Below are 72,089 nucleotides of genomic sequence, written 5' to 3'. Positions count from 1 at the left end.
AAACGGGGAAAAACTTCAAACATTTCGGCTTCAGGGTGCGGCCAGAGGCGTAGGCCTTGTTGGTATTTTATTTTCAGGAAATGCATATAGAGTCCAGAAAATAACGAAAATCATTGTGTCACTGTGGTGTGCTGTCACGATCGCATGGAAACAATTTGGTAAAGTTTGGCACAAGTTATGGTGATCGCACCTTCCATACGGAGCATCTCGCAAGAAGGATCATAGTTTCCAAAAGGAGACGCGGCACTTCAGACTCCAAATCGTCAGTTACTACATCGTTTCGCCTCAAAACAAAATCATGGTAAAGAATCATGGATATACCCTTGGTTTGATCTTCCGGCCCATTTTTAGGTCTCGTCTGCTATGTTTAAGTCTTTCTTTGCACTTACCTTGCATTTTAGTGCATATAAAGTCAAAAAACCTACAACAACTACATGTGGGTGTTTTAGTTAGGCTATACTTAGGCTACTCATAGTGGAGAGTGTAATATACTAGTATCATGCATATATATTGTACTAGTGTATGATACTACCTTTAATTATAGTTCATTGTATAATAGAGTAGTATCATAGATGATCATATGTATTGCCATGCATGACACAAATTAGCATCGCATTTAACATGATACAGTATCTACTTATATGTTACTCTAACCCTCTCTATCTTATTTAATTCTTTGCCACATCAGCATACTTGCTATTTCCGAGTGCATGATATCGGCTATGATACCCACCACTATGACCATCTTTATAGTGGGGAGTATCATATAACTATAGTATCTTGCATATATATGATACTAGTGTCTGATACTACGTACATACCTTCATAATGCATAGCATCATAGAGTAGTATCATACATGACCGTATTTATGACTATGCATGGCACAAAGTAGTATAGCATATTTATTATGTTACGTTATCTACCTATGTTACTTCTTTGCCACATCATCATATTTGCTATTCCCGAGTGCATGATACCGGCTATGATACCCCCACTATGGCCACCCTAAGGCTGGTCGTAATGGGAGTATCATAAGCGGTATCATGCATGCCAACTACTAGACTTCCATGCACGATACTAGTATATGATAAGGCTGATTGTAAGGCCCCTCCCAATGCTCCACCTTGTACAGGTGCTAAGTCTTCCATGTAGGCAAAAAATGTGATGTGGCAAGGTAATTAAGAGGAGAGAGAGATGAGTGTGGTGACCCGAGGAAGAAACAATGCCAAGCGCGAGAACCTAGCTAGGCAAAACACTTAAATGGAAGAATCCCACCAATGCATGAAGAGCTTTAGTTGCACAATCATTAAATGAAGGATACTTAGCACCAACAAGTTAGGCTAGTCATAGTGGGAGTAACATAAGTAGTAACATAGATACCACATAAGCAAAAAAGATGATGTGTCATGTAATTAAAGAGGAGAGAGACAAATAGAGTAACATAATATGTTACCATCACATAGCGGTTCCCAATACAAAATAAGTCTACAAAGCAATAAATGAAGATATGCATGTTACTACACCTATGATACTTCCCACTATGAAGGTGGTAACATGGATTAATAGCATATGTATGTTACTTGTCTAAGTTACTCCCCCCTATGACTAGCCTTAAGCACCTATGCATTGGGGTCTTTAGTTGCTAAAGTATTTAATATGCTTAGCACCTCATGTAAGCACCAATGCATTGGAAGCAGCCTAACGGGGAGTATCTTATACTAGTATCATGCATATGATACTAGTATATGATACTAGTATATGATACTACCTCTGTAATGCGCCCATAGTATCATAAGTTAGTATCATGTAGTATTTTATTTATTGTCATGCATGACACACAGTAGCATAGCATTTATTATGATACAGTATCATGATATGATACTAAACCCTCTCTTTCTTCATTTAATTCTATGATAGCTCATCAAAATTGCCTAGTTGGCATGCATGATACTAGCTATGATACTCCCGTTACGATCAGCCTAGCAATACAAATCATTTGTGCATCATTTTGCGAGTTTTCATCCGTTTGTTCGAGAAGCAGGGAGAAGTTTCAAACATTTCAGTCGCGAGGTGCGGCCAGTGGTGTAGGCCTAGTTGGTATTTCAATCACAAGAAATTTAGATGGAGTCCGAACATCATTAAAATTGATGTGTACCCGTGGTGTGCTCCCACGACCCCGTGGAAAAAATTTGGTAAAGTTTGGCAGAATATTTGATGATCGCTCCTTCCAAACTGGACCATCCACATGAAGGATCATGGTTTCCAAAAGGAGAGGTATCAATTCAAACTCCAGTGGTCGGTGACTTCACCGTGTGGCCTCATAAAAAATTTCCATGGTACACAATCACCATTATACAACGGGTTCAATTTTCTGGCGCCTTTCAGTTATCTTTAGCTATATTTAAGACATTTTCGAGTTTAACGTGCATTTTGTGCATAAAAATAAAATTACAATCGAAACTACATGTGTTGTCGAAAGGGATGAGGATCGCCGTTCGATCTGGGAGCATCCAATGGTGCAGACATATGATCCGTGGGGTTTAGGTTCTGGCCAATCAGAAAGCACGACTCACATCGCGCGGGGGGGGGGGGGGGGGGGGTTGGTCGGCACACGTTTTTCATCAACGAATCGTGTGCTATTTGAAAACTAGACTACATATTTTTCTTCACACATACTATAGTGAGATCAATTGAGTGTGCTACCTCTATGATATAATAATAATAACAAAAAACAGTTCATATTCATTGCCTGAACTGACTACATATCAAGGTCAACATATTAACGGTTCTTACATCAATAGAAAACTGGGAATAACTCACAATTCCGTACACGCGATACTTCTAAGTTGAACGAATTAAGTTGTAGGGTACGCATAAAGACTAGTCTTACGGCTTAATTCCCATGTACATGGGGGAACTGGGATCATTACATTAACCCCGAATGAACTTGGGTTTTCTGATGATTTTAGGCTGCTTTGTTGCACAGGTGCGTGATCCCTTGGCTGGCAACTCAGCAAATTCATCGTACTTCCTCATCGGCAACATCCTCGACACTTAGTACCATCCTCTTCCCATGCATCACTACATGGCAGTTCTTATGCAAGGGGTCTTCCACAAAGAAAATCTAGGTAGCATCGCTGGCAAGAATGAAGGGGTCCGTGTGATATGCCATTGTTATCCTCTTAACACAGGTCTTCCTGTAATCATCAACCCTTACATGACCAAGAGGGATCCATGCACCCCTGAATAATGCCACCTTTACTTTCACATAGTCAGGCTCCCAAATCTCTTTGATGGTTCCATAGTATACCCTTTTATGAGCTTCATCTACAGTCATGCATTCTATTCGAACAACACTGTTCTGATATGAGGTCTTCTGATCATGTTCCTTAGTGTAGAACGTGTATCCATTTATACCATATGCTTGGTACGTCAACACCATAGGTGATGGCTTTTGTGCCAACCACGTAGCAATGTCATCGATGGATCCTTGTGCCAAACGATTCTTCAGCCATTCGGCGTAGTTCTTAGTGTGCTCCTTCATCTCCACATTTGATGAAGGCACAATTGGTAAGAACCTTTGGCGTATCTCCGCCAAGTGTTCTTTGGCATAAGTGCTGAGAACTGAGCTGTTAAGCAGCACCATCAAATGGGCTTTCTCTGCCAATTCATCGGGTGTAGCCATTTGCGTGCCAGCAAGGACCGGATTACCTTTCAGCCTTCCCTCGTGGCGAGAGAGGGCAAAACCTATAGGTATTTGTTTCATATATTCGGTGCAAAAATCAACTACCTCCTCTGTGGCATAACCTTGTAGGATGCTTGCCTCTGGATGGTTTCGGTTCCAACAAAAGCGCTTCAGTATTCCCATGTAACAGCCTGGTTTTTGGCCCTTTTCTTTTTATTTTTGATTAATTGGTTTTAACTCTGATTTTTTCGGACTGGATCTATGGCCTTGTCACCTGGGAAATCATCATCATTTCCTCTCCAAAGTGACTCATCATCCTCAAATCTTTCCCAAGATCATGCCATTTCCATTCTAACCAAGCCCTAAAATTCATTTCTCAGGAATATTCCTTTTCTATTAAAGGAATAACCATGTTTGCCCTAGGTTGTGAAGCAACCTATATTTCTGTCACTCCCAAAATTCCCAAATAATTGTCAATATTTGTTTGGGTCATATGTTGATCAAATGTGCCCAAACTTTCCTGTCCTAGCCCAAGAATAATTCCCCAATAAAAATTCTTCATTTTTGTCCAGTGTGGCTTTCTGTGAAGGAAGTGCCACCTATCCAATCTTGTTTGCTCACAAACTTTGTGGTCATGCTTCTCCATCCAAATCATTGCCTCATGCAAAAATTCAACTTCATTTGCCTAGCCAACTTCCCTTAGTGATTTTCAAAGTTTCTGTCAGACAGAAGGCATTGTGAAGGAAGTACTATCTAGGAGTATCCACATGAGTTGAAATTTTGCATGCCTCTTCATGTGCTCATATTATCCCACTCCTCCAATTTTCAGCTCCATCCATTCATCTATGTGATCACATGATCAAATCTTTGCTTCTGTCAATATTTTTCAGATTGTGAAGCAAGTATATTTCATATTGCTTCATTTTGGATGCAAATTTACCATAGCATTCTCATGACCATAAAACCTCTCTCCACCAATTTTGGGACCAATTTGTCAAGCCAATATTTCTGTAGAAGTTTTGCAAGTTTCTGGACAAAGAGAATAGCTGTGAAGGAAGTACCATTTTGGTGAATCCAATTGGTATGAAATTTTACAGCATCTTAGTATGTCCAAATCCTTAGCCCTTGGCAAACTTCAGCTCAGTTGGATACTCCATGTGAGTGCACCTTCCTGATCAAGTTTTTGGACCCATACGGCAGTTGCAAAGCAAGTAGGTTATTGTGTGGTCCAAATCCCCTCATAAGCCCCATGACTAAAGTCCTTCTTAACCTAAACCTCCCAGACAACACCATGACCCCAATCAATTCCCTGTTGATCACAAGTGCACAGACAAGTTTGATACAACAAACTTTCCTCGAATCCTCACACCTCTCCTTGGCTCCTTCTCTTGATATTTAACTTCTGGGATGCCATGGGGATTAAGGACTATCCACCAGACAAGGTTTTCCATCCTCTCCAGTCCTCTCCATGACATGTCGCGTGGATTTTTCCCTGTGCACGCGCTCTTGCTGCAGCAAGCGCGCTCTGGCGCCTCGGCCTCTTCCTCTCTGCTTGTTCACTCGATCTCTCGTCCTCTAGCCTTGTCCAGCGTCCTCCTCTCATCATCGTCCCCTGGACCCCTCTCCCCCTCTGGAAACCTCCTCAATGACTCTGCGCCCATGGGCGAACAGTGCCGACAAGTCATTGAATGTGCCCGTCTTATTCCTCCCCATGCTCCCTTGGCCTCATCTGCCCCGTGAGACCCTCCACTGCTCCTCCCCTATCATCTACCAGTGAGCTTGTGTGCGTACACAAGCGTCCGCGGCGATGCCAGCGCGACACCTCCCGCCCTACCTATATAAGTCCTCCTCGACCGCGGTTCTCTTCACCATCAACCTCAACGCACCCCCTCTAGCCCCCTGACCTCTTCCCCGAGCTCGAGCGGCTCCCCTCGCCGCCAATGGCCGCCTCGGCCGCCATTTCGGCCACCTGAAATTCGCGAAAGGCTGAGCCCCTCCCCCTTCCCTTCTCCACCAGACCCCTCCACCACCACCCTTGACCCTTTCCCGGTGGTTGCGACCTCCTCTCCTTGGCCGGATCGCCATGCCCAAGTCCGGCCGAGCCGCTGTCCGATGCAGCTGCAACCTCGCTCGACTCCAGCCTCCCCGGGATGCGTGAGTGGTCCAGGTGGGTGCAGCTCAGCCCCCTGGTCACACTGGTATACCGCACTCCGCGGGTGGTGGCCTGCAACGCCGGTAGTCGTCGTCGAGGTCCTTGATGAGGATACAGACCTGGGGTAGGGTCACAGGCCTGACCTAAACATCCTACCCAAGGTCACTACCCTAGAAGATAAGAAGTCCAAAAGGCAACGAAGAACCCCCAGTCAAAGGTGTCGAATGCAATCCACTCGACCAATCATATCACCCGGGTATCCCTCCTACCTGTTGTCACTCGACCATATGAGGAATCACTCGACCCACTGAAGGCCATGAGTCACTCAGCACTGCAATGGTCGGACATTCACTCCATAGTCTTTAAGGTCATTAATAGCACTTATGATTGGCGTGTAGGAGGAGGAACACAACCCTACCAGGTGGACCCCACCTCCCCCTCGACCCCACTCGTCATCCACTGTAGCCCCGGGCCCGCGCAGTTAAGTGGAGACACATACAGGCAAATACGTCTTCCCCTTGGGGAAGCATATTCTGTCTCTGTACTGAGGCAGATTACATTTTCTCTGTGGGGAAGCGTATTGTTAAAAATGCGCTTTCAGTTCTGAGCCGCTGGCTAAAGTCTCTACTTTGTGAACGATCACCCGTTAGTAGCAGAAAGCACATAATTTGTTGATTTTTCTGCCTAACGAACGAACGACAACAATTCTTCAACCGTAGTCCAAATGAGGTGATTCCAAAGCCCACTTCTTTGTCTCGTCGAGCCCATTCTATTGGTACCATTTTTACCATGTGTTAACATTATGAAAATGAACATTTTTCCCTTGATCTTAATCAGGCCCCTCCGAGAGAGAACTATTTCTGGCGATTCTTTCCGCGAGTTTCTCGCATTTCTTCCCCGTGAATCCTTCCACCCCAGGCAAGCCACACCCTCTACTTGCATGATTGCAATGTAGTGACATGGTTTAAATTATTTGAACTTGTTTAAAATATTATTTTAGCTACTTGTGAGTTGTCATGGCATTTCCCGAAGTATTTTTTTCTTCTTGCTATTGCCATGATATTGTTTGGAGTTCTAGGTTTAATATTTTGCAGCTTATGTGTATGACATGTTGCCTTTGGATTCTTAGTGGCTATTATGATTATTTTCATGATGGTATTATGCTTTGAGGTATTACTTTGGATGCCATGTTGCCATTGGATTATTAGTGGCTAGTGTTATTTTCCTCATGATGCTAGTTGATCTTATGTTTTGGAGTATGATTTCGGAGATGATGCTTATTCTTGCTATTGGAGTAGTAGTATTATCGTTCTTGGATTCATCATGATAGTATGATTATGCTATCCTCGGAGTATTTTGATATGACAATACTATGCCTTGGATTAGTTGTTGGATATTGCTATGACATGGACTATAGGTTGATAGAGGATATCAAAGTATTAGTTATCGCAGAGATACTTTGGGGATAAATTATGTCATTTAATTGGTCAGGTGCCACCAAACCAGGCTTTTCTAGTGCAACCACATTTGCTTTTTATGGGAAAGGCCCCAATGCGGTCTATTGTCATGTCTCTCGCCGGTGCCTCCAACGAGGGAAGGTTATGGGCGCACGCTACCCTGATCAGGTAGGCAGACATAAGCCGTCTGTGTCTGTTGTTGTTGTTGTACCCGGGTTGTCCCCGTTTGGGACCGTTTTTGTTTTGCCATGACGGTGGCCGCTGATGCCTTTGGTAGGCACGGGGACACCCATGACTTAGCCCAGAAGGGAGTTGGTCGGAGTGGCCAGGAGAGTGTCATGGGAGTAGATCGGTTTTGTCAGAACACCGTTGGTCGACCCAAATGGGAGTGCAAGGCCATGGGTTCTGTGTTTTGGGTAAAGTGCGCTAACTCTGGAGTGTGTGTTTAATGTATCGACAGTCGTGCCCTCAGTCATGGGCACAAGTTCGTACTAGGTCAGACCGTTCAATCAAAAATCACATGACAGAATGACTTATAAGTGATTTATATATTGATGTTTTATGAGCAGTAACAGTTTGGCAGGATGTTGATGATGATGTTGGGGTGATCTCGATGATGATCATTCAGTTTGTGATGTGATCATGAGGTGATCATGTGGATGTTTTGATCACGAGGCGATCAGGTGGATCATGAGGTGATTGAGATGGTATATTACTTGGCCGGATAGCCAAGAGTGAGCTGATTATTGAGATCTGAGATGGTGATTTATCTATATGGTAGTAGTTTTATATCATGCTTAGTAGTTGCTTTCACATCATGGTAGCTGTTAATTTAATTAACCTATTTAATGCTATGTTTTTGTCTTGCCTTGATGCTTTTGGTTGTTGTGAGCTTGCAAGTACATTCAATGTACTGACCTGGCGTGTCATGCCAGATTGCAGGTGGTGCCATGATTGATGGATTGCTTCTCGAGGTTACGGTTTGTGCGAGCTAGATCGTGTCCTAGCTAGAGTCCCTGCAGAGTGGAGTTCACCACCTTCGTCATTCTTCCGCTGCTATGAGCTGTTCTGCTGCTAGCATAGAGCAAGTGTAGTGTCGCAGGCATAGTGTCACCATGCTGATGTGATCCATTGTAACATCAGACACTTGTATCATTATCCTTTGTAATAATAGCTGATTTGTTCTATGTCAAGCAGTGTCATATTCCAAAAGACTTCATCTCGATCTCTGGGCTGGAATACAGGGCGTTCCGGATTCTCTGAGCCAGGGTGCCAAAGGCTTGGTATCAGAGCTAGGTTTGGCTGTAGGACGCCCTAGTCAGCGTGAGCGGTAGAAACTGGTAGAAATCAGTAGTATAGAGTTTGTCTTGTTTGTTGCATTTGGTCGCTGCATTTGTTTGTTGCATAGCATGCATATAGCCTTATTATTTTGCTACTAACGGTTTAATCTAGTGAGTGTAGATGGCATCGGTCCGGATCCAATACCGCTCAGCTCCTGCATTTCTTCTAGTTTCTTTTCTTGCTCGTTCTCTAGTGTTTGGCATCATTTATGTCCCATCGGAGTGATGCCAAGTGAGCCCGACACTATTTTCAGAAATGGTGCTCAGGTATCGCACTGATATCTTTCTTTCAGCCCCACCTATCGTTTCGGTGGTAGAAATGTTGCTACCCCGGATCATGCCTTTTATCTTGTCGTGTTGGCAACCCTTAATGATCTTAGTCATCACGAAAGGGAATGTCAGCAGTCTCAGTTTTTCCCCGTTATCCCTATTCCTTGGATAAGTACAGATCTTTTCAGTCGGCTTGATAATAATTCGCGACATTCATGTCCCGCTACATGGTTACCAATTACGTCTTCGCCTCCGAGCTAGTCCAGGTTGCTACCTGGATAAGCCAGCACTTGGTGTAGCGATGTTTACACTAATCCTTCCACACAGTGATTCGTCCTCATGCACACCGTCAGAACATGTTAGATCGTAGTATCGGAGATCCTGCGAGATTTGTGCGATTAAGTAGGCATGCATGTTGTGTGACTAGAAGTAATATGTGACATTGTTTGAGTGTGAATTGATTGTTGTGTGCTTTTGTTTCGTTGAGTTGTTTTACTTTGCTTCTTTCTTTTTGGGCCCTCAGTGTTACCTTCTTTCCCCTTATGGAAATTGCTCATCAACCGACACTAGACTTGAAGAAGCAATAAGGATTTCAAATGTCTGGAGGAAGCTCAGCTAAGCATTATGGTCTGCCCAGTCAACCACATTAATATCTGCTCAGAATACCTATGGTGTCTTGGATTGAATATCAGCATCGAGTCTACATCAGTACAAAATCATCCCAACAATAATGATCAAGCCAGCAGAAAGACAAGTCAGTTGCAAGACCAACGGAATATTTTCAGTTAAAGGTACAAATCAGATACAAAGTTTTGGCTCAGCAATGAATGATTCTTGAAATATGTTATACTCTGAAAGGAAGGCAGAATGTGTTATGGTCAAGAAAGACAGTCAAACAATTTTTCTCATGCAAATAATCAGCAGCAAAATATTATGGGTATGAGTATGGTTTTCAGTCTGCATATCACAGTATGAAGCTTGGATATAATAAAATCAGTCTTCGTCCACACGCTATCAGAAGAATCTTATGATGCAAGGCTCCTCAATTTTCCTCAGTATAATATATGGACAGATTCTGGTCCGAGATACCCAGTCCTCCATAGCAAGATACCTTGGTAAAAGCTTCTGATAGAAAGAAATGAATCTTTCTCAGTAAGCAATCAGAGGAGAAGCTTCTCAAGTATGAAACCCGGTCTTCTCTAGCACAATACTCAGGTCAAGCTTCATGTGTAAGTTATCGAGACTTCTTCTGCACGCTACCCAGCCAAAAGCTTCGACCAAAAGCTAACGAGTCTTCCGCAGCAAGCTACTCGGATGGCTTCTCTTGTAAGCCACCCAGTCTATGTTAGTACCACAATATTGCACCATCCTCAGAGATTATGTGGTGAGTTGGAAGTATATAACAATGTAGTTCAAGGATCAGATTTGCAATAATTTTGTCAGAGGTACAATACAGTCAAAACATATGCCTGTCGCAAGAATCGGGTATTCGATTGCATATGATTCTTATAGATATGGTGAGCATGTATCCCCAGTTAGATTGGTCACTCATATGGGATACGGTACTGATCAAATAGATATACCCAAGAAAGGTACAGATCCAACAACCCCATGAGCCATGCAAATGAAGATAAGCAGAGACACACATCTTATGTAATACAAGGATCGACAAGATGTGGATATGACATCACAGAATCAACAGACTTGACAGTGGCCACCAAGGACAATATTCCTGCACCGACAAGGAGATCTCATGAACTCCTGTCACCCTCTTGTATGGTTGGCCTCAACATGAGCTCTGTACAACTACAAGCCCCGATCATATGTCATATATGTGTGGACCCAGGTCAGAAAACAAGCACAAGGAATTATGCCAAATAATTGCACTACCCACATCCATGATAATACAGAGAATCAAGAACATGTGTAGCCAAGTTATTCCAGTAAGGTATTCTGACAAAGAAAATCATGACCGTAAAAGGATGAGACTGACAACAAAGGTATGATGATGATTTATGCACGACCATCAGGGTCCGGATACCAAAGTCATAAGCCATAATTACATATGGATCCACAAAGGCATACCCTCAGAGGATTACTCTGTTCTACAAGGACTTCAGATCCCACTGACCCGCTTAAAAATGATTAGGGCAGATCCAAGATTACTCTGAGGATTACTCTCAGAGGATTACTCTGTTCTGTCAGATCCAAGATTTAGGTACAACATCAGCAGTTTGACCTCAACGGCAGCGTTACAACATCTCATAGCCTCATTACCACACATGGGTATACCAATAACATGAGAAAGCAAAAAGTTGAACAACCAACTCAGGTCAGGTATACTTACTGGCAGAACCAAGCACACAGACAGCCTGTCATGAAAAGTATCTTCCCACCAACATACCTGTCAGGACAGCCCCAAGATGTTAATATTTGAGGTATGACACAACTATAAATCCATACCCTGTTATATCGCTCACGAGAGAAGGCAGTCGAATCTTTGGTACATACCCCATGCTCGAGCCAAAGGAATAAATCAAGATAAATAAGTACCACTTGTGAGCAGTCAGATCCCGCCAGAGAATGGCCATGATTCTCATCATTTATTGAATCCGGAAGACATGCATTTGGTTGAGCAACCCCATGGCATAAGTAAACAGTTTTCATGAAAAAGGAAATTTATGCTCAGATCCATTGGATATCACCGCAGATATGAGAAAATCAACGTCAGCAAAAGGACTTTGTATATGAGAAAAAACCTGTCAGAAATTTGGGAAAAGGTGAAGCAAACCACCCTAGAGCAAGGTAAGCAGATCATATAAGATTCTCGGGGGAACAATAAACAAAGGAAAAGGATACCCGAGTTGGAAACGGTATCCTCAAGTTATACTTGTTCCCTGAGCAACCAAATCTCGAGGACGAGATTTATTTAAGGGGGGAAGGTTTGTAACAACATGTTTTTTGGCCCTTTTCTTTTTCTTTTTAATTTATTGGTTTTTGCTCTAATTTTCTTTTTGGAGTGGATCTGTGGCCTTGTCACCTGGGAAATCATCATCATTTCCTCTCCCAAGTGACTCATCATCCTCAAATCTTTCCCAAGAACATGCCATTTCCATTCTAGCCAAACCCTAAAATTATTTTCCCACGAATATTCCTTTTCTATTAAAGGAATAACCCTGTCTACCCTAGGTTGTGAAGCAACCTATATTTCTGTCACCCCAAAAATTCCCAAATAATTCTCAATATTTCTTTGGGTCATATGTTGATCAAATATTCCCAAACTTTACTGTCCTAGCCCAAGAATAATTCCCCAATAAATATTCTTAATTTCTGTCCAGTGTGGCTTTCTGTGAAGGAAGTGCCACCTATCCAATCTTGTTTGCTCCCAAATTTTCTGGGCATGCTTATACATCCAAATCATTGCCTCATGCAAAAATTCAACTTCATTTGCCTAGCCAACTTCCCTCAGTGATTTTTCAAAGTTTCTGTCAAACAGAAGGCATTGTGAAGGAAGTATTATCTAGGAGTATCCAAATGAGTTGAAATTTTGCATGCCTTTTCATGTGCTCATATTATCCCACTCCTCTAATTTTCAGCTCCATAAAGTCATCTATGTGAGCATAGGATCAAATCTTATTTTCATATTATGAAGCAAGTATATTTTATATTGCTTCATTTTGGCTGAAATTTTACCAGAGCATTCTCATGACCATAATACCTCTCTCCACCAATTTTGGGACCAATTCATCAAGCCAATATTTCTCTAGAATTTTTGCAAGTTTCTGGACAAAGAGAATAGCTGTGAAGGAAGTACCATTTTGCTAAATCCAATTGGTATGAAATTTTTACAGCATCTTAATATGTCCAAATCCTTAGTCCTTGCCAAATTTCAGATCCATTGGCTACTCCATGTGATTGCACCTTCCTGATCAAGTTTATGGACCCATATGGCAGTTGCAAAGCAAGTAGTTTATTTGTGGTCCAAATCCCCTCATAAGCCCCAGGATTATAGTCCTTCTTAACCTAAACCTCCCAGACAATACCATTGACCCCAATCAATTCCCTGTTGATCACCAGTGCATCGACAAGTTTGATACAACAAACTTTCCTCGAATCCTCACACCTCCCCTTGGCTCCTTGTCTTGATATTTAACTTTTGGGATGCCTTGGGGATCAAGGACTAGCCACCAGACAAGGTTTGCCATCCTCTCCAGTCCTCTCTGTGATATGTCGCGTGGTGACCGCGTGGATTTCTCCCCGTGCATGCGCTCTGGCTGCAGCAAGCGCGCTCTGGCGCCTCGGTCTCTTCCTCTCTGCTCTTTCACTCGATCTCTCATCCTCTAGCCTTGTCCAGCATTTTCCTCTTGTCGTTGTCGTCCCCCTGGACCCTCTTCCCCTTTGGAAACCTCCTCACCAACGCTCGCCGCCGCGCGCCCATGGGCAAACAGTGCCGACAGGGCATTGACTCCGTTTGTCTTCTTCCTCCCCGTGCTCTCTTGGCCTCCTCTGCCCCGTGAGACCCTCCACTGGTCCTCCCCCACCATCTACCAGCGAGCTCGGGTGCATGCACACGCGTCCGTGGCAACACCAGCGCGGCCCCTTCCGCCCCTGCCTATATAAGTCCTTGACCGAGGTTCTCTTCATCAGCAACCTCACTGCACCCTCTCTAGCCCCCTAACCTCTTCCCCGAGCTCGAGCGGCTCTCCTCGCCGCCAATGGCTGCCTCGTCCGCCGTTTCGGCCACCTCAAATTCACGAAATGCCGAGCCCCTCCCTACTTCTCTTCTCCACCAGACCCCTCCACCACCACCCTTGACCCTTCCCCGGTGGTCGCCGCCTCCTCTCCTTGGCCGGACTACCATGCCCAAGTCCAGCTGAGCCGCCGTTCACTGCAGCCGCAACCTCTCTAGACTCCGGCCTCCCCTGGATGCGTGAGTGGATATTGCTATGACTTGGATTACAGGTTGATTGATGATATCGAAGTATTAGTTATTGCAAAGATACTTTGGGGATAAATTCCGTCATTTAGTGGTCAGGTGCCACCAAACCGGGCTTTTCTAGTGCAACGACATTTGCCTTTTATGGGAAAGGCCCTAATGCGGTCTACTGTCATGTCTCTCGCCGGTGCCTCCAATGAGGGAAGGTTATGGGCGCGCGTTACCCTAATCAGGTAGGCGGACATAAGCCTTGTGCGTCCATTGTTGTTGTGGTACCCTGGTTGTCCACGTTTGGGACCGTTTTTGTTTTGCCACGACGGTGGCCGTTGATGACTTTGGTAGGCACGGGGCCACCCATGACTTAGCCTAGAAGGGAGTTGGTCGGAGTGGCCTGGAGAATGTCATGGTAGTAGATCGGTTTTGTCGGAATGCCGTTGGTCCACCCGAGTGGGAGTGCGAGGCCATGGGTTCAGTGGTGTGGGTAAAGTGTGCTACCTCTGTAGAGTGTGTGTGGGTTTAATCTATCGATAGACGTGTCCTTGGTCATGGGCACAAATTTGTACTAGGTCACACCAGTCGATCAACACTCACATGACGGAATGACTTATAGGTGATTTATATGTTGATGTTTTATGAGCAGTAACAATTTGGCAGGATGTTGATGATGATGTTGGGATGATCTCAAGGTGATCATTGAGTTTGTGATGTGATCACGAGGTGATCATGTGGATGTTTTGATCACGAGGTGATCAGGTGGATCATGAGGTGATTGAGATGGTATATTACTTGGCCGGATAGCCAAGAGTGAGATGGTTATTGAGATCTGAGATAGTGATTTATCAGTTTGGTAGTAGTTTTATATCATGCTTAGTAATTGCTTTCGCATCATGGTAGCTGTTAATTTAATTAACCTGTTTAATGCTATGTTGTTGCCTTGCCTTTATGCTTTTGGTTGTTGTGAGCTTGCAAGTACATTCAATGTACTGATCTTGCGTGTCATGCCTGATTGCAGGTGATGCTATTATTGATTGATTGCTTGTCGAGGTTATGATTCGGGCGAGCTAGATCGTGTCCCAGCCAAAGTCCCTGCAGAGTGGAGTTCACCACCTTCGTTGTTGTTCCGCTGCTACAAGTTGTTCTGCTGCTAGCATAGAGCAAGTGTAGTATCGCAGGCGTAGTGTTGCCGTGCTGATGTGATCCTTTGTAACAACAGCCACTTGTATCATTATCCTTTGTAATAAGAGCTGATTTGTTCTATGTCAAGCAATGCCGTATTCCGGAGGACTTCATCTCGATCTCTGGGCGGGAATACGGGACATTCATGTTTCTCTGAGCTGGGGTGCCACATCCCATGAACCGCTCAAAGTGATACATGTTGCGCAGAAACACATGACCACAATACTTTATGTCGTCGACAAGGTGCACAGTGAGATGGACCATGACCTCAAAGAATGATGTTGGAAAAAACATCTCTAGGTTGGACAATATTCTTGCAATATCATCTTGCATATGATCCAACTCTTTAGGATTTACAACTTTCTGCCATAGTTGGTTGAAGAAATCACAAAGCTTAATGAGTATGTTTCTTATATCTTTGTCCATCAGATTCCTGATGGCCACCGGGAGGATTTGTGGCAACATTACATGGCAATCATGTGACTTAATGTGTCCCAACTTCATTTTACCTGAGCTCACATCCACGAGACTTCTGATAATTGCGGAGTAGGAAGAGGGTGTCTTAACTGACAACAAATAGGTGAAGAACTGTGTTGCTTCTTTTGTACTGAAATTGTAACTCTAGCAAGCTTTGATAAATTTTTGATCATCTTATGCTTCACTCTTGCATTTTGATTGATCAGCAAGCATATCGAGCCGTGAACCGTCACCATCCTTTCTTTTACCTTTAATCTTGAGCAGAGTACCAAGGATGCTTTCACATACGTTCTTCTCTATGTGCATGACATCGATGTAGTGACATACACATAGAATCTCCTAGTAAGGTAATTTCCAGAACACCTATTTCTTCTTAAACACTTGACCCTTGGGTGTTTGTTTCACCATCAAAGGTTGGTTCTTGCCAATCACAACATTAATTTGTTTAGCCATGTTGTGGACCAGCTCCCCATCATAGGGTCTTGGGCCCACACCTACCTCTGCCGTACCATCAAATTCAGCTTTCATCTTTTGGTATGGGTGATTTTTCCATAAGAACCTACGATGACGCAAATACATGGTTTTGTGTGACTCGAGAAGTCTTCTGCTAGCTGTCCTATCCATGCGTGTGACACACCCTACATCTCCCTTTGTTTTATGCCCCGATGTGTTGCCTAATGCCGGCATATCTTGAATGGTGTGCACCAGCATCGCATGTAGATCGAAAATCTCCTTTCTGTAAGCATCATAACATTTTACAGCAGGCGCATATATCCGCACTGTCAGTAGTTCTTCTACTAGTAGCTGAAAGTAAACGTCGATGTCGTTTCCAGGTTGCTTCAGGCCTTGGATAATCATTGACATCATAATATATTTTTTCTTCATACACAATCAAGGAGATAGGTTATATATGCACAGAAGCACCGGCCATGTGCTGCGGTTGGTTCTCATATCGCCAAAAGGATTCATCCTCTCAGTACACTCCCCGAGCCTTATACTTCTAGGATCCTTGGCAAAGTCTTCAAACTTGTTGTCGATTAATTCCCACCAGCCCCATCTTTCGGGTGCCTCATAAACCTGTCCACAATTTGCTCATCATGATGCCACCGCAACCTCTTGGCCTCTCTAGGGTTTGTAGACAAACGCCTCAACCTTGGAATTAAAGGGAAGTACCAAAAACCTTGAACGGTATTCCTGTCTTGATCTCGTCGTCCAATTTGTACTTGTCCTTTTCTCTCCCACGCTTGTATTGTGCATGCTTGCATGTGGGACATGCACGCAAATCTTTGTACTCACCACGGTACAATATACAATCATTCACACAAGCGTGTATCTTTTGTACTTCAAGTTCCAATGGCAAACAATTTTCTTCGCTTCATTCGTACTTCTGGGGAGCACATTATCTTCAGGAAGAATTTCTTTGAAAAGACCTAACATCTTTGTGAAGCCCTTGTTTGATAGACCATTTACTGCTTTAAATCTGGGAAGCGCCAGGGTGGCACTCAACCTGGAATATTTCTGTTTGCAACATGTATACAATTCTTTCTTGGATTCCGCATCAATGGTTGGCAGATCCTTGTACCCAATCATATCCTTGCCCTTGAAATCTGCAATCATAGCAGCAAAATCTGGCATATCATGATTGTCGTCATCTGCTTCGATCTCTTGGATTTCCAATGGGCCTTTCGGCTTTCCGGTGTTCCATTGGTAGTTTGACGCCTCTGCCCCGATGTTAGATTCAACATCCATGTGACACTGATCGGGGTTTGGCATCTCGCAGCCCTGGGTATCTCCATCCATGACCTCCTCTTCACTGTGTCTGGTCCAACACGTATATTCATCCATGAATCCCCAAGAGACTAAGTGCCACTGGACATCTCCAACTACATGTGACTCTATATTGGCACAATCAGCACAAGGACATAGGATGTAATCCGCATCACCAATTCTCCTCTTTGTACTTTCAGCCAAATTCATGAACTCTGTCACACCACTGATAAATTATGCGGATTTCTGATTATTCATCCATCGAGATCGTTCCATCCGCACCACACAAATGGTAATTAAAAACAAAACAACAACATTAATACATGAATTAATTGTTGCCCAAAGATGCGTGCATAATCACAAGGTTTTATTTTCATAATTACTAAGGGCGCTCCATATTGTTATCTAGACCTGCAATGACAAAAATTAATAGCCAGTCAATTTACACGCAGAGTACTAGTACATCACTACCCTTAGGAATTGAATACCTTAATTAAGCCACTCACGAAAAGAATACCTTAATTAATTAGCCACGCGTCGACCACCACCCAGCAGATAGGGAAGTGATGACCCACAAGTATATGGGATCTATCGTAGTCCTTTCGATAAGTAAGAGTGTCAAACCCAACAAGGAGTAGAAGGAAATGATAAGCGGTTTTCAGCAAGGTATTCTCTACAAGCACTGAAGTTATCAGTAACAGATAGTTTTGTGATAAGGTAATTTGTAACGGGTAACAAGTAACAAGTGTAAATAAAGTGCAGCAAGATGGCCCAATCCTTTTTGTAGCAAAGGACAAGCCTGGACAAACTCTTATATAGAGAAAAGCGCTCCCGAGGATACATGGGAATTATCGTCAAGCTAGTTTTCAACACGTTCATATGATTCGCGTTCGTTACTTTGATAATTTGGTATGTGGGTGGACCGGTGCTTGGGTGATTTCCTTTGTTGGACAAGCATCCCACTTATGATTAACCCCTATTGCAAGCATCCACAGCTAGATAAGAAGTATTAAGGTAAACCTAACCATAGCATGAAACATATGGATCCAAATCAGCCCCTTAAGAAGCAACGCATAAACTAGGGTTTAAGCTTCTGTCACTCTAGCAACCCATCATCTACTTATTACTTCCCAGTGCCTTCCTCTAGGCACAAATAATGGTGAAGTGTCATGTAGTCGACGTTCACATAACACCACTAGAGGAAAGACAACATACATCTCATCAAAATATCGAACGAATACCAAATTCACATGACTACTTATAGAAAGACTTCACTCATGTCCTCAGGAACAAACGTAATTACTCATAAATCATATTCATGTTCATAATCAGAGGAGTACTAATATGCATAATAGATCTGAACATATGATCTTCCACAAAATAAACCAACTAGCATCAACTACAAGGAGTAATCAACACTACTAGCAACCCACAGGTACCAATCTGAGGCTTTGGGACAAAGATTGGATACAAGAGATGAACTAGGATTTGAGAGGAGATGGTGCTAGTGAAGATGTTGATGGAGATTGACCCCCTCCCGATGAGAGGATCGATGGTGATGATGTTGGCGATGATTTCCCCCTCTTGGAGGGAAGTTTCCCCGGCAGAACAGCTCTGCCGGAGCCCAAGATTGGTTCCGCTAAGGTTCCGCCTTGTGGGCGGAGTTTCTTCCCGAAAGCTTGCTTATGATTTTTTCTCGGATGAAAGACTTCATATAGTAGAAGATGGGCACCGGAGGCCTGCCAGGGGGCCCACGAGGCAGGGTGTGCACCCAGGGGGGTAGGGGGCACCCCCCACCCTCGTGGCCAGTGTGTGGGCCCCTTCTGGTGGATTCTTTCTCCAGTATTTTTATTAATTCCAAAAATTACTTCCGTGAAGTTTCAGGACTTTTGGAGATGTGCAGAATTGGTCTCTAATATTTGCTCCTTTTCCATCCCAGAATTCCAACTGCCGGCATGTAAAATAAGAGACAATAGGCATAAGTATTGTGACATAACGTGTAATAACATCCCATAATGCGATAAATATCGATATAAAAGCATGATGCAAAATGGGCGTATCAACTCCTCCAAGCTTAGACCTCGCTTGTCCTCAAGCGGAAGCCGATAACGATAAATATGTCCACATGTTTAGAGTTAGAGGTGTCGATAAAATAAAATATGGACATGAGGGCATCATGATCATTCTTAAAACATCAACATATATGGATATTCTCATATTATTTCTTATGCTCAAGTAATAATCTATTCACAATGGCAAGTACGAATCAGAAACTTCAATGAGAACCAACAAACTATACTCTCAGTCATTGAAGCAATTGCAATTTATCATAACATCAGAAAGAGTCAAAATAAGAGCTTTTCAGCAAGCCCACATACTCAACTATCATTTAGTCTTTCACAATTGCTAACACTCACGCAATACTTATGGGTATGGAGTTTTAATCGGACACAGAGAAAGATAGGGGCTTATAGTGTTGCCTCCCAACCTTTTACCTTAAGGGTAATGTCAACAATAATAATTCATGCTAACTTACATCCAATTGGATATATATATATCAGGATCTTTCCAACACAATGTGCTTGCCAAAGGATAAAATGTAAAAAGGAAAGGTGAAGATCACCATGACTGTAGGTGTCAAAACCGGCGGATCTCGGGTAGGGGGTCCTGAACTGTGCGTCTAGGCGGATGGTAACAGGAGACAAGGGACACGATGTTTTTACCCAGGTTCGGGCCCTCTCTATGGAGGTAAAACCCTACTCCTGCTTGATTAATATTGATGATATGGGTAGTACAAGAGTAGATCTACCACGAGATCAGAGAGGCTAAACCCTAGAAGCTAGCCTATGGTATGATTGTTGTTCGTCCTACGGACTAAAACCCTCCGGTTTATATAGGCACCGAAGAGGGTTAGGGTTACACAGAGTCGGTTACAATGGTAGGAGATCTACATATCCGTATCGCCAAGCTTGCCTTCCACACCAAGGAAAGTCCCATCCGGACACGGGACGAAGTCTTCAATCTTGTATCTTCATAGTCCAGGAGTCCGACCAAAGGTCATAGTCCGGCTATCCGGACACCCCCTAATCCGGGACTCCCTCAGTAGCCCCCGAACCAGGCTTCAATGGCGATGAGTCCGGCGCGTAGATTGTCTTCGGTATTGCAAGGCGGGTTCTTCTCCAAATCCTGTGCACATGTTGAATAGCGTCTGACTTCTAGTAAATATTGCGCTCCTTGGCTTCCACGCCCAATAATGGCCATCTTCCACATGTCGAACGAATGCGAAAAGTCAGGGTATTTTTACATTTACCCCCCCCCTAGTTGCACAAATGAGCTGCCTATAAAGGAGACGAGGATCTAGATCCGAATCACACCATCCTCCCTTCGCGAGCATTCATCGGAGCGCATCTGACAGAAATCCATTCCATCATGCACAGTCGACGCGGCTCGTCCTCTCGCCTTCCTAGCCCTCAGCCTGGAGATTGGGAGAGATGCTCCGTCCCACACAGCGAGCTAGTGACGCTCCAAACCAAGGGATTTCTTCCCCCAGCCTTCATGGTTCCGGTTCGAGCCGGACTCGCCACCTATAAGGGCGGAAAGCAAGCGGAGAGCATGCCCAGTCCCTCCAAAGGAGAGCGGGTATGCCTTGTCCCTTATTTGATAAGAGGGCTCGGGGTTCCAATTCATCTGTTTCTCCGGGGGCTCCTGGAGTTCTACGGCCTCTAGTTGCACAACCTTACGCCTGCCTGCATCTTGCATATTGCGGGCTTCGTGGCCCTTTGCGAGCTGTTTTTGGGCATCGAGACTCATTTTGCGTTGTGGAAGAAGTTGTTCTGTCTTGTGCCACGTTCTCAAGAGGGGTCAATATATCAAGTGGGCGGAGCCAAACTATGGCGCATCATCGGAACCGGATATCTATCCGGAACCCCGAAGAAGGCGTCCGAAGACTAGCCTTTGGAATGGTTTTATATAGAAGATGTCCCCCTGTCGGACCCTGTTCGGATCGGCCTCCCTGATTTCAATAGTGCTCCTTTGAAGAAACGCCTAAGTTGGCGTCCACGCCGAATTAGGTTGTTAGCTCATTCCGGACTGACCATGATCGGGGTCATGGCCACATGCATCATGCGGGGGGTGCAGCCGCTCCAATATAGAGGCCACCCCATGTGGGATTTCAACGGGGAGGATGATGCCACCCGCCACGGCCGCAAGGGGCCGGGATCGGTCGCTGATCTGATGAAGATCCTGTCCGCATTGTACAAGGGAGAAGAGGAGGAAGTTCTCCGCGTCAATACACACGACGGATTTTCTATGTACAATCCTCCAAGCTGGGTAAGCGGACATATACTTTTGCCTATCCGATCCATACTCCCATAGTCAAGTATCTCATTTTGTGATTTCGGCGCAGGAACTGCGCTAGGCCGTAAAGGATATAAACAGCCCGCCTCCACAACCCGAGGATTTAGAACGGTTCCTCGATCCGACCTCCCAAGAGGATCCGGACATATCGGTGGAGTTGATCGATGGGGTATTTCACCAACTGAGCATCGATAATGCCTTGGTCGCCATTACGGCCGATTACCCTGGAATACTTCCAGCCTCGCAGATAACTAAGACCGAAGTCCCAATACATTGAAAATGACCCATCCGTGCTTGTTTTTGATCACCGTATACCAATGGTGTTTCGCAGGGGAAGTCCTTGAGGCGGAAGGCCGAGCCTGCAACGGTTAGTCAACAAGGGACAGCAAGGCCCAACAGGCTGAAAAGAAGTGCAGTCCAGATTGATACACCGGTGCAACGGTATGGCGTGTCATCTTACTCCCAGGTTTTATTCCCGGGAGGCATACTAATGCTCGTGCTTTTTCAGGAAGAAGAGCGCTCGCCAGACTGTATCCGGAGAGGTTGCCAGTCAATCCTCCGCTTGCCAGGCTCCAAAGCCAGGTCCAGAAGTGGAGGCGAACATGAGGTGTGCGTCGGATGCTCCTCCGATAGAGGATGCCGATAGGTTATCTGCCACCAATTCCGAGGTGGAGAGTGCCATGAATCACAGGCATCACCGGACAGTTCTTCGTGATGCATGTTTCTCCACAGAGGCATTGGATGCCTTCAATTCGGGAGATGCGCACCTCCGTGCCACTCAAAATGGTCTAGCCAGAGCCACGGAGCAGTATGTAAAAGACATACGGGTGAGAAAATTTGACAGTTATATATGCCAGTAGCCCCCGAGACTTGAAATAGTTAGAATAATTGATTTAAGGATCATTTATTGTGCAGGATCTTACAGAAAAGAATACCCAACTGTCCCAGGAGCTGGAGGAGTGCAAAGCCCAACTTGAGGCCGCACTAGCCGCAGCGGGGGAAGCCAAAGAGACCCCCTCTGGTAATATATGCTTCAAAAGATAAGTAATTTGTGAAGTGCGGCGTGTGTATAAGTCTGACAATAATATTGCAGATGGCGCCGGGATAGATCCGGACAAGCAACAGCTCATGCGCCGGTTAAAGGCCGGCGAGAATGTGCTTACAAGGGTGAGGCAAGAGAAAAATAATCTCCAAGATGCCAACACCCAGCTGGGTGAGGAACTAAAGGATGTTCGTGCCCAGCTGTCTGACTCCGTTAAGGAGAATCGGCGGCTTCGACGCGGCATTTTTAGTAAGTGCTTGAACGAACTTTGAAAAAGAGTTCGGCGAGGAAGTCGACTAACAGAGGTATGTCTGTAGGTATGCTCACAGGCCGTCCTGCAGAGGAAATGCCCGGTTCTATGGGTGACCTTCTTCCCGAGCTCTTGCAACTGCACGAACGAGTTCGGCAGGTGATGAAAGGCGTCGCCCAGGCCTTGTGGCCATCTGTCTCCCTGCCCGAAGGCCTTGGAGAGCTTGCAGAGAGGCTTCAGGGAGCGCGGCGGCGCTTCCGATTATGGAAGATATCGGCCTGCCGTCAAGGCGCCAGGGAGGCCTGGGCCATGGTGAAGACGCGGTACACGAAGGCTGACCCAAACCACATGGCCGAGGTCGGACCTGTGGGGCCCGATGGGAAGGAGATCCCTGTGAGCTTAGTGTACGGCCAAGTAGAGTTGGCCGCAAAGTATTCCCAGCAGGACTGTAAACTAGACAGCCTATTAGATGGCATTGAAGAGGAATACAATCAGTCGAATTGACTATGTAATTTAAGATGACATGTAAAATGCCTTCTAGCCGGATTGTAGATCGTTTGTCATAGCGGACCTTTTCGCTTCAACCTCGGGACCCAATAGTCCGGAGTGTGTCCGAATACCCTCGCGGTTATATAAGAACCGGGGCATGCGTGGAGACCAGGCGTAGGGGTCATTAGTGCTTTATCAGAAAAGTGCCCAACTAGTTATGTCATATTACATGGTTAGTAAGAAACATCTTCCAGGGAGAATAGTTCCGTTAGGGGTTCCTTTCCCTGGGAGGCATGCCCTAAAGTGCATGTCTGGACTGCGAAAAAAGCAGAAAAACATCTGGGGGCAGATAAATAAATAGGTAAGAAATCGTCTTTTAGTTCACCGACCGAATATTCCCTTAAGGACGCTAGCTTTCGGCTTCACCCAGTCTGAGGTACACATCCGGCTGACCCGGCAGTAACAATCGCAGAGGTGCTCCCTTTACCACCTAGGTGAACAATCGGGAACGTAGGGGTAAGCACAGGAGCCAGGCAACCCATCTTGGCCAAAACTTAAGTCATATCGATGCATATAATGGTGAATAAAAGGTACATGCGGAAGTGTGACACATGTGTTGGGCATGAAGCTCGTATAAATAAGCTTCTGCTAAAGAAGCCCCCAGGTATAATGAGCACAGATAGCGCGTCAAGTGTGTGCGAACAAAGCGCGAACGAGCCTTCAAAGGCTGTAAGAGAAAAAGGGGGGGAAGGGGAGAAATATAAGACAAGTATTGTATAAAATATAGACAGAGGAAGGAGACAAACTCAGAATCTGTCGCTAGGCGTAGAATCTTCGGAGACGGGCTGCGTTCCATGGGTTCGGCTCGAGTCGGTTATCCGATGCATTTCTCAGACGGTATGCTCCGCTGGTCAGGACTTGGTCGATGATGAAGGGACCTTCCCATTTGGGCTTGAGTTTGTCCTTTTTCTTGTCCGGCAGGCGTAGAACTAACTCGCCAACATTGTAAGTTTTGGCCTGTACTTCTCTGCTTTGATATCTTCGAGCCTGCTGTTGATAGAATGCGGAACGGGATTTTGCCACATCACGCTCCTCCTCCAAGGCGTCCAAACTATCCTGCCGATCAAGCTCGGCTTCTCTTTCTTCGTACATGCGCACGCGAGGTGAGTCATGAATTATATCGCAGGGCAAAACTGCCTCTGCGCCGTATACCATAAAGAATGGTGTGAATCCGGTAGTGCGATTCGGCGTGGTCCGCAGCCCCCAGAGTACGGAGTCGAGCTCCTCTACCCAGTGCGTGTTAGATTCCTTGAGGGACCGCACTAGTCTGGGTTTGATGCCTCTCATGATGAGACCATTTGCTCGCTCGACTTGACCGTTAGTTTGAGGGTGATAGACTGAAGCATAGTCGAGCTTGATGCCCATGTTTTTGCACCAGAGTTTGACCTCGTCGGCCGTAAAGTTCGTGCCGTTATCAGTGATGATGCTATGGGGGATGCCGTAACGGTGTACGACCCCTGATATGAAGTCTATCACTGGTCCGGATTCGGCCGTCTTAACAGGTTTGGCCTCTATCCATTTGGTGAATTTATCCACCATGACCAGTAGGTATTTTTGCTTGTGGGTTCCTCCTTTAAGGGGTCCAACCATGTCAAGCCCCCAGACCGTGAAGGGCCAGGTTATGGGTATAGTTTTGAGGGCGGTGGGTGGCATGTGGCTTTGATTAGCAAAGAGCTGGCAACCGACGCATCGTTGGACTAAGTCCTGAGCGTCTGCCCGGGCCGTCGGCCAATAAAATCCTGTACGGAAGGCCTTGCCTACAAGGGCCCGGGCTGCGGCGTGGTGCCCGCCGAGTCCGGCATGAATTTCAGCCAGAAGATTCCGCCCTTCCTCTTCGGAGATACACCTTTGAAGGACTCCAGTTGTGCTTTTCTTATAAAGCTCTCCCTCATGGACCTTGTAGGCTTTAGATCGTCGTACTATGCAGCGGGCCTCATTTTGGTCCTCGGGAAGTTCCTGCCTGGTTAGGTAGGCTAGGAATGGTTCCGTCCACGGGGCGATGACTGCCATTATTACGTGGGCTGAGGGTGTTACTTCGTTGGCAGAACCACCAATTGTGTCAGAATGTTCGGTGTCGGGCAGTGCGGTTGGGTCCGGGTTGTTATTTCCGGACTCCCCCTCCCATAGTATGGATGGCTTAAACAGCCTCTCTAGGAAGATGTTGGGAGGGATGGCATCGCGCTTTGCGCCAATGCGTGCCAATGCGTCTGCTGCCTGGTTGTTATCCCGGGCTATATGGTGAAATTCGAGCCCCTCGAACCGAGCTGACATTTTTAGGATGGCGTTGCGATAGGCTGCCATTTTCGGATCCTTGGCATCGAAGTCTCCATTTATTTGGGATATCGCGAGGTTCGAATCCCCGCGCACCTCTAGGCGTTGAATGCCCATGGAGACTGCCATCCGGAGGCCATGTAGAAGGGCCTCGTATTCGGCTGCGTTGTTGGAGTCTGTATACATTATCTGGAGTACGTATTGAACTGTATCTCCGGTTGGGGACGTCAGAATGACGCCAGCCCCCAGACCAGCCAACATTTTGGAGCCGTCAAAGTGCATGATCCAGTTGGAATATGCGCCGTACTCTTTAGGGAGTTCGGCTTCAGTCCATTCGGCGACGAAGTCGGCCAAAACTTGCGACTTAATAGCTCGCTGTGGCTTATAGGTTATGTCGAACGGGAGGAGCTCAATGGCCCATTTGGCAATCCGGCCCGTCGCGTCGCGGTTGTTTATAATGTCGTTAAGAGGTACTTCGGAGGCTACTGTTATCGAACACTCTTGAAAGTAGTGTCGCAGCTTCCGGGATGCCATGAACACCGCGTACGCTATCTTTTGATAATGCGGGTACCGTGACTTGCATGGAGTTAGGACAGTGGACACGTAGTAAACTGGTTTTTGAAGGGGGAACTTGTGTCCGTCCGTTTCTCGTTCGACAACGAGTACCGCGCTTACAACTTGATGAGTTGCCGCGATATATAATAGCATTGGTTCGCCCATGTTGGGCGCGGCCAGGACCGGGTTTGTTGCCAATATGGCTTTTATTTCTTCGAGTCCGGCCGTGGCGGCATCCGTCCACTCGAAGTGTTCGGTGCGTCGGAGGAGGCGATAAAGGGGTAATGCCTTTTCTCCCAAACGGGAGATAAAGCGGCTTAGAGCCGCCACGCATCCAGTCAATTTTTGTATTTGTTTGAGGTCCTTTGGGATATCCAATTGTGACAGAGCTCGGATCTTGGCTGGGTTTGCTTCAATTCCTCTGCCGGATACAATGAAGCCCAAGAGCTTTCCGGCTGGTACGCCGAAAACGCATTTTTCCGGGTTGAGCTTGATGTCATATGTTCGGAGATTATCGAATGTGAGCCTCAAGTCGTCTACTAGAGTTTCGACATGCTTGGTTTTAACGACCACATCGTCTACGTATGCCTCCACTGTTTTGCCGATCTGGTTTGCCAGACATGTCTGAATCATGCGCTGATATGTTGCGCCGGCGTTTTTGAGCCCGAAGGGCATTGTGTTGAAGCAGAATGGGCCGTATGGGGTGATGAATGTCGTTGCGGCTTGGTCGGGCTCTGCCATCTTAATTTGGTGGTAGCCGGAGTATGCATCGAGGAAGCACAATGAATCGTGTCCTGCGGTAGCGTCGATAATTTGATCGATGCGGGGGAGGGGGAAGGGATCCTTTGGGCAAGCCTTGTTAAGGTCCTTGAAATCGACGCATAGGCGCCAGGATTTGTCCTTCTTTGGTACCATCACCAAGTTTGCTAGCCAGTCCGGATGTTTTATATCTCTGATGAATCCGGCCTCCAATAGTTTGGCTAGCTCCTCTCCCATGGCCTGTCTCTTGGGTTCGGAGAAACGCCGAAGAGCTTGTTTGACTGGCTTGAATCCTTTTAGGATGTTTAGGCTGTGCTCGGCCAGCCGGCGTGGGATTCCTGGCATGTCTGAAGGGTGCCAGGCAAAAATGTCCCAATTTTCGCGTAGGAATTCTCGTAGTGCGGCATCTACATCAGGGTTTAATTGTGCCCCGATGGAGGCCGTTTTTGTAGGGTCCGTTGGATGGACTTGGAATTTGACTATTTCGTCCGCCGGTTTAAAGGAGGTGGACTTGGATCTCTTATCGAGTATCACATCGTCCCTGTTCACCGTGGAGCGCAGCGCAGTGAGTTCCTCGGCCGCTAGGGCTTCGGATAGTGCCTCAAGGGCCAGTGCGGCTGTCTTGTTTTCGGCGCGGAGTGCTATGTCCGGGTCACTAGCAAGAGTGATGATTCCGTTGGGCCCGGGCATTTTGAGCTTCATGTACCCGTAATGGGGTATAGCTTGAAAAATTGTGAATGCCTCTCGCCCTAATAGAGCGTGATATCCGCTGCTGAACGGGGCCACTTGGAACGTGACCTCCTCGGACCTGTAATTATCCGGCGTGCCGAACACCACATCCAGTGTGATTTTTCCTGTACAGCATGCTTCCCGACTGGGGATTATTCCTCTAAAGGTTGTGCTGCTTCGCTCAATGCGGCTCCAGTCTATTTCCATTTTTCGGAGGGTTTCCTCGTAAATGAGGTTCAATCCGCTGCCACCGTCCATGAGTACCTTGGTAAGGCGAAAGCCGTCCACTATTGGACTGAGGACCAATGCGGCTGGTGCTCGGGCTGTTCGGAATTTAGGTTCGTCACTGGCATTAAAGGTAATAGCCGTGTCACTCCATGGGTTTATTGTTGCTACTTGGTAGACTTCGGCAAGGCTGCGGAGTGTTCGTTTCCGCATATTATTTGATGCGAAAGTCTCGAAGACTGTTAATACCGTACTGGTATCCCTGGGCTGGTGCTCTGGAGTTAGAAGCTCTTCGCCACTTTTGGCCACCTGCCGTAGTATCCAACATGCTCTAAGGCTATGAGTTGGAGTGGCGCCCTCTGTACTATGAATTTTGCAGGGTCCATTGAGCCATCCCTCCAGTACGGTTCCATGCCCTATAGAGGGTTTTTGCTTTTTGGTATTTAACCCAGGTGCCTGGCGATGATGCACCCTTTTATTTCGGACTGGGGTTGTATTCAGGGCCGGATTGTCCCAAAAATTAATTTCGGTTTTCCAGGCGCTTTCCATCGCACAGTACTTTCGTACTATGGACGCCAAGTCAGCGAAGCGTGTAATTTCACGACGACTTACGGCGTTGAGGATTCCCTTGTCCGTGCAATTATTGCAGAAGAATGAAATTGCGTCCTCCTCGCGGCAATCCTTTATCCTGTTGATGACCAGGAGGAATCTGGCCCAGTAATGGTGTACTGTTTCTGCGGGCTCTTGCCGGATTTGGGATAGATCGCTTATGTTTGGGTGGGCGGGTGGAATTAAATTCGGAACCCCGTCCAATCTAAGACTCAGGGGCCAAGAAGTTTCCGAACTTGGAAGCTTGGGTTCTTGGATGTTGTCCAATGAATCTAGCCCGCTGCCTGACTTTAGGTTCAGGGCTTGAGTGACGTCCTCCCCTCCGCGGGAATCCGGCATGGAGGGATCGGGAATCCGGACATAGCTAGTCCTTAAAATAGAGGAAGGGTCGCCGTATTGTTCCTCAACCACAGCAACGTGGTGGGTAACCTGGGGAGAGTTGATCTCTCTCAGATCGGGTTTAGGCCCAATCTGATCGTAGTCTGTAGCGACTCCCAGGGCGGCGATGCGATCCAAGAGCTCGTTTAAGGAAGAGAGCTCCATCGGATCTAACTGCTCGGCGAGTTCCAAGTTAACGTGAAGATTGCTTTCGATGACCCGAGAAGTCATCGTCGGCGCGGTGGCCGAACAGACGGTCATAAGAAAACCGCCTAGCGGGAGAGTTTGGCCGATGGCCAAAGCTCCTTTAGCAACGGTGCCGTCTTTAAAGACGGGATGAGGCATCCTTCCTGATGGCGATGGCACAGAGGAACTCTCAATGAAAGCACCAATGTCGGTGTCAAAACCGGCGGATATCGGGTAGGGGGTCTCGAACTGTGCGTCTAGGCGGATGGTAACAGTAGACAAGGGACACGATGTTTTTACCTAGGTTCAGGCCCTCTCGATGGAGGTAAAACCCTACTCCTGCTTGATTAATATTGATGATATGGGTAGTACAAGAGTAGATCTACCACGAGATCAAAGAGGCTAAACCCTAGAAGCTAGCCTATGGTATGATTATTTTTCGTCCTACAAACTAAAACCCTCCGGTTTATATAGGCACCGAAGAGGGTTAGGGTTACACAGAGTCGGTTACAATGGTAGGAGATCTACATATCCGTATAGCCAAGCTTGCCTTCCACGCCAAGGAAAGTCCCATCCGGACACGGGACGAAGTCTTCAATCTTGTATCTTCATAGTCCAGGAGTCCGGCCAAAGGTCATAGTCCGGCTATCCGGACACCCCCTAATCCGGGACTCCCTCAATGACCCTCGCATAAGGTATAAGACAAAAGCAAAAGATAGGCCCTTTGCAGAGGGAAGCAGAGGTTGTCATGTGCTTTTAAGGTTGGATGCATGAAATCTTAATGCAAAAGAACGTCACTTTATATTGCCATTTGTGATATGAACCTTTATTATGTAGTCCGTCACTTTTATTGCTTCCATATCACAAGATCGTATAAATTTTATTTTCTCCACACTAATAAATCATACATATTTAGAGAGCAATTTTTATTGCAATGCAACATGAAATCTTACTTGAAGGATCTTAATCCATAGGTAGATATGGTGGACTCTCATGGCAAAACTAGGTTTAAGGATATTCGGAAGCACAAGTAGTATCTCTACTTGGTGCAAAGAATTTGGTTAGCATGAGAGGGAAAGGAAAGCTCAACATGTTGGATGACCCATTGCGTTGTCTTCCTTGTCCAACATCAACTCTTTAGCATGTCATATTTTAATGAGTTCTCACAATCATAAAAGATGTCCAAGATAGTATATTTATATGTGAAAACCTCTCTTTCTTGATTACTTCCTATTAGTTGCAACGATGACAAAAACTATGTTTGTCAATTCTCAACAACTTTCAATCATCATACTCTTTATATGTGAAGTCATTACTCTCCATAAAATCAATATGATCTCTTTATAGCTTTTTAATCTTTCTTTTTCTTTAATTCCCTCACGATCATACCAAGATAATCAAGCCCTTGACTCAACACTAATCTTTATTATATATAGCTCACGGACTCGATTACATAGAAGGATCATAAAGCAAAACTCAAAACTAAATCATACTAAAACTTTATTCTACTAGATCAAGATATTACCAAAAGGATCAAACTAAGAAAAATGGTAAAGATAGGAGTGTGATGGTGATACGATACCGGGGCACCTCCCCCAAGCTTTGCAGTTGCCAAGGGGAGTGCCCATACCCATGTGATTATGTCTCCTTCTTTGGAGGTGAAGAAGATGGTGACGATTAAGATAATTGTGCTTTCAGCTTTTTCATATTGTACTCAAGAAGGGTAATTTCCTCCTTTAAATCATCGACCTCCGATTCCAGCTTCAAGATTTTTTCACATAAATCTCCTTTGTTTTTCTGCCGAAAACAAGAAGGAATAGATCGGTTGTTAGATAGTTTTTCCCTCTTAGGAAGACTAGACTTCCTGAACTTCACGTGCATATCCCCCGGTTGAGGAAAAGGGACATCCTCCTCCTCCGAACTTGAATCATTGATCCCCATCAAATGAGCATCCTCCTCATCATCCGTAGTTCGACCACAAGGAGATAGATCCCCATAGGTCTTCGGGTCAGCAACGAGATGTGAGATATAACTCTCTCCGTCAGAATTGTGAGATGACATCTTGCTCCAAACCTGCTGCAGAAACAGCTCAAAACAAAAACAGAGGATACTTGCGTGATACGAGGGTCAAAACCTTCGGGAGATTATATAATGAATTTTTACCGACCAACAGAAGTATCGTGCAAGAAAATGGATTCCGGAGAGCACACGAGGTGCCCATGAGGCAGGGGGCGCGCCCAGGGGGTAGGGCACGCCCTCCACCCTCGTGGAAGCCTCGTGTCCTTCCCGGACTACTTCTTATTTTCCTATTTTCTTAAATATTCCAAAACCGAGAAAAAATGCCATTAGAACTATTTTGGAGTCGGTTTACTTACCGTACCACATACCTATTCCTTTTCGGAGTCTGAAACGTTCTGGAAAGTGTCCCTTATGTATTCCACTGGGGTTACGGTTTCAATAATATTGGTTTCAACATTTATGGGATTACCTGAGATATAATGTTTGATTCTTTGACCGTTCACCACCTTCAGATTTGTGCCTTCGAAGTTGTTGATTTTATGGCACCGGAACGATAGACCTCCTCGATAACGTAAGGACCTTCCATTTGGAGAGAAGTTTTCCTGCAAAATATCTTAAACGAGAGTTGAATAGTAACACATAATCACCTACATTAAACTCACACTTTTGTATCCTTTTGTCATGCCATCTTTTAATTTTTTCTTTAAATAGTTTGGCATTCTCATAGGCTTGGGTTCTCCATTCATCAAGTGAGCTAATGTCAAATAACCTCTTCTCACCGGCAAGTTTGAAATCATAGTTGAGCTCTTTAGTGGCCCAATATGCCTTATGTTCAAGTTCAAGAGGCAAGTGAGATCTTTCCCATAGACCATTTTATACGGAGACATGCCCATAGGATTTTTATATGCAGTTCTATAGGCCAATAATGCATAATCAAGTTTCTTGGACCAATTCTTTCTAGATCTATTAATATTCTTTTGCAAAATTAATTTGAGCTCTCTATTACTAAATTCTACTTGACCACTAGACTGCGGGTGATACGGAGATGCAATTCTATGATTAACATCATACTTAGCAAGCATTTTACGAAAGGCACCATGAATAAAATGTGAACCACCATCAGCCATTAAATATCTAGGGACTCCAAACCTCGGAAAAATAACTTCTTGAAGTATCTTAATAGAGGTTTTATGATCAACACTATTAGTTGGAATAGCTTCTACCCACTTAGTAACGTAATCAACAACAACTAAAATATGTGTATACCCATTAGAGGAAGGAAATGGTCCCATATAATCAAAGCCCCAAACATCAAATGGTTCAATAACGAGTGAATAATTCATAGGCATTTCTTGACATCTACTAATATTACCAATTCTTTGACATTCATCACAAGACAAGACAAACTTACATGCATCTTTGAATAGAGTAGGCCAATAAAAACCGGATTGCAATACCTTATGTGCAGTTCTATCTCTAGCGTAGTGTCCTCCATAAGCTTCGGAGTGACACTTGCGTAGGATCTGTTCCTGTTCATGCTTAGGTATACAATGTCTAATAACACCATCTACTCCTTCTTATAAAGGTGTGGGTCATCCCAGAAGTAATGTCTTAAATTATAGAAAAACTTCTTCTTTTGATGGTATGTGAAACTAGGTGGTATAAATTTAGCAACAATGTAATTAGCATAATCAGCATACCATGGAGCAGTACGAGAAGCATTTATGGCATTTAATTGTTCATCAGGAAATCTATCATCAATAGGTATTGGGTCATCAAGAACATTCTCTAACGTAGACAAGTTGTCTGCAATGGGGTTCTCAGCTCCTTTTCTATCAATAATATGCAAATCAAATTCTTGTAGTAGGAGAACCCATCTGATAAGTCTAGGTTTAGCATCTTTCTTTTCCATAAGGTATTTAATAGCAGCATGAAGTGTGAATAGTTACTTTAGAATCGACAATATAAGGTCTGAACTTATCACAAGCAAATACAACTGCTAAAAATTCTTTTTCAGTAGTAGCATAATTTCTCTGGGCATTGTCTAGAGTTTTACTAGCATATTGAATGACACTTAATTTCTTATCAACTCTTTTCCCTAGAACAACACCTATAGCATAATCACTAGCATCGCACATACTTTGAAAGGGTAAATTCCAATCAGGTGGCTGAACAATAGGTGCAGAAATCAATGCTTTCTTAAGTATTTCAAATGCTTCTACACAATCATCATCAAAGACAAAAGGTATATCTTTTTGTAATAGATTAGTAAGAGGCCGGGAAATTCTTGAGAAGTCCTTAATGAACCTTCTATAAAAACCAGCATGACCAAAGGAACTTCTTATACCTTTAATGTCCTTGGGACACGACATCTTTTCAATATACCTCTTTCAGAAATTTTATGCCCCAAACAATACCTTCATTAACCATAAAGTGGCATTTCTCCCAATTCGAGACGAGATTAGTTTCTTCACATCTCTGCAAAACTCGATCAAGGTTGCTCAAGCAATCATCAAAAGAGGATCCATGAACTAAGAAATCATTCATGAGAAAAACCTCACAAATCTTTTTGCAAACGTCGGAGAATATAGCCATCATGCATCTTTTAAAGGTAGCAGGTGCATTACATAAACGAAAAGGCATACATCTATAAACAAAGGTACCAAAAGGGCAAGTAAAAGTGGTCTTTTCTTGATCATCAGCTGACACAGGAATTTGAGAGAAACCAGAGTAACCATCTAGAAAGCAAAAATGTGTATGTTTAGATAATCTTTCTAGCATTTGATCAATGAATGACAAAGGGTAATGATATTTTTAGTAGCTTTATTTAATTTGTGGAAATCAATCACCATCCTATAACCTCTAATAATTCTTTGCAGAATCAATTCATCTTTATCATTAGGAACGACGGTAATACATCCCTTCACAATGGACAGGACTTACCCACTGACTATCAGCAACGGGATAAATTATACCTGCTTCAAGGAGATTTAATATTTCCTTTGTTACCACTTCTTTCATCTTAGGATTTAGCCGTCGTTGGTGATCAATAACTGGTTTGGCATCTTTCTCCAAATTTATTTTGTGTTGACATAGAGTGGGACTAATGCCCTTAAGATCATCAAGAGTATATCCAATAGCGGCATAGTGCTTCTTCAGAGTTTTCAATAATTTCTCTTCTTCATGCTCTGAGAGGTTAGCACTAATAATAACAGGATATATCCTCTTTTCATGAAGATAAGAATATTTAAGAGTATAAGGCAATGGTTTAAGATCAAACACGGGACCACCCTTGGGTGGAGGAGGATCCCCTAGGATTTCAACAGGCAAGTTGTGTTTCAGAATATGTCCCTGTTTAAAGAATACTCCATCTATTTCCCTTCTTTCATTCATAAACATATCATTTTCATGGTCGAGCAAATATTGTTCTAAAGGATCATTAGGAGGCACGGCAATAGAAGCAAGACCAATAATTTCATCTTTACTAGGCAATTCCTCATCACGAGGTTGTCTACTATATTTAGCAAAATTAAATTCATGAGACATATCACCCAAACCAATAGTAATAACATCCTTTTCACAGTCTATCCTAGCATTAACAGTGTTCAAGAAGGGTCTACGAAATATAATGGGACAAAAGCTATATTGTGGGGAACCAAGAACAACAAAATCAGCAGGATATTTAACCTTGCCACACAAGACTTCAACATCTCTAACAATCCCAATCGGTGAAATAGTGTCTCTATTGGCAAGCTTAATGGTAACATCGATATCTTCTATCTCAGCAGGTGTAATATCATGCATAATTTCTTAGTATAAAGAATGAGGTATTGCACTAGCACTAGCACCCATATCACATAAGCCATGATAACAATGATCTCCTATTTTAACAGAAATAACTGGCATGCCTACAATAGGTCTATGTTTATTTTTAGCATCTGGTCTAGCAATTCTAGCAGCTTCATTGCAGAAGTAAATAACATGCCCATCAATATTATCAGCCAAGAGATCTTTAACCATATTAATTTTAGGTTCAATTCTAACTTGCTCAGGGGGTTTGTGTGTCCTAATATTACTTTTGTTGACTACAGTTGAAACTTTAGCATGATCCTTTATTCTAACAGGGAACGGTGGCTTCTCAATATAAGCAGCAGGAACAACAGGATCATCATAAGTGATAGTCTTTTCTTCAACTTTAAGAGGTGCAACTACTTTTACTTCAATTGGAGGATTGTACTTACACCACTTCTCCTTAGGGAGATCAACATGAGTAGCAAAGGATTCACAGAAAGAAGCTGCTATCTCAGATTCAAGTCCATATTTAGTGCTAAATTCACAGAAAACATCGGTATCGATAAAAGATTTAACACAACCAAACTTAGGTGTTATACCTGACACCTTACCTTCTCGAGGTCCCAATCTTCAGAGTTGTGTTTAATTCTTTCCAATAAATCCCATTTGAATTCAATAGTCTTCATCATAAAAGATCCAGTACAAGAAGTATCGAGCATGGAGCGATTATTAAGAGAAAGCCGAGCATAAATTTTTTGAATAATCAGTTCTCTTGAGAGCTCATGATTGGGGTATGAATATAACATTGACTTAAGCCTCCCCCAAGCTTGAGCGATTCTTTCTCCTTCGCGAGGCCAAAAATTATATATATAATTACGATCACCATGAACAAGATGCATAGGATAAAACTTCTGATGAAATTCCAATTTCAATCGTTTGTAATTCCATGGTCCCATATCATCACATAGCCTATACCATGTCAATGTCTCTCCCTTCAAAGATAAAGGGAAGACCTTCTTCTTGATAACATCATCGGGCATACCTGCAAGCTTAAATAATCCACAAACTTCATCCAAATAGATTAGGTGCAAATCGGGATGTAATGTTCCATCTCCTATAAAAGGATTAGCTAGCAGATTCTCTATCATACCAGAAGGAATTTCAAAGTAAACATTTTCAGTAGGTTCAATGGTTGAGGAGCAACTCTTTTCTCTACTGGTCGGGGTGAAGATACCCCGAACAAGCCCCTCAAAGGATTATGTTCCATAGTAACAAGTGACAGTAAATTTCAACACACTATATAAATTTTTCCTTACCAAATTCCACCTACCAAAGGCGCTTCACTCCCCGGCAACAGCGCCAGAAAAGTGTGTTGATGACCCACAAGTATAGGGGATCTATAGTAGTCCTTTTGATAAGTAAGAGTGTCGAACCCAACGAGGCGCAGAAGGAAATGATAAGCGGTTTTCAGCAAGGTATTCTCTGCAAGCACTGAAATTATCGGTAACAGATAGTTTTGTGATAAGGTAATTTGTAACGGGTAACAAGTAACAAGTGTAAAGAAAGTGCAGCAAGATGGCCGAATCCTTTTTGTAGCAAAGGACGATCCTGGACAAACTCTTATATAGAGAAAAGCGCTCCCGAGGACACATGGGAATTATCATCAAGCTAGTTTTCATCACATTCATATGATTCGCGTTTGTTACTTTGATAATTTGGTATGTGGGTGGACCAGTGCTTGGGTGTTGTCCTTTCTTGGACAAGCATCCCACTTATGATTAACCCCTATTGCAAGCATCCGCAACTACAAAAGAAGTATTAAGGTAAACCTAACCATAGCATGAAACATATGGATCCAAATCAGCCCCTTACGAAGCAACGCATAAACTAGGGTTTAAGCTTCTGTCACTCTAGCAACCCATCATCTACTTATTACTTCCCAATGCCTTCCTCTAGGCCCAAATAATGGTGAAGTGTCATGTAGTCAACATTCACATAACACCACTAGAGGAAAGATAACATACATCTCATCAAAATATCGAACGAATACCAAATTCACATGGCTACTTATAGCAATACTTCACCCGTGTCCTCAGGAACAAACGTAACTACTCATAAATCATATTCATGTTCATAATCAGAGGAGTATTAATATGCATAATAGATCTGAAAATATGATCTTCCACCAAATAAACCAACTAGCATCAACTGCAAGGAGTAATCAACACTACTAGCAACCCACAGGTACCAATCTGAGGCTTTAGGACAAAGATTGGATACAAGAGATGAACTAGGATTTGAGAGGAGATGGTGCTGGTGAAGATGTTGATGGAGATTGAACCCCTCCCAATGAGAGGATCGTTGGCGATGACAATGGTGATGATTTCCCCCTCCCGGAGGAAGTTTCCCTAGCAGAATAGCTCTGCGGAGCCCTAGATTGGTTCCACCAAGGTTCCGCCTCGTGGCGGCGGAGTTTCTTCCCGAAAGCTTGCTTATGGTTTTTTCTAGGACGAAAGACTTCATATTGCAGAGATGGGCACCGGTGGCCTGCCAGGGGGCCCACGAGGCAGGGGGCGCACCTAGGGGGTAGGGCGCGCCCCCCACCCTCCTGGCCAGGGTGTGGGCCCCCTCTGGTGGATTCTTTCTCCAGTATTTTTTATTAATTCCTAAAATGACTTCCATGAATTTTCAGGACTTTTGGAGCTGTGCGGAATAGGTCTCTAATATTTGCTCCTTTTCCAGCCTGGAATTCCAGCTGTCGGCATTGTCCCTCTTCATGTAAACCTTGTAAAATAAGAGAGAATAGGCGTAAGTATTGTGACATAGCGTGTCATAACAGCCCATAATGCGATAAATATTGATATAAAAGCATGATGCAAAATGGATGTATCAAGAAGCGCGATGTGGCAGCACGCCGAGACAGCAGGGTCGAGGAGCAAAGCTTAGTGCGGCTGCTGCCTGAAGTTCGACCTCCACTATCCGCCATTGGCCGCGATGGATGTGCTCGAATCACGCCACCGCCGACCTCGATGGTTGAGCTCCTCTTATCTCCAGCCGCAGACCGAGGATTGACCTCCTATGATGCCGCCACCGCCCACCAACCGAGGATTGACCTCTTCTCCGGTAGCCGCTGCCTAGGCGACCGCCACCATTTCAATTATATGTACAAGGTAGTACATCGCATACGGTTATGTAATGAAAATCGTGTCTCACCTACGTTGTCTTCTCACACGGTTTGGTGCGGAAATCGTGTGTGATGTTGTAATACCTAACACAAATGACATGTATAAATAGTGTATCGTGTACACCATATAGCGCCATAAGTAGTTCCTGACCGTTAGCTTATCCCCACAGTTTCCCCATTTCCCCCAAATCCCTAGATAGCCTCTAAATTTCCTCGCATGGAGCTGACATTGGGGGAATGGGGACGAGTGGTGCTGATGGTTTCGGTGCGGCTGCTCCTGCTCGTATCACCATCACGACGGCGGTCGCTGCCGAGCACTTGCCTAAGTTCATTAGAAGGTAGGTGTACTATGGATCCGAATCGTCCTGTCAGTTTCCAATCAATCCCGATCTTTTTTAGCATGTCCAAAGTAGCTCCTTGCTGAATTCGTCCTGAATGCACCCCCATAGGATAGCGATCTACCGCCGGATCCGGAGCATGACTTCAGACTCCCCCAACACAAATTTGACTCCGAGTTTTGCGCCACCGGGAAGTACCAAAAGCTGAGTTGTGTGCACGGGCACACTCCCGCTCGACGTGTATGCATGGAGGGATTCGACATTGCCATGCGGTTTCTCAGTTGTCCCTTAGAGGTTAGTGCTAAGTTCATCATTTTACTTGAGTTAATGCCACCGCCATCCTGAATACTATTTAACATTGGCAGGGATATGAGGCTTGTGCCTTTGTTAATTGGCTAGATGAAGAATGGCATGGCAGGGCTCAGAGTATTATCACCAAGCTCGCAGAAGATAACGTGAAGCTGAAGAAGAAACTGGCTGATCTGGAATGTACAATCAGTACGATGAAGCAAGAAAGAATCAATCACATGCAACAGATGAAAGCAAGAGACAAGAAGGAACTAGTATGTGTAGTTGTGGTTATCGCATTAGCCATGTTCTATGCACTGTTTGCAATGATGATTAGGGGTTTTGTTTGACAGTATTGCTAAAGCACATCTAGATGTGCTCGAAGTAATGCACATCTAGGTCCTATGCCATTGATGTTACGCGAAGATTCCTGCATATATTTTCCTTTGTCCTTTTTTCTTTTTCTTTGTAGTTTGATTATTACTGGATTTATCAATAAGAAAAGCTCAGTGTAATGCTTGCCAACTGTCCTACTCCGTTCATACCGGTACCGTGTATAATCCCAAAACACTTTCCTTGTTTTTGTCCTGAAAAAAGAAACCAGCCAAATACCCAATAGGGGTCCTACGCAACCCTGGGAATTTGGAGTGACTGGGTACAAATAATTGCGGTTGATTACATCAACGGTTAGATAATACGTCAACCCCCGCTTCAATTGGCATTTCCTCTTCTCTTCATACCCCTCTTAAGTGTCCACCATCTTCATCGTCCCCGGCAGGCCGCGCTACACACTGGCACACACTCTGCAGCCATGTCGAGCGACAGCGAGGACGACAGTTCGGCCAGCATTCTGGTGCCCGATGATAGGTCAACATCGGAATCATCCCGCTCGTCTTCCATGAGTCCGACTTCGAGCTCGGACCTCGATTATATCTGTATCATGGAAGGGATGCCGCCTCCGGAGTCATCATACGACCACCAGACGAACGAGCAGCTGTCGGAGGACGAAGAAGAGGACGACAATGATGATGAGGTGGAATGGTCGAACAAGGAGGACGATGATGACGACAACAACGACGATGACGACGGCGGCGACAATGAAAAGCCAAAGGTCAGTGGCAAGAAGTGTCATCGCCAAGATGATGTCGCAGGGCCATCCAACAACAACAAGCAGAAGGACTAAATTAAGGAGACTATATATATCTCTGTTTATGTTCGCTCATATGAATTTGTTATATATGTTTATCCTGTCAATCTCATTGCAGACGGTTAGTAATACATATTCGACAGAGATCTTCTACATTACCGCCCACAGGTTGGTTTTTTGAACTGCGTGCCCTAGCGAGCACACAATTCACAAAAAAGACCGTATGGGCTGTCTATAACGATCGCACACAATTCTGATTACTGGCCTGTTTACCCGGTATCACACACATCTTGTTACGCCGAATCATTTGTGTTCACCTCAATCATAGTAAACGGTTCATCGAATCGAACTGTATGCCGTATATGGCACACGCCTTGATCTGGCCGCCAGTTTCTGTTGTTCTGTCTCATCGCAAACCGTATGCCCAGCACCGCACACGCAACTAAAATCTGAACCATGTTTGATGTATCATTCATCGCAAATGTTTTGCGTCTTTTTTGATAGTTTTTTCCATCACCATTTGCGATTAATGCATCGCACACAGTTTCTTCAAACAGTCTCTGATCGTAGTGTCGTGTTAGCAGCAATTTGCAGTAGTGTAGTAACATAGCCTAGGGTAGTTTGCTGCATCATGGACTCCAAGGAAATTGTTGTACTACTACTGCTACCACTGTACTACTCCTACTACTAAAAGACATATTTCAAACAATATGATAATCTCTCTAACCAAGGTAGGGGAGTATATGTCTAACGAAGGGAGTAGTAAAAAAATTCTCCTCATCCTGCGAGCCACCGCGCACGTGGGCGAGGGAGCGGGTGTAGGCGTAGTAAGCAAGCTTCTCCTCGTCCCGCGTAACTGCGAGCCACCGCACCCGTGGGCGGGGGAGAGGGCGTACTAAGCAAGCTTTTCCTCATTCTGTGAGTTTACGGGACACATCAAAAGTAGTACTATAGAGCATCTCCAGTGTACAGAGCCTTGCCTCTAAGGTAGGCCCCACATGGTTTGCCCCTTATCAAATGAAAAAACCACAATGTATAGAGACTCTAACCAGCCGCTAAGGTGGGCCTAACAGAAATTGAAGAAGTATTGATTAGCACCACATTTGTCCAATCACTACTATTCCTCTTGTACTTTCTTATGATTCCTAAGGCTGACAATGGGACCAAATGGATTGTTGCATTGTTAGAGACAATCTCTAAGGTTAGACGCGATGCTAGCCAAATTTTTGTTAGAGGCAGTTCATGCAATGTATAGAGGCCTGCCTCTAAGAGGAGAGAGAGGGCTTAGAGGAAACAAAAAGCATACATTGTGGATGCTCTTAGTGCCTACTTTCTAGTCTATATGACTCAATTGGAAATAGACAATGTATCCATAATAGATGCTGAGTGGTGGAATAAACTTGTTACTTCCATAGTTCACAAAAGTACTGAGCATGTGAGATGGTGAACGTAGGGAGTACGATACCATTTGTACTACGGTTCTTTTGGAAGGGTTGTAGTCGTCACTCCCATTCACATGTTCACATTTCAAGCTTCAATAAAACGTTGCATGCAAGGATTAAGAGAAACCTTAGCAATGCATGTACTCCCTCAATCCATACAGGGTCTAAAATGCGTTTTGGAGTCTAACTTTGGCCACATGCTAGAGCAATAATATGACATCCAACTTACACAAATCTTACCATCAAATTTGTACTTGGTCATTATACTGCTAACACATGCATGCGTTGCAATTAGTACGTACTCCCTCCATTCCTAAATATTTGTTTTTCTAGAGATTTCAACAAGTGACTACATACAAAGCAAAGTAGTCAATTTGAAATGTCTAGAAAGACAAATATTTGGGAACGGAGGGAGTACATTTTACAGTAGTAAACACTCACTATCTAGTAGTACTAGTACTCTTCACTACTAATACTACTATGAGGCCATCCAACTGTGTCCCGGTAGAAGACCCCGGACACCGATTATTCATTGATATTTAAATTTGTTTTCACACAGCAAAATATCCATGAAAACAACACATGGCAAAACTTCACAACGAATGAGGGATTTGAATGTGCTGGGAGGGGTGGGGCTGGAAGGGGCTATTTGGATCTTGCCCGGGGTAACCAAAATATTGGCGACCCTTTTGTCCACCTGTGCCTTTGCCACCGATGAATCAGGAAGAGCTCGGGTGCTCATGCATCCTCCAGCATGCGCGTTGGAGACGAGCTCGCACGAGCTATGTTTTTTTTGTCCCACCTCGCCGCCCGAGCCGGCCGCAGACCGACCGGCGACCCGGAAATTACGCCATGCAACTGTAGCCGCACACATTCTGACAGCAACTCAACCAACCGAATGCAATTCATGCAAACACGGCAATATTTCATATAAACAATGACGAAATTCATATAAAATACCGGATTTTCATATAAACATGAAGGATTATATTACATTTAAATCAACCAAGCGGTGCTACTCCTAAACAACACATGTATAATAATACCTAGCCTAAATGGTCGCCTGCGGATCCATCTGTCTCACTCATGTCGGGCAGCACGATCACCGGACTGCCAGGAGCCCCGGAGGTATATGCTTCAGTGCAAAGGATGGCTCGCTTCCCCACCGCTAAACTGACATCGTTGGATGATGCCCAAGATGGAGTCTGAAGGGAGCTTCTCCGCTTTCATGGACTCCATGCGGGGTCGACGAAGGTCCTCGCAATAGAAGGATCCGGCAAGACACCTGCTGTGTACACCGACGTCGCCTCAGCGGTGGACTTCATGGGACCCAAGCGGTGGCAGCCTCCAGTGTTCTACTTCTCCTCGACGATGGCGACGGACGCGTAGGCGCTGGCCACCGACTAGTCGCTCTCCGCGCACCCGGCTTCTGTCTTTGCTTGCATGGCGCGGCCGCAGGCATGGGAGTCTCAGCCACAGACACGGGAGACGCGGTCGCACAGACGAGAGGCGCGGTACGAGGCAACGGCATGGACGACAGCACAGACGCCCGTGGTCCCCACCGTGCTGGCGTGGAGCAGCTCGCCACTCCTTATCGAGCTGGCCTGGAGCGGCGAGTTGCTGAACCACGTGCCGGCTTGTGGCGGCATGTGGCTCCATCGAGCGACGGGCGGGAGGTGGATCAGCGAGCTGCATAGCTCGTATCTGGTGGGCTCGGCGGGCCACCGAGCCGGCTTGGATGCCGGATAACTACTCTTCATAAGCCATTGTAAGAGTGGAGAAAATGGTGAAGGAGGAGATAGAGGAGCGGCGGAGGTGTGCAATTCTTGGCCGGCGTCTGGCCTCATTTAAATAGGAGATTAAATAGACAGTGGATGGGAGGAGCTTGGCTAGCCTTGCATTTAATGCTGGCCTGGTCATGAACGGACGTGTGTCCGGACTGGGTTTCTCGACTTCCACATGGGTTTCATGGAGGCGTTTGAATGCGGCAAGGAGGCGTGTTCACCCAGGCATGCAGCAAGTGGCATCCTCGACTCTGATGTACGACACCGCTAGTTTCTTCCACTGACTGTGGGCTCGTTGGGTGCCTAGCCTACATGTCAGTGACCCATCGCAGGCAGCGCACAACAAAGGAGCTTTTGGTGGGACATGGCGGTGAGAAGCGGGCATTTCATAAACCGATGATTGTTCATTGAGTGTGACGTCATCTAATTCATCTAGGTTGATAAGCCTACTATATAATGTAGGAGAATTTTAAAATTTTCATATATACGTTGATAGCCAGTTCAATATGTTATGATTCATAAAGACTGCTGTAAACATCAATGTTCTGCTTATCACAAATAAGATTGATTAATACCCGTAACAATCCATGTCCTTAACAAAGGGTGCATGCACGTATAGGTTGAGTGTGTGTCTTGCGTCATGTGTTGTGTGCATGCAGATGTGCGAGTGTTGTGTGTGTGCATGTGTACGTTTCAATGTTGAATGCATGTGTGCGTTCGTGCCTGTGTTTGTGAGTGCATGTGTACGTGTCAGTGTTGCACGCCTGCATGCGTGCGTGTGTTCATGCGAGTGTTGCATGCGTGCATGTGTATGTGTGAGTAATGCATGCATGCATGCGGGCCGTTGCGGACGTGTTTGTGCGCATGTGGGATTTGTTTGTATTCACCACAGTGGCTTGTGCATGCGTGCAATTAAAACGGTCGGCTCAACATACCATCACAAGGCGACCTTGTCTGCTGTTCTTAGGGCACGCAGGCTGCCAACCAGAGGTCTCACGACTTCGAATCCCCACCGACCACTAATTTATTACCATTTCTGTCTTTCATATACGTGCTGACTGGTGGGCCCTACGGTAATGTGCGCTGGCGAATGTGGACCATTTGACTGGTCAATTGATCGTGCCGTCAACAAATTATAGAGCTGTATGGTGAGCCGCTGACCGTATGATCACCATAAAATGTATTTTATTAACACATTACACACTCAAGCTACCATTTCTTTCTTTCATATACGCGCTAACAAGTGGGCCCCACGGTTACGTGCACTGATGGTGCAACACTAGTTGCGCCATGTGGACCATTTGACTAGTCAATTGATCGTGTCATCAACAAATTATGGAGTTGTACGGGTGAGCCAGTGACCGTATAATCACGACATGTATTTTTTTAACACAATACAGACACAAGCACTCATATATACACGCAAACACTCACCGCTATAAGCGCGCACACGCACACCCAACCCCTATGAGCACCTTCGAGAGAGTGAGCCAACATATTGTCGGTGTCAAAACCGGCGGATCTCGGGTAGGGGGTCCCGATCTGTGCGTCAAGGCTGATGGTAACAGGAAGCAAGGGATACAGATGTTTACCCAGGTTCGGGCCCTCTTGATGGAGGTAAAACCCTACTTCCTGCTTGATTAATATTGATGATATGGGTAGTACAAGAGTAGATCTACCACGAGATCTTAGAGGCTAAACCCTAAGAGCTAGCCTATGATGGTATGATTGTAATTGTGATCGGCCTTCTACGGACCAACCTCGCCGGTTTATATAGACACCGGAGAGGGCTAGGGTTTACATGGAGTCGGTTACAAGGAAGGAAACACAATATCCGGATCGCCAAGCTTGCCTTCCACGCCAAGGAGAGTCCCATCCGGACACAGGTCGAAGTCTTGAGTCTTGTATGTTCACGTTTCAATAGTCCGGACGTTGTACACAGTCCGGCTGTCCGGATACCCCCTAATCCAAGACTCCCTCAGTAGCCCCTGAACCAGGCTTCAATGACGATGAGTCCGGCACGCAGTATCGTCTTTGGCATTGCAAGGCAGGTTCCTTCTCCGAATATTCCAAAGTAATTATCGAACACTTGAATCGTGTCTGGATCCACAAAATGATCTTTACACACTGCTGTAGAGAGAATGATATCTCACAAATGCAATCTGCTGACAACTTTTTCTGTTGACGTGACATGTTATTACGGTCGGATCATTATTCGAACTGTTTTCCCACAACCAGCTACGGCGCATATTGCGAGGCGGTTTCTCTGACACGTCTTGTCAGAGCACAGATCGTGTCCCCTTATCACGGGATTCTCATCAATACGGGTATGTGTAATCTCACCACGCCATCAATCGTGGCGCTTGGGAAGCAAGCGATTCCCAACGGGCAAGCGGGGAGGCGCACCGCTTTCATCGCCTCTATAAAGGGATAAGATTTCCACATTTTTACCCATGCCTTCTTTCTTCCTTGCCCACTCTTGCCCCCTCGAGCTCCAGCGCCCAAGCCCAAGTCTTCTCCGCACAACTAAACATGTCCGGAACAGGAGGCAAGTGGGTGGCTTCCACCATCAAGGAGAAGCACATCACAAATCTTAGGGCGGCCGGGTACTTGGCCGCAGACATAGCGCACCGGCTACCAGACGCCGGCCAGGTCATTCCGACCCCAGGACCCCACGAGAGGGTCGTGTTCGTTGCCCACTTCGTCCGTGGACTGGGATTTCCACTCCATCCCTTCGTCCACGGGCTTATGTTCTACTACGGGCTAGATTTCCATGATCTAGCCCCAAATTTTGTCCTCAACATCTCGGCGTTCATCGTCGTATGCGAGGCCTTCCTCCGCATCCGGCCTCACTTCGGCATGTGGCTGCAAACCGAAGATTGTAAGTGGCCAACAAGCGGAGTGCGGAGGGGCCATGGTGGGCAGGATGCCTAACGTCACCTGGCTGGATGGTTCCTTTGCGGAGACCGTAAAAGGGTGGCAATCGGGGTGGTTCTACATCACCGAGCCGCGCGACGCCAACTGGGCGGTGGCCCCCAAGTTCCGATCCGGAGCCCCCATGCGGCTTACTTCCTGGGAAAAGAAGGGCCTGTCCTGGGGCGAATCTACGGAGCTGACCGGACTCCAGACCTGCATCAAAAGCATGAGGGACAAGACCATCAAGCTTGTCAACGTGATCCATGTCATGCTCGTGCGCCAGATTCTTCCATGCCAAAGGCGGGCATTCAATCTGTGGGAGTTCGTCCCAGCCGAACACCAGACGCTTAGGAAGCTCTATGATATGACGCACAAAGGCGCATGGACGGTGTTGTTCAAGGCCTCCGAAGTACCTCCTCCCACATCTGAGGACCGCGGGCTTCACGCCGCGCGGGCTCCTAGTCAGGTGAGTTCTTGTAACACCCCAAAAATTTAACAATGTTTTGTTTATTAAAATTCTGCCAGGAAATTAAAATTTTATTTTCTGGGTTTAGCTTTTGATTTCAGAACCTTCTTTTCTTTGATATTGTGGAGTTTTCACCCCAAGTAAAATCTTTTCAAAAGTATTGTTGGACTTATATACTCTCTCAATAAGACAATTCTTTTATCGGTGAATTTATTTGCATAATTATTTTCCCCTGAGCTTTAATTCTTTAAAAATGGGTTTTCATAAGTTTTGGGGCCTCTTTTGCACTACAACCATTTGATAAATTTATTTAAAAATCTCACAAAAATTTGGGAATGACATATGATGTCCCTAAATCACTTTTATGCAAAAATATCCTTTAGTCATTTGGGGATTTTGAGTTTTACCACAAGTTTTCAAATCTGGTCCAGTTGCACTTTTGCACTACAACCTATTTAAATATTTCTTTAAAACTTCCACCAAAATTAGGGGATGTTAGTAGGAGTATATTATTCATCTTTGTGCAAAACCCCACTGGTGATCTTTGAAAAATTTGAGCAAATCATCCTATTTTGCTCTCTGGTCCAGTTTGGCATTTTCTACTGCAACCATATTTTAACTTGCCCTTTTACCCTTGATTCTTTTTCTTGCTTGTAGTCCTCCCTACAAATCCCGTAAGTCCAGGAGAATGGACCTATTAGAGTGTTTTTGGTCCATGGAATGATAGCTTTTAGTTTCCGTCCAGAACTGGTTTTCTCAAAAACTTACACTAACAAGTTTTTGTTTTTGACAAACTAACCTTGCCACCCTCCTTTTCATCTAAAGAGACTAAGATCTGGAGCTTTTGCCCACCCCAAGAAATGCCTAGATGCCCCTGGCATTCTGTCAAACACTTTGTGTGCATGGCCAGTTCTGGCTTGGTTTTTAGTTTGCACTATGGAATTGATCTCCTGACCAAGCCACCATGTCCACTGAACTCCTAGCTAACCCTAACCCAGGCATGCTAACCCCCAGTCTCATCCTAGCCCTCTAGCACACGCTGGCATTATGTCGAGCATGTAGCGTGCGTGCTCTGGGCGCACCTAGAGCGCATGTTTTGCACGCGCGTGCACCGAGTCGCCGCGTCCCACTGCCGCCCCTCCGCGCTCGTTCTGGCCCCTCCCCACTCGCAGCCGATGCGCCCTGACTCCTCCCTCGCTGCAAAGCCGCCCTGGCCCCCTCCTGGCGATTTACAACGCCACCGACGCAAGCCGCCACCGTTGCTCGGACAGCTCCTGCCGTGGACGGCACCGCCCAAGCCACACGCGTGCGCCAGCTACCCTCTAGAGCAGTCCGAGCTCATCCACAAGCTCGTCCGCAAGCGCTCGTCGCCGCCACGTCCCCCTGCTGCAACAGGATGGCGGTTCGCCGGTGTTCTTATCCACGGCCGCGGAACCGACCTAGCTACACTATAAATGGAGGCCCCCCGAACTCGTCCAACCCTCAAGCAACCTCGTGCCATCCCCCTAGTGCATCCCACGGCCAGCGAGCGACGGCGGGAAGCCTTCTTCCCTGTCTCCGGCCAGTTCGGCCGCCCCCGCCCTTCGGTCCATTCTGTTGCAACCAGAGCCTCCCCAGCCCATCCAGAGCCACCGTCCCCTTCCCCTCGATCTTGGGGAGCCGCCCAACCACTCAACTTCGATGGGGAACCATCATAGCCCGAACCCCCAAATTCACCCGAAGCTGTCGTCCGCCGCGTAGCTCGCCATCGGCGACTCCCTCCACCCCCGCCAACCTAACGACCACCGGGAGGACCGCCCTGGACTGGCAGATCCATCCCTGCCCTCCGGAGCCCACGGGGAGCCGCCGTTCGCTGGCGTTGATCGCCGGAGCCCCGCCTGTGTTCGGCCAGAGGAGGAAGGAGGCGGGGACGACCGGTCAAACCTGACCAATGGGCCCCCTGGACCCACTGTCAGTGACCCTATGCCGGTCCACGCTGGCGTAAGTGGAGGCGTAAACGTAAAGTACGTCTTCGACGTGTATTCATTTCGAAACGTTTTTTTCTGTTTTATTTTAAAGACAGAAAGTTGACTAAACTTTGACTGGCTATAACTTTTTAAATATAACTCCAAATGAGTTGATTCTTTTTCCTACCTCTCTCATATATTGTCTAGTTTATTTTCAGATTTATTTGAAAAAATTCAGACAACTTTTGTGTACTATTTTGAAACTATGTATTAATTCAAAATTTTAAAATAGGATTTTTTGGAGAGGGAAGAAAACTTTCAAAAAGTTTTGGAATGCACCCTACCTCTCCACCACTTGAAGGCAAGCATTCTGAACTCTGGCATAATATTTTTGTGTTTCGATTGAATACAGTTACAACACTCCTTGTCTCGGAGTTTTCGTTATTTTATGTGACGATAAGAACATACTCATAAGTGCATATTGATGATTCCGTGCTACTAAAATTTGACACATTGTGATAGTAATCACCCTCGTATGCTTTTCATACATACCGGAAGGAAGCCGGGAAAGTCTCTGTCTTTGGTAGACACGATCTTGTCCCTAGTTCCTCGTCGAGACGAGTGTGTCCGGTATGGCATGATGAGGTATGATGAGTGGTGATTCTATCTGTTGATTGAAACATATTTGTTATGCTAATCATGCAGGGAATACTTAAACCTCCCGAGTCGACCATAGATCGAGTCTTGTTCCAGTAACCCCCATACTTGTTTCGTACTACCACTTTTCTCTGCTGCAGGTAGGGTACAGTTCAGTAAATTGTCAACCCCTTTCTTGGCACACACCATACAGAGAGGCCATGGTGGAAGATACCGGATGCATCCGGTAGGCAGGCCACCTGGTCCGGGGCATGGGTGTTTCCGGTTGGGACCGAGAGGGGGGCACCCCTTAGTAGCGCGCGGTATAAATTTGATCCCATGCTAATCGAGGTTGTAGCCTCCCCACTTAGAGTTTTGCTTGACAGGTGTCGTGGGTGATTCCAGACACCGGTAAGTTAAGTTGGTGTTTGCGGGTCAGGTGTGTTTTCAATTGAAAGACCGTAGACGGAATTAGTCCCGATGGACTAAAGGAATCCGTTACTCGTGGGTAAAGAGTACACCCTCTGCAGAGATTATATCTATTCGAATAGCTGTGTCCATGGTGAAGGACTACATCTGGGATGGGTCAAGTGTCGGTCTTAGTGTCGGTCTTCGGAGGAGAAACTGCTAAACCATAACATGGATCATGACTTGTGACTTGTGATGATTATGGTTATTATCATTATGGACTAACCCATTACATTATTTGAATTATTGAGTATCCCTGGGACGGTTCTACCTCCTGGATATTCACCGTGATTATTTTCTTATAAGCCCTTTATGTGGTGTCGCTCAGACGCCCGACTAAGGCATGCTTGTTATTTACTTTATAGGCCCTTTATGTGGTGTCGCTCAGACGCCCGACTGAGGCATGATTTATATTATTGTCCTTTCGAGGCGTCGCTTCAGACACCCGATCGGTGCGCTCTATTTTTATTCTCTGATTGCAAATTCATGTTTTATATGAACAACTTGCTTACGTGCATCATGGATTTTATTTTATGACTGACATTGTGATCATAGGATATTGCAAAGCATGATTATCAGTTGTTATATTATACCCGTGTTCCTAATGTTTGCGAGTACATTCGAAGTACTCACTGGTTGTCCCTGGTAATTGTCTTGGCCAGATTTATTGCATGGAAAGGAGCGTTGCGATGACAGCCCGGGAACCTAAGCAATGGTGATAGCAGCCTCGCGAAGATAGGAGTTATCCAGGTCAGCTGTTCCTGTTGGAAATGGAGTCTCATAGACGCTGATGATCCACAAATAGCTTCCGCCATCAGACACTAGAAACCATTTGTTGTACTCATAGGCCAGAATGGTCTTGTACTACATATTTTGTACTTTGCTTGGAGTTTCTGAATCAAGTTGGTGCCTCATCAGCTAACAGTAATCCTGGGGCTGGTGAGCACAAGGGCCATTTTCTGGGAAATTGATATCCCAAAAATCCGGTCCTGACAGTTCTCAAACTACCACCGGATTTGGTTATTCCCAATATATTCACGGGAGAACTTTAAGCAGTTATGCATATTTGCTCAGGATTATGTGGAGACAGCGGAGCAGGTTTACTGTCCGGCTCCGCTGCCAGAAGGCCCAGCCGATGCTCTCCTGACGGAGATGCTGGCCCCGGCACCATACAAGGTGCCGGAGAAGAAGGCCGAAAAGAAGGCCCCGGGGACCCAAAAGGGTCTCCGTCGTAAGGTTGTGCCAAAGGCCTCGTTCGAAGACGACGAGGCGCACTCCTCCCACGAAGGGGAGGAGGAAGAAGAAGACGCCCCATCCAGAAAGGATGAGGGGCCTGGGGAAGCAGACCAAGGGGCCGGAAAAGGCCCTTGGCGTAAGGCCATCATACCCTTGTCGTCTGATGACGACGAGACAGATTCTTCCCGCGGAGGTGGGAGGAACCAAGAAGAAACTCTACCTCCCCGCACTTGGGAGGAGAGAAAGAGAAAAGCCGCCCCGGAGGGGGAGGCTAGGGCATCCAAGAAGGAAAAGGTATCCCTTCCAGACTATTCCGCCACGGCCGCTCACAGCGAGGAGGGGTGGCTGCCCAGGGGGAAGCCCCCAGTGCGATCGTAAGTGTCCGCATTCTATCATGATTTCACTTCATAGTTTTTGTATTTATAATGTCGAACATATATGCAGTCCGGCCAGGGCTCACCTCGAGGTATCTTCCTCCGGGTCCCTGAGCGATTTAGCGATAAATTCGCTTCCGACGGCCACTACTCCTCAAACCACGGATGACACGGAGGTGTTGTCCCGAAGGCTCCCAGAGCGGGGGGAGGTGACTCTAGAGATGCCCCAAGGCGAGATTCCAGATGTCGGACACGCGGGGTTCAAGATCTCCGCGGATCGTGTCGATGAGAGCCATGGCAAGCCGGGCTCTCAGCTGAACATAGTTCCGGAACCTTCAATGGTTCCGGACTCAGGCGGGTGGCCCCTCGTTAGGGAGGGCGAGCCGTCTGTGTCAAGGACTTACGTTGTGCATGAGGCGCCAGATTGTCTGCTGGAAGCGCTTCACGACGCTTCCATGGATGAAGAGCACCGTACTCTTATGAGTACGGTGATTCGGAAGGTTTCGTCCGCCAAAAGCGGACTAACCGAAGCTTGCACCAGCCTCGTGACAGGCTTTGAGGTAAGTAATAAATATGTGCAAAATTATCACCCGATGGGTAGTAGTCCCTGATACTATGTTTGGTGTGCGGAAAGAAAAGCCAAATGGAGGGTCAATTATAATCCACAGGAGTCTAATAATAAGTATTGTTGTGAATAAGCAGGCTATGCTGCTTGCTGCTGCTGCCCGTACTACCGAGGTTGCCGAACTGAAGCGGGACCTGGAGCAGGCATAGGGAGAGCTCGACCTCACGAAGAGGCAGCTCGAAGAGAACAAGGGTAAGTGATTCCCGCTCTTATGCATTTAAGGATAGACAAAATTGGTGAGTCTAACACCTAAGTGTCGTGACTGTGTAACAGGGGCCAGCGCAAAAGTGGCATCCCTGAAGAAGGCGTTGTCCGAGGCCGAAGACAAGACGGCCTTGGAGTGCAAGGAGCACAAAAAGCAAAGTGTTAGGGTAGGTGAGGTACAACAAGAGCTCCAGGACCTTGGCAAGAAGTAGGAGTCCGTGGAGCATGATCTGAAGATGAAGGAGGCCGAGCTTGCGAAGGGCTTGGTTAGCATGAAAGACGCCAAGGCCGAAGCCGAGAAGGCACAGTAGGAGATCCAGGAGGCCAAAAAGATAGCAGTGGGTAAGAAATTCTTTATGCAAAGCAAACATGTGGAGGAGGCGTTTCTTTTACTTACTCGGATTCGGAGCTCTCCAGGGGCATTTGCAGATCTGCCACGCAGCGTGTCAGACGCTGCGGAGTTCTACCGTGCCCACGAGGGGAGCTCAACGGAGAAGCTGTTCTGGTCGCAATATACTGGGGCTGAACACCCGATGCCTCTGAGTGACCAGCTGAAGCAGTTGGTCGAACTCCACGGGGCGGCCGAACTGGCTATGAAATGTTTCATAGTCCGGATGTGGCCTGGTGAGCTCCTGCCCACTAGCTACTTTGGCCTGATCAAGCGGATGGTGGATGCCTGTCTGCGGCTTGAAGTGATCAAGCGATCTGTTTGCATCGAGGGTGCCCGCCGGGCCTTGCCCGCGTCAAGGTGCATTGGGGCAAGCTGGATGCGGAGAAGCTGGTCAAGGACGGGCCGCCGGAGGGCAAGGTGCATCGCCATCCCGAGATGTACTATGATGGCGTTATGAAGGGTGCTCGTCTCGTGGCTAATGAATGTACCAGGGACACCATTTTTGAATGAATGCACCTCTGTCATGTTTGTAATTTAAGGACGAAGTGACTTGCGCTATGTAGCACTTTTGTTATTTAAAATATTACCTTTTGTGCGGCTGTTTATAAAATTCTGAAAGTAGGCCAGTCATCGGCTTCCGCCCCCATGTAACTAGTTCTGGGGTGTTTGTGGAAAACCTGGACACTCTTTATCCAAATGTTTGGTCCCTTAAGGAGGTGTACGGCGCAGCGAACAAGGCAATCGGACTATGCGGCTTTATAACTTTCACTTCGCCATGGAAGTCTACAATTTTAAATTTTAGCGAAGCCCCTAGAATCCGGAAGGCCGAATTGGGGCACTATATACGCCTAGATCGGACGAAGCCGATTTATCGCCTAAAGCGGAAAATCTTTAAGGATTTCAAGACCTCTCGAACAGCGACCAGCTCTCGCCACATCATGGCGGTCAATTTTCGGCTTTCTCTACTAAGGTGCTCGTCCGGAAGAACCGGGACACAATTGCAGTAGTTCTCCCTGCGCTACATTAGCCGATATAACGAAACGTAAGGCACCAAAACAAGGGAGTCGGGATATCCCAACTATAGACCCAAGACATGATTTGGAACTGATGCATATAGTGCTATAAGTTCGGGGTGCCGCACTATTGAAAGTGTTCGGACTTTACTTGCCATATTACGGGGAGCCATGAGAAGCCCCTGACAAACTGACCGTACCAAGGTGTGCGGATTCAATATTAAATAAACATTTATAAGAGAAAAAATGCTCCAATAAGAATAATAAGCTGACGCTATATATGATCTCCCATTGACGAATAATATGTTTAAGCGTATGTTTACAATGGATGCATTAAGCGGAGATAAATAGGACTATTTGACATGTCCTATCCAGGGGCAAGCTGTGTACAGATAGATAAAGCAGGTATAATGATCGTAAATAGATTCCACCTGGGTATTTCCTTCTGCGCAAAACGTCTGTTGCCTCCTTGGATGGCTCTCCCATGTAAGTACGGCAATCCGGCTCTGCTGAGGATCCTGCACTAAAGCGGTGTCCTGAAAGGTAAAAAGGAAAGATGATGAGGGTATTTGGCAGTTACCCGCACTATTTACTGAGTCGTTGTTGCGCCTCCGCCTATGCCCATGGTATCTTGAGTGCGTAATTGTGTACGCACGGCACGAATGCTACTTTGATGGGTCTGGAGCGGAGGCCGGACTGCTAATCACGCTCTTGGCGTTCCTGATGATCCTGTTGCAGGGTGGTCCGGACACGCTTGACGGTACTTGAGGTTGTCGTTGCCGGATTGTGGGTTTGCCGGAGGAGGCCGCATTGTACTTCTGCCGCTAGGGCTGCAGTATGCTCTTCTGTACGGAGAGAGCGGTCCATGTTTCCGTTTACTGTTATGACCCCACGTGGACCTGGCATTTTGATCTTGAGGTATGCATAATGCGGTACCGCGTTGAATCTAGCGAATGCGGTTCGTCCGAGCAGTGCGTGGTAACCACTACGGAAAGGGATGATATCGAAGATTAACTCTTCGCTCCGGAAGTTGTCCGGGGATCCAGAGACCACTTCCAATGTTATAGAGGTCGTACAGCGGGCCTCTACTCCAGGAATTACACCTTTAAAGGTGGTTTTGGTGGGCTTGATCCTTGAAGGGTCAATGCCCATTTTGTGCACTGTGTCCTGATAAAGCAGGTTCAGGCTACTGCCACCGTCATTAAGGACACGCATGAGGTGGAATCCGTCGATGATTGGGTCTAAGACCAATGCGGCTGAGCCGCCGTGACGGATGCTAGTAGGGTGATCCCTACGGTCAAAGGTGATCGGACAAGCTGACCATGGGTTGAACTTGGGCGCGACTAGCTCCATCGCATAGACGTCCCGTAGTGCTCGCTTCCATTCCCGCTTGGGGATGTGGGTGGCGTAGATCATGTTGACCGTTTTCACCTGGGGGGGAATTTCTTTTCTCCCCCCGTGTTCGGACGCCGGGGCTCTTCATCATCGTTATTGTGCAGCCCCTTATCCTTGTTTTCGGTGTTTATTTTGCCGGCCTGTTTGAACACCCAGCAGTCCCTATTGGTGTGGTTGGCTGGTTTGTCCGGTGTGCCATGAATTTGGCGCGAGCGCTCCAGTATGCGGTCCAGACTGGACGGTCCCTGATTATTTCTTTTGAATGACTTTTTCCGCTGATCGGACTTAGATCTGCTGAATCCGGAGTTGACTGCCGTGTCTTCAGTGCTTTCACCGTTGTTCCTTCTCTTATGTCTGTTGCGCCGTGGCTTGCCGCTAGTATCGCGGCCGTCCGAAGTGTTGGAATGTGGCGTGGTGCCGCTGCGAGCCAGCCAGCTGTCCTCACCCGCACAAAAGCGGGTCATTAGTGTTGTGAGAGCTGCCATGGACTTGGGTTTTTCCTGGCCGAGGTGTCGAGCGAGCCACTCATCATGGATATTATGCTTAAAAGCCGCCAAGGCTTCGGCGTCCGAACAGTCGACTATTTGATTCTTTTTAGTTAGGAACCGAGTCCAGAATTTCCGAGCTGACTCTCCGGGCTGTTGAGTAATGTGGCTCATGTCATCAGCGTCTGGTGGTCGCACATATGTGCCCTGGAAGTTATCAAGGAATGCGTCTTCCAGTTTTCCCAACTGCTAATGGAATTTGCTGGCAGGCTGTTTAACCAGTGCCGGGCTGGTCCTTTGAGCTTAAGGGGAAGATATTTGATGGCGTGTAGATCATCTCCACGGGCCATGTGAACATGGAGAAGGAAATCTTCGATCCATACTGCAGGGTCTGTTGTGCCATTGTATGATTCGATGTTTACGGGTTTGGACCCTTCTGGGAATTCATGATCCACCACTTCGTCAGTGAAGCAGAGAGGGTGTGCGGCGCCTCTGTGCCGGGCTATGTGGCTATGCAGCTCAAATTGGTCTGGGTTGCTGTGTTCGTCCCGGCCGGACTTGTTGATGATGTATCCGGCGTGACGATCATCATCGCCCGCTGGGGGGCGCCCCCGCGATCCGTAGATCGATCTTGGCTGTCCTGCTTTGTTTTCTAGAATATCTTGCAGGTCTTGCATGTTGCCCTGGGCTGTAGTGTATCGGCGTGGGGGTGCGGGCTGGTATTGGGGCTGATATCCCATTTTATCCCGGCCATGGGGTGGCAGGTCAGCCGTTTGGCGCTCGAGTCCATATTCCTCGGCTGCCAGGACTTCAGTCCATCTATCTGTGAGCAGGTCTTGATCAGCTTGGAGTTGTTGTTGCTTATTCTTCAGGCTCCTCGCAGTGGCTATAAGCCTACGCTTGAAGTGCTCTTGCTCCACGGGGTCCTCAGGCACGCCGAATTCGTCGTCACCGAGGCTAATCTCATCTTCGGAGGGGGCATGTAGTTGTCCTCCTCCGGGTATCCGTCCGTCGCCTGTTCTTTTGGGCTGACCTGCTCATCTTCCTTTTCGGCCTGCTCGATGGTGGGCTGGTCAGGGTCATATTCTTCTTCGGCGCCATCCGGATTACTTTCATCACCGGGCCTGGTGTTGCTGTGGCAGGGCTTGGAGCGGCACCGACAACGCCCATGCTTTGCTTTTCTTCCCGAGGGGTTATCCTCCGTTGCCTCGTCGCCATTAGTTTCCTTCAGAGTGTCCACCATATATATCATATGAGGAGGTGGCCGTCCACCGCCTTGTGAGCGGTGGCTCCTGTAATTCTTCTGCATCGTCGTCCATACCATCGATGTCTTTGGAGTCAAAGTCAAGCACGTCGGTTAAATCATCGATCGTGGCAATGAAGTGGGTGGTGGGTGGGCAACGAATTCCGTCGTTGTCCGCTTCCCACTCAAGCCGGACATAGTTCGGCCTAGAGTCTCCTGACAAAGAGAGAGACTTCAATAAGTTCATGTCGCCAAAGGGAGAGTGCTGAAAGACGCCCGCCGCGGTGAACTCCATTACCGGAGCCCAGCCAGGCTCGGCGGGCTCAGGAACGTGCGGACTGGAACCTACATCCGGATATGAATCCGGGGGTCCAGAGTCACGGGCTTACTCAGGAGTGAGGCATGTGTTCAGCTCTACCGCCGATGAGGGTATGTCTTGCGGGGCGGGGTCCATCCCTCCATCCTCAGGTAACGCAATCTGGTCCGCATTTGAGTCCAGGGCTACTGCAGGGGTGATATCCCGAGCGTTGTCCGACAGCAGGATCAGGCCATGCTCGTCGTGACTGTCCTGTGCTCCTGGCGCTGGCTCGAATTCGTCGAAGATCAAGTCTCCATAGATATCCGCCGTGTAGTTCAGGTTTCTGAACCTGATTTGATGGCCAGGGGCGTAGCTCTCGATCTGCTCCAGATGGCCAAGCGAATTGGCCCGCAGTGCGAGGCCGCTGAACATGAAGATCTGTCCAGGAAGGAAAGTCTCACCCTGGAACGCGTCGTTGATGATGATTGAAGGAGCCATCGAGCCCGACTGCAACGACACAGAGGAACTCTCAATGAAAGCACCAATGTCGGTGTCAAAACCGGCGGATCTCGGGTAGGGGGTCCCGATCTGTGCGTCAAGGCTGATGATAACAGGAGGCAAGGGACACAGATGTTTACCCAGGTACGGGCCCTCTCGATGGAGGTAAAACCCTACTTCCTACTTGATTAATATTGATGATATGGGTAGTACAAGAGTAGATCTACCACGAGATCATAGAGGCTAAACCCTAAGAGCTAGCCTATGATGGTATGATTGTAATTGTGATCGGCCTTCTACGGACCAACCTCTCCGGTTTATATAGACACCGGAGAGGGCTAGGGTTTACATGGAGTCGGTTACAAGGAAGGAAACACAATATCCGGATCGCCAAGCTTGCCTTCCACGCCAAGGAGAGTCCCATCCGGACACGGGCCGAAGTCTTGAGTCTTGTATCTTCATGCTTCAATAGTCCGGACGTTGTACACAGTCCGGCTGTCCGGATACCCCCTAATCCAGGACTCCCTCACATATGATCCTGAGATTTGACGAAGTCGCCATAGGTGCCTCGTAGTCGAGGGGAACGTCTCCTCCCACTGAATGCACATCGCCGGAAAATACTGAAATTAATCTAGGATAAATGTGAGCACCAGGACTTTAACCCTGGTGGGCTGGGGAAACCACTGTCCTCCTAACCATCCAACCACATGTTGCTTAGCACCACAAAATGTATACGGTGACCATGATGAGCTTATTCTGAAGTCCAGTGACCATATCATTCTTTTGCTTCAAATATAATGACCGTAAGTGTCGTCAAGAAAATATGGAGCACGCATCACATACAATGTACGTTAGTGTCATCAACAGAATACGGAGACGTATCATGAGCTAGACACCACATGATCACCACGAGAATGTATACAGTGACTGTAATGAGCATATTCTGAAGTCCAGTGACCATATAGTATTTTCGCTTGAAATAAAGTGACCGTCACACGTGAATGTGTCAGGGGCATACTTTTAGACGGCCGAGAGAGAGTTTGTGTGCGTACGTGAAAATGGTGTAGAGAGAGGGGGTGCCCAGTGGAACAAAGAGAGATATGCCCTTCGTTTCTCTTTCCCATGACTAATATTTTAGGAGAAAATATAAACATTCACAATGCAGAACAAATATTATTGGATGCACCATGCAATTAACTTTCATGTATAACTCTGCACTATTGTATTTGCTTATTTTCTTAGTGGCCAATTGTGTATGGGGTGTGGTGGGCACATTATTTCTAGTTCTGGTGGGTCAACATGAGGACTCATGGGTTGGTGCCATCCTGTGCCATATAGGTTGGACCTAGACGCGTTATACGAAGACCCATGTGGAGGACTCGGCGTACAAGACAAAGCTACTAGAGTCGTGGAGGACTCTATCCCCACTGATGATAAGCTGACTACATATGATTTGTAACCCTAGGCCCCAAGTATGTTATATAAGCCCGGGGCTAGTTCGTCGATAGTATACACACATGCACAATGCCTGGTATTTACATGTACTTTGTACACACCCCTATCACAAATATATAGTACCAGGAGTAGGCTTTTTCCTCAACAGCAAGGGCCCGGACTTGGGTAAAACTTTGCCTCGTATTACCATCCAGCATAACAGTCAGGGATATCCTATTGAATGATCTAATGGAATCATCTCTACCAACTACTAAGAGAGAGGTGTGTGGGGGGGGGGGCAATGTGTGCGAGAGAGGCCTAAAGATAATGTGCGTGCGGGAGACACGTAGGCAAATATATGTGCCTATAGAGGGCTAGTAGAGACTGTGCGTGTGTATATATGCATCTGAGAGAAATAGTGTTTTCAAACTGCGATAGTGAAAAGAGTGGTACATAGTAGTAAGAAAGAGAGAGGGGGATATATAGAGTGTGTGCCTGAGACACCCTGAGAGAGAGTGTGAGCATGTGTGAGAGAGAAATGCCGATGTATATAAAGTATGTGCACCTATGCGTCAGATGAGAGATATATAGCGCGTGTGTGAGAACGGGCCGAGGCATAGTGCATCTATGTGTAAGAGGCGGTTCTATGCATTAAATTAAAATATAAATGACATTATTATTTTTGGATGAGATCATGAATTTTGCAATTTGCGTACGAATGAACATCGGTCTATCAGATACCCATACTCTATTGTATTCGAGCATGTGCATGGGTTTATTTCATATTATCGATCCATAGAGTGAGAGTGGTTCGAAATCCAGACAATGCATTGCTTCTGCAATTCATATATAAACATTAATTAGTGCACTCGTGTTGTCAGTGTCAAGCACTTTATACATTTGTCACTTACATGGATACATTCCAAATTGCTAGCTACGAAATAGAATACATGTTGAATTCAACATAAATGGGGTTTCGAAGATTCGAATTTGTAGGAAGTGCATTCATCTATTTGAATCCAAGATAATGGCATTTGTAAATCAGATCTAAAAGGGGGCATCAATCTTTGTTGTGTGTTTGAACATGCTATATATTCATACGCATGTCTAACTATTTTTTTGCAACCAAGGAGATTATATCTGGAACCATGCATGAATTGAGGTAAGTTGCAATTTTTAATATATACTCGTGTACAATGTATATTCAAATGTACCCCCTCCATTCCAAAATAATCGTATTTTTAGGATTTTCAAGAGTCAAGATTTGTGAAGTTTGACAAATCTTGAAAGTTCAATTCAAGAGAAATGTAAACGTTAATGCTTCTGCTCCCAAATATTGAACAAAGCGCCAAATAAGCCTCTGGTCACTCGAAACCGCGAGAGACTATTGTTTGGTGGTTGGAAATTACTATCCTGACTCTGATCCGTGTAGCCTATTGGTCTGATGTCCAAAGGTCTAAACTGGGGTAGGTTTGTTACTTCACCAAGACGTCAGTCTCAACTGCCTCTGAGAAGCATTCATGCACCATGGGCGCCTAAACACCCATGCGCTCGACCAAAATCTATCCCGCCCACCATTTCGGACACCTGAGATTACTGTCCTACCCCTGACCCGCAATATGTCTGAAATTTTAGATGGGGGTGAAGTTTGTAACTTTCCCCAAATTTCAAACAAGCACGTCCCAAACCGAAACATTGTCCACCCTTAGTTCCCCCTCCCTCCGTTTCCCCATTCATACTCTATGGGTGCTAGAATGCCCTTTCCACCAGCCGCAAAATCCCAGCCTCCTCTATCCTCCACCCCATCGCGCCCAATCCACCGCCGCCCTCCTCCATCACGCCGGAGACAGTACCCTGACGTCGTCGTCCAACGCAACCGCAACTGCAACTCAAGGACTTAGCAGTTGAAGCCGAGGCAGAGCTACCTCCATGATGCCGACGCCGACGTGCGTTGTACCAGAACCACTTTGACCATGCCGTCATGTGCCTCACCGCTACCGCTCCACTGTTGCAACCGTCCACCGCACTGGAGCTGTTCCCGCTAAACCGTTGTTCGCCGCCTCGGATCTGGTTCCCCGTTGCCGATAGATGGCCACCGCACCACACTCACCAACTTGGCCATGGGTTCGTCCAAGGCTCCACCATCCTACACAACTTCTCGTTTCTAGCGAACCACAAGAAGATCGTTGGAAAAACAGAAGGAGGACACAACACTGCCAGCATAAAGAGGTACTCCTCTTCTCTTATTCGTGCAAATCTTACGGCGCTTCTCACACCATATTCATCCCATGAAAGAAACTAGTTGAGTGCTTCTTACTACACCTTCTTCGTGATACCAAATGTACAGTGTTTCCTCCCATTTACTATTTCACCATAGTTAGAGGTCAGTCACCCGCCTAGATTTCAATTCAGGGTTAGTTGATTCACAATTAAAAGAAGCAGCACCCGCTTAGGCGCACAGAGCACCTAGCCCGCCTGTTCACCGGGGAAGCGGCACATCGGTGTCTATCATAGGGGTGTGGGGTGTAGGAGCTGCTTGCGCCTGATCTGGAGGTCGGCGGGGCTTGAAGGGATGGCCGGGGGGTGGTGCCAAGCATGACGGTGCGGTGAGGTCTAGGGGAGGGCGGAGGCAGGGGAGTGGGCCGGTGATCGCTGGCGTTTCGAGGAAGATCATCAACATTGACTGGCTGGAGGTAGATCAAGGCGAACTACCCATTCTTTGTACATCGGACAGTGCTGAAAAAAAGGACTGACCTATTTCTTTCCAGTCGACTGTTATTTTCATAGGACCACACCTTGTGGTGTGCTGGAAGAGCATCTGCATTTCCTAGTCATCCCTGTGCTCATATTTCAAAATGCTAGAATCTAGTAATTTTCGTGTGCCATGCATGTTGTAGAGCTATCATATGTCTTCCATCATTTATTTCTCACCCACCTGCTATCAGCTACTTTTACACTGTACTACTTGTGCACACACTTCACCCATACTCACACTATTGTTTTTTTATGCATGGGTATTTCAAATTCTAACGCAGTCTTGATGAATACACAAAAGAAAAGACAAAAGGTGCTCTAGTTTAATTCAAAGATAAGCACTAAGAGTTTCAGTTCTCTAAAGGGTGTACTGTCAGTAGATGGAGACAGTAAACGTAGCTCTACAGTTGATGATCTCAATTGCCACATACAACCATCCAGGTGCTTGCTTTAACTTCGCGCTGTCAAATGTGGTTGCATGTTGCATATGGTGTCTAGCTTGTATTGCTCCGAAATTGGTTAAATTGCATATGCTTACTTTACACATTATACCTTTGATAATGACATGCCTTCCTGCTTTTGGTACATACTACATATGTTTATTAACCATGTTCTTACATCAAACTAATGCTCTTTTGTATCCCTGATCAATCACTTATAATGAGACAGTTAGCCCAGTGGGTTACTGTGAGACGCGCTACTCGTTTAAAGAGTACAATGTCATCCTCCCCACATGATTCTCAAGAAACAGCAAGGCTAAATGAAGATAGTCAACGTAGCCCTCTAGTTGATGACCGCAATTCCCCTACACCACCATCGCATGTGCTTGCTCTTTTTTTGAACATTAAAATAGCAGGAGAGGCTCCTATTGTTGCTTTATTGATGAGGATATTTTACATTTTACAGTATTTACATAGCCTTAGAGGCAAAAGATAAAACATGCATCTACATTTACACAGAAATATCCTAGTGAATAACCAAGGTTTGCAGCAGCCCTTGGATGAAAGTATGTGTCTCTCTTGAGTTCCGAAAGTTAAAATCTCTAGGTCTTTCTTTAGCATCCCCAGCCAGTCCAAGTGTGAGGCCACCTCACCATCAAATAACACCATGTTTCTTTGCTTCCAGATATTCCAAGCTGATAGAACAGTTACTTCTTTGAAGATAGGTTTCTGCCATATTGCTATAGCCGTATCAAACATCACCTGGAGTTCCTCATTCGTGGACCAATTGATTCCAATGATCTCCCAGCATCTTTTGGCAAAATGGCAATCATAGGATAGGTGTTTGTTGGTTTCTAGATCAGTGGAGTTGCATAAAAGGCAAGAGTGATCCTACCCAATGTTAAAATGTCTTCGTAGTAGTAAATTTCTCATGTTGACCCTATCCATTAATATGAGCCAGGCAAAGAATTTGTGTTTCATGATGCACTTTGATTTCCATATTGAGGTTATATAGCATGGAGCAGTTACATTTCAGAACAGGAATCTGTAGAACTTTCTTGGTCTGTAGTGTTCATCTCCCCAACACAAGATCCATTCATTAGAACCTATGTAGTCAAGTGTCATGGCATTGATCACAGGCATGATATCATCCAGCTCTACTCTTGCTTCTATTGACAAAGGCAACTGGAAAAGAGTTGCGGGGTCTGGCTTGGAGTGGAATTGAGCCAAGGACAAATCTTCATTTTGGGCATACGAAAATAGATGGTTATGAGATTCCATGAGCACTCTATCTCCTTGCCACAGATCTTTCCAGAAAAGTATAGTGTCTCTAGCTCGAGGGACACAAGAAGTAATGCCTCTATAGATATCCATTAAAGAAAAACATCCTTCCACCAGAACGACCCACAGATTGGACTTGCATGGGGAGGCCCTTGGTCATTGTAGGCATTCCATATTAGCATGACCCAAGGGGTATCGGTCTTATGTATGAATTTGTGTATATATTTGAGGAGCAATGCTTTGTTTTGTGCTTTCAGATCAATCACTCCCAAACCTCCTTTTTGTTTAGGGCAACATACCAGATCCCATGCGGCCAGGGAGTGTGTTTTTGCATCTCGATCTAGAACCTTTCTCCAAAGGTAGTGTCTTCTCGCATGATAAAAAATGTCAATTAGCTGCAATGGAAGTTTGAGTACACACATGGCAAAGGAGAGTAGCGATGACAACACTGAGTCAATGAGCTATACTATTTCACCATAAGATAACCAAATTGCTGTTCCAGTTAGTCTGCGCTCAATTCTGTCCACAAGAGGCATAAGGTCTCTTATTGTTGGACGAGTGGTCCCCAACGGCAGCCCCAGGTACGTGAAATGCATCCTCCCAACTTGGCATCCAATTTGCAAAGCTAATTGTCGTGTTTTCTCCTCTTCAACATTTATGGGCATTAACTGTGATTTACCATAATTGACTTTGAGTCCGGTTGCCTTAGTGTAAGAGTCTAGAATTGATTTAATAGTATGCAGTTGCCCACTCTTTGCAGGGAGCATAATAATTGTGTCGTCGGTGTATTGAATAACTGGATATATTGTTCTGACGCCGGCTGTTCAATTGGTAGCTTTAGGTGCCCCTCCTCCCAGGCTTTGTTGATCAAATACTGTAGCAGATCTACGTAAATTACAAAAAGCAGGGGTGATAATGGATCACCTTGCCTAACCCCTCGTTTGCATTTAAACTCTTTCCCAGGAAGTCCATTGAGAAGGACAAAAGAGGCTCCAGACTCAAGAATCATTTTGATCCACATGCACCATCGTTCATCAAAACCCTTACACTTGAGAATATTTAAAAATAAATCGTGTTCCATTGTGTCAAATGCTTTTCCGAAGTCTAACTTCAAAATAATAATTTCTCTACCCGATTGCTTGCATTGATGTATATACTCAAAGGCCCATCCTAAGCAATCATGTATTGTACGAGATTTGATGAATCTGTATTGGGTACGATGGACAATTTTTAGAATGCATTTTTGTAATCGCTCTGCTAGGATTTTGGTTAACACTTTGAGCACACAGTTGAGGAGCGAAATCGGTCGGTAGTCATTAATTGTTTCAGGTGTATCTTTCTTCGGGATGAGCCTAATGAGCGAGGTATTCAGGCAATTAAGATTAATCTTGCCGTCCCAAAAGTCTTGGCATAAACTATAGAAGTCCTCCTTGATAATATCCCAACAAACCTTCAAAAATTGTCCATTGAAGCCGTCTGGACCCGGGGCATGGTTAGCTGGAATTAGGGATGAAAATGGAGTGGCAACTTTCCATTTTTCCGGAGGAAAAATGGAAACGGAGAGGAAATATGAAACCGGAAATGGAAATTTGCAAAACGGAAGTGGAAGTGGAATTTTTTATGCGAAACGGAAACAAAAATGGGACGGTGTTTTCTGGTGGAATAGGCGTGAAAACAGAACTTTCCATTTCCATGAATATGGAATTTCCGTTTTTACTATAGACCTATGGCTGCTTTGTAGTCCAACCACCAACAACACACGATTATACAATGAGTACAATGGATCATTTGAGCCATCTTCTACAACCACACATGTACTCAGCTTGACCGTACGCAATTGTTCGGTATTACTACATACTACACTAAGTTGCTAACATGACGATGTTATTTTGTAGCCATGTCAAAAATTCATTAAACTTGGTTGTGTTTTGTGTGTATTTCTCTATGATTCAAGGGTTTTTTAAGTCCCGTTCAACACCCACTTCTATTTTCGTGTCCGCTTTGTATTTGATCCGTGTCCATTTTCGGTAGTATCTATTTCCGTATTCATTTTCGGGGTTTCTTTATTTGTTTACGCTTTTGCAAAAATATATGAAAACAAATATGGTAGCGCCCAGCTCCGTCCATTTCCACACCGTTTTCATCCCTAGCTGGAATGATCTTGGTAACTCTATCAATTTCTTCTTTTGAAAATGGTTGAGATAGTTTAGATAGTTCTGGGTATTGTTGAATTAACTCTGAAATCTCAAAATCATAGGTTGTAACATTTGAGACTCCCATCCTATTCTTGAAACATTCCAGAAATGTAGCTGCTTTCTCGTCATGATTTTCAATTGTACTTCTACCCTATCCTTTTCTATATGAAGTCTTTTGCCCAAAAAAACAGAAGGAAGCTTTCGGGACGAAGTGCCGCCGTCTCGAGGTGGAACCTGGCAAAACCAATCTAGGGCTCCGCCGGAGCTGTTCTGCTCGGGAAACAACCCTCCGGGAGGGGGAAACCATCACCCTCATCATCACCATCGATCCTCTCATCGGGAGGGGGTCAATCTCCATCAACATCTTCACCAGCACCATCTCATCTCAAACCCTAGTTCATCTCTTGTATCCAATCTTTGTCTCAAAACCTCAGATTGGTACCTGTGGGTTGCTAGTAGTGTTGATTACTCCTCATAGTTGATGCTAGTTGGTTTATTTGGTGGAAGATCATATGTTCAGATCCTTTATGCATATTAATACCCCTCTGATTATGAACATGAATATTATTTGTGAGCAGTTACGGTTGTTCCTGAGGACATGGGAGAAGTCTTGCTATAAGTAGTCATGTGAATTTGGTATTCGTTCGATATTTTGATGAGATGTATGTTGTCTTTCATCTAGTGGTGTTATGTGAATGTTGGCTAAATGACACTTCACCATCATTTGTGCCAAGGGGAAGTCAATGGCAAGTAATAAGTAGATGATGGGTTGCTAGAGTGACAAAGCTTAAACCCTAGTTTATGCGTTGCTTCGTAAGGGGCTGATTTGGATCCACATGTTTCATGCTATGGTTAGGTTTACCTTAATACTTCTTTTGTAGTTGCGGATGCTTGCAAGAGGGGTTAATCGTAAGTGGGATGCTTGTCCAAGAAAGGGCAGTATCCAAGCACCGGTCCACCCACATATCAAATTATCAAAGTAACAAACGCGAATCATATGAGCATGATGAAAACTAGCTTGACGATAATTCCCATGTGTCCTCGGGAGCCCTTTCCTTTATATAAGAGTTCGTCCAGGCTTGTCCTTTGCTACAAAAAGGATTGGGCCACCTTGCTGCACCTTGTTTACTTTTGTTACTTGTTACCCGTTACAAATTACCTTATCACAAAACTATCTGTTACCGGTAATTTCAGTGCTTGCAGAGAATACCTTACTGAAAACCGCTTGTCATTTCCTTCTGCTCCTCGTTGGGTTCGACACTCTTACCTATCGAACGGACTACGATGGATCCCCTAATACTTGTGGGTCATCAGTCATCTGGGCGGTTATACCTTCAAAGCATGCATTTCGAGGCAGACGGGTTCGATGCGACGTAGATGTACATGGGTCGTCATGGGAAGTAGTCGTTCTTGCGACGGTAGTGGAAGTAGTGGTACACATTTTGGGAAGGAACTTGACAGATTCAACGCCTTCGGGGCGACAGTAGTCATACACAGCAACCATAGTCCAACTTGACGACCCGTAGTCCAACTTGAAGGGTCGTCGATGTCGTGGTACTTGGTGACATCTATGGGATGGTAGTTGTACACATTCGTATACGTCCAGTACTGTCATTGTAGAGGTACTTGGCATCCAGTGCGGTACTTGGAGAATCCAAAACATAGAGGTACATTTGTTGAAGTGGAGCTTGATGAATCCAGGGTCCTCGGGGTACTTGGCAGGTTCCACACAAAGATGCATCGATGGTGCTCGGAGGCAGCAGCAGGGCAGGAGGGAGACGAGGTCAGCCGGCGGCACCGAAACGAGGCAGAGCTGTGGGCGAGGCCAAGAACGGCAGCGGTAGCGCGGCACTGGAAGTGTTTGCTCGTCTCCTGGACGAGGCCGAGGCGAAGGTGGGACATGGCGCCGACGGGACTTGGCGCTGAGGAAGGAGGTCCGGCGGGGCGGCGGCGCTGCTGGTGGAGGAGGGCGTGGGCGGAGAAAGCCCAGAACGAGGATGTTATTTAAGATTGCAGCTATGTCCGAGGATGTTATCAAGAAGAAGGTCTTCCCTTTATCTTTGAAGGGAAAGGCATTGACATGGTTTAGGCTATGCGATGATATTGGATCATGGAACTACAACCGACTGAAATTGGAATTTCATCAGAAGTTTTATCCTATGCATCTGGTTCATCGTGATCGTAATTATATATATAATTTTTGGACTCGCGAAGGAGAAAGCGTCGCTCAAGCTTGGGGGAGGCTTAAGTCAATGTTATATTCATGCCCCAATCATGAGCTCTCAAGAGAAATTATTATTCAAAAAAATTATGCTCGGCTTTCTCTCAATAATCCCTCCATGCTCAATACTTCTTGTACTAGTTCTTTTATGATGAAGACTATTGAATTCAAATGGGATCTATTGGAAAGAATTAAACGCAACTCTGAAGATTTGGAACTCGATGAAGGTAAGGAGTCAGGTATAACACCTAAGTTTGATTGTGTTAAATCTTTTATTGATACCGATGCTTTTCGTGAATTTAGCACTAAATATGGACTTGACTCTGAGATAGTAGCTTCTTTCTGTTAATCCTTTGCTACTCATGTTGATCTCCCTAAGGAGAAGTAGTTTAAATATCATCCTCCCATTGAAGTAAATTTAGTTGAACCACTACTAGGAAAAGGGCTATAGATAGGATTCACACTAATGGCGCATCAGGATTGTAGTGCGCCACTACTATATACTAATGGCGCACTAGTTTGTGATGCGCCATTAGTGTGGAAGACACTAATGGTGCACCAGAAAAACGGTGCGCCACTAGTAATAAAGTTTTTTTTTCATATTTACATACATACTAATGGCGCATCCTACCGAAGTGCGCCATTACTAGTTCTAACTAGTAATGGCGCACTAGGAAGACAGTGCGCCATTAGTATATTTTTTTACTTTTTTGCAAACTACTAATGGCGCACCACCTGCAGGTGCGCCATTATCAAGCAGGCATACTAATGGTGCATTTGCTGGTGGTGCGCCATTAGTAACCTGGGACCCCAACAAGATATTTTGGACAGCCACACCTACCCACTCACTTTGCCCACTTCATTCCCTCCACCTCCTTCTCCAAACTTTCGGCTGCCTCCTCCTCCTCACCTCATTTGCACCATAGATTCATCAAAATTAAGTGGTGAAATTACCTTTTTTGATAGGTAAGTAAGGGGAAAGCTATCTTCATGTTGTAGATCTACTTTTTTTCTCCCTAGCTCGCTCCAACAACGTGCACATGCACTTTTTGTGGCCTAGCTAGATCTATGTATGTTTTTTATGTTGCATATGTTTGTGGTGTTGCATCTATGTTTGTGTTTGCAGGTACCGGTATTTGAAATGCGATAGTTGCCAATATTTTGCCGGAATGTTGATTCATTTCCGTTTCGGCGAGAATTTTGGAACTATGCATTCTTTTTGGTCCTATTTTTAGGGAAGGTCATGCCAAAATTTTTCGCCGCGAAATTTTCTCGCTGGATGGGGTCACCGTGAGGGTCGCCACGAAATGCATGTTGACTTCGAGGGTCGACTCGCCGACTTTGAAAGAGCAAACCTAGTCGCGCTATAACACATAGACGTGGTCGATCCTTGGGTGGTAGAGCACAAAACCTTCATTGAGAAGACGTACAATGACCAAGGCCAACAGAGGATGGACGGAGATATAATCAAAGAGCACAACTCATGTTTCACGCGTTGGTTGAAGCAGAAGCTTCTGTCGTACCCTTTACATGAGGATTCTTCCGCGGAAGAACAACTCATATTCGCCTTGTCACAGGGCGCCGAGCACAACCTGATGACCTATGAGGCGTACGATATCAACGGCTACACATTCTACACCGAGAACAAGGACATGAAGAGCGATGTTTATCAGAACTCCGGGGTAACGATGGAATCCTACACCAGCAGCGACAAGGACAGATACTACGGAAGGATCAAGGAGATCTGGGAGCTGAGCTACGCTGGAGAGAAGGTCCCGATGTTCCGTGTCAGATGGGCCAAGAGCGTCCTAAAAGAAGACCAGTATTTCACCACCATGGTTATAACCGAAGCCAAATCCAAGACCACGGGCGCAAACGTCACCGTGAAAAATGAGCCATGGGTACTGGCTTCCCAAATTGTAGCCTTCATTTCTCGGGCACTTTTTGATATCATGAATATTTTTAAATTTCATTGGCACTTTTTGAATTCATGAATATTTTTTCAAATTTGATGATATTTTTTCATATTCAATATGAAAAATATTGAATATTCATGAGGACACTCGATCTCGATCCCCCTCCCTCTCGATAGCTATCCCCCTCGCCAGATCCCCCTCGCCGCCGAGCACCCCCCGCACCCTCCCCCCGCTCCACCGCCGCCGACGACCCCCCGCACCCTCCCCTGCTCCACCGCCGCCGACGACCCACCGCACCCTTCCCCGCTCCACCACCGCCGCCGACACCCCGCACCCTCCCCCGGCCCGCTCCACCGCCGCAGCCGACATCCGCACCCTCCCCCACTTTTTGAAGATATTTTTAAATAACAAATTTGATGATATTTTCAAATAAGACATTTGATGATATCTTCAAATAACAAATTTGATGATATTTTCAAAAAAATATTGATGATATTTGATGATTTCTTCTGTTCTAGTCCTCATGAAAATAACAAATTTGATAAAAAACAAATTATTTGATGCAACAAGAAATAATGAAAAAAATGCTACTAATGGCGCACCAGAGGAGGGTGCGCCATTGCTGTCAAAAAAAAGAGTTACTAATGGCGCACAACAGGGTGGTGCGCCATTGCTATAGCTGGATACCCCTTCGCTCGATCCCCCTTCCCTCTCCCTCGCCAGATCCCCCTTCCCTCCCCCGCACCCGCTCCCGCTCCGACGACCCCCGGCCTGCTCCAACAACCCCCGCGCCCGCTCCACACCCGCTCCGGCTCCCCCGCGCCCGCTCTGACGACCCCCGCTACCGCTCCACACCCTAGCACCTCCCCACTTCCCCTCCCCTCGTGCTGCTTCACCCGACTAGGTCGTCCCCGTCGACACCACATCGTCCCCACGACCACCGTCATCCCCGCACCCCACCAAGGAGTCCAGGAGCTCTGCAGTGTTCTTCTATGTCATCTACGGCCAGCCGTTCGAGCTCGACGACTCTGCATCGTGCGGATCGAGGTCTTCTTCCACCTCCGGCCACCGCGGCCTCACCGTCGATCCGCGTGACCTTGTCAACCCCGACCCCGCACGAGCTCGCCATCGTCTTCCTCTTGGTGAGCTGCACCGGTTCCCCTCCCCCCTTTTGATTTTGTCGCCGTAGACTGTCGCACCACTGCGCCCCAGCTCCTGGTTGCCGCCCCCCATGGCCGTGCTCCCCTTGGCCCCTGGCCGCGCCCTGGCCCCGCCCAGGCGCGCTCACCGCACCGCGACCGCGCCTCCACTACGCTCGGGCCGCGCCCTGGCCCCGCCCAGGCGCGCTCACAGCACCGCGACCGTGCCTCCACTACGCTCGGGCCACGCCCAGCCATGCTTTGTAGGACCGTTACCTCACTGTCATGTGCACCTCCCGCACCCTGGGTTCTGTAGCATGTAGACTGAAGTCTCAACTACTCTTCTTATGTGTTTTGGGTAATTTGGGTGACCAATTTGATGCTTATGTTAAATGTTTGTGGGTTTCTTGGGGGAAGAAAATAGTGCTAGTTAATTTAGTGGTGTTGCTGGTTTAGGGTCTCCATCATTAAGGTCTTTAGCTAATTGCTTTGCTTTGCTATCTACAATCTGAATCACATCGATGGGTGACCTTTCTTGTAATCCTTTTTTTGAAACCTTTAAACAATGGGTTACACTTACATTTTGGTACTTGTGTAAGCTGAAACATGATGCTAAGCTGAACAATTTTCTGTCCTTTTTTCGCATGAGATCACATTTTGGTAGTTGCAAAGCGTAAACCATGATGCGTTTTGCTGCTTCCGTAGTCTCTAAGGAAGTTGTAGGATGATGTACTTTTTTTGATAAAGTAGGATGATGTACTTAAGCTAAGTTTCTTCTATTTCAATAAAACACAGGTTGGTAGTTGCATAACTTGAACCATGATGCTTTCTTCCTGCTGCTGTAGTCTCTAATGGAATTGCAAGATAATTTAGTTAAGCTAATCTCATTGGTTTGCACTCTCAAAAAATCACAAGAGCCATTTAGAAGAAGGTAGGGTGTCATAACAGAATGGTGTCATAATCAAAACAAAGCTGCTGCAAATGCATACCTTTTTTTTACAAGTGTATTTGCACCTTCTGATCCATTTAGAGTTATCATAAATATATTTCCAAGGTTTTTTTATTTCACTGTAGAGTCTTTGCTTCTGGACTCAATGCACATTCATCAGTCATAAGAGATAAATACTAGTAAGTCAAGGGCACCAGAATTTGATCATGCCTCTTTTGAGACGTATGTCTATTGATTCAAAATTGCCATGGCAAAAATATGTTTCAGAAAATGACATGGACTAAAATGTTCTATAGATCATGATCCATAGACAAAAAAAATGCCATGATCCATACAGTATAAATTCCATGATGCATAGGCTATATTTGCCATGGGAGATGGCAATTTTGTTGGATCATGATC

Source organism: Triticum aestivum, chromosome 2B, assembly GCF_018294505.1.
Source record: "Triticum aestivum cultivar Chinese Spring chromosome 2B, IWGSC CS RefSeq v2.1, whole genome shotgun sequence".
NCBI classification, from domain to species: Eukaryota; Viridiplantae; Streptophyta; class Magnoliopsida; order Poales; family Poaceae; genus Triticum; species Triticum aestivum.
Note: the sequence above shows the minus strand (reverse complement) of the source record.